Below are 72089 nucleotides of genomic sequence, written 5' to 3' on the forward strand. Positions count from 1 at the left end.
CCCTACAAACTTGGGACCCAATTTCTTAGAAGGAATCCTCAACCGCAGATTCCTAGAGGACAACCAAACCATGTCACCAACAGCGAACAAAACCTCCTGTCGTTTCCTATCAAAGTAGTCTTTAGATTTTCTGTTGGCCTCCTGAAGATTACCACGCACATCCGTCCAAACTCTCTCCAAATCACCGGAAAAATTCTCCTCCTCAGGCACGGCAGATCCCAACTTGGAGAACGACCCAAACGACGGATGTCTCCCAGAACAACAAAAAAAAGGCGAACAACCAGCAGAAGAAGATGTATGATTGTTCAGAGCAAATTCAGCAAGTGGCAGAAACTCAGACCACCCCTCTTGATTGTCTGCCACAAAACAACGCAAGAACTGCTCAACATCCTGGTTTTTCCTTTCTGTCTGGCCATTAGATTCAGGATGATATCCGGACGAGAACGATAAATGAACTCCCAACCTGTCACAAAAGGCACGCCAAAAACGAGCCACGAACTGAGGACCCCTATCAGAAACAATGTCAGTAGGAACGCCATGAAGTCTGACAATTTCCTTGACAAAGGCCTTAGCGAGAGTTTTAGCGCAGGGCAGTTTGACGAAGGGAACCAAGTGACACATCTTGCTAAAACGGTCCACGACCACCCAGATGACAGTAAAACCCTCAGAGGGGGGAAGGTCAGTTATAAAGTCCATAGCCAAATGTGTCCAAGGAGCACTGGGAACCTCCAAAGGACAAAGCAACCCCGCAGCAGGAGTATGTGAGGACTTAGATCTAGCACATATAGTACATTGACGCACCCACTTAATGACTTCCTTCTGCCATCCAGGCCACCAAAAACTGCGACCCACCAGTCTCTTGGTCTCAGAGATTCCGGGATGACCTGCCAACCGAGATTCGTGACACTCAACAAACAAATCTCTCCTAAAGGTCCCAGGCACAAACAACCTCCCATGAGGAGTGTTAGATGGGGCATTCTCCTGTGCTTTAAGAATCTCATCTTCCAAAACGGAGTCCAAAGCAGCTATCACAACACCTTCTTGTAAAATGTTCTCCTCTTTCTCAGCACCGACTATGGGAGAAAAACTGCGAGACAAGGCATCCGCCTTAACATTCTTAGTACCAGGGATGTAAGTAACGGAGAAATTAAACCGCGAGAAAAACAGTGCCCACCTAGCCTGACGGGCATTCAGGCGCTTGGCAGCATCAAGATATATCAGATTTTTATGATCCGTAAGAACCTGAACGGGAAATTCCGCACCTTCCAAGAAGTGGCGCCAGTGTTCAAATGCGAGTTTAATAGCCAATAATTCCCGATTACCAATATCGTAATTCAGTTCAGTCTCCGAAAATTTTTTTGAAAAAAAGGCACAGGGATGTAATCCATCCCCGTTATCCTGAGACAATACTGCGCCAACCCCCACAGAGGAAGCATCAACCTCAATCAAAAACGGCTTAGTCACATCAGGCTGCATAAGGATGGGAGCAGAGGTGAACCTCTCCTTGAGATACACAAAAGCTTCAATAGCCTCAGAAGACCACTGAACCGCATCAGCACCTTTCCTGGTGAGATCGGTCAGAGGTTTGACAATACTAGAAAAATTTTTTATGAATTTTCTGTAATAATTGGCGAAACCTAAAAACCTCTGTATCGATTTCAAACCAATAGGCCTAGGCCATTCCTGTACAGCTTGAACTTTAACCGGGTCCATCTCAAAACCTTCGCTGGAGATAATGTAACCCAAAAAACTAATTCTCTGTACAGCGAACTCACATTTCTCCAGCTTAGCAAAAAGCGAATTGTCCATTAACAACTGTAATACCTCACGTACGCTCCGCCAATGAGACTCCAGATCCGGCGAATAAATCAAAATGTCATCCAAATACACAACCACATTTTTGCCGATCAAAGGTCTAAGGATGTCATTAATCAGATTCTGAAAAAATGCAGGAGCATTAGTAAGACCAAAAGGCATAACCAGATTCTCAAAATGACCCACAGGAGTGTTAAAAGCAGTCTTCCATTCGTCACCCTCCTTCATGCGCAACAGATTGTATGCCCCCTTAAGGTCAATTTTAGAGAACCACTTGGCCCCCATTAACTGGTTAAATAAATCAGGAATCAATGGCAGTGGGTAAGGATTGCGTACAGTAATTTTGTTAATCTCACGAAAATCCAGACAAGGACGTAAACCGCCGTCCTTTTTTTTTACAAAAAAAAATCCAACCGCCACAGGAGACTTAGAAGGCCTAATGTGACCGGCGGCCAAACTTGTCTGTATGTATTCCTCCAAAGCCTTCCTCTCAGGAATAGTAAGGTTAAATAAACGACTTTTAGGAAGAGTCGCTCCAGGGACAAATTCAATAGAACAATCATAGTCTCTATGGGGAGGCAAAACCTGCGATTCCTTCTCAGAAAAAACTCTCCAAAAATCCTGAATAGGAACAGGCAATTCTCCCCTATCCAAAGCTGCAATACGCCCGTTACAACACTTGTCATAACATTTATGGCTCCAGGATTTAATTTCACTGGTAGACCAATCCAGTACAGGATTGTGAAATTTTAACCAGGGCAATCCCAATATTACTGGAGAAGGCAAGTTATTCAACACTACCAAATCCAATTTCTCATGGTGAACACCATTAATAGTGAGAGGAAATTCACAGACCTTGAGAGTAATATTCTTCAAAGGGTAACCATCCACAGAAACCACAGCAATGGGGGATGATAAAGGTTCGGGTTTTAAATTGAGTCTTTCCAAGAATCCCCCATCAATTACATTCAGAGTAGACCCACAATCGACAAACACCCGAAATTCCATTAATTTTTCCTGAGCAATCGTGGAAGCAGCTAAAAATACACCCTTGGAATTTAAACAGGCAATACGGGCATGACTGACCATTTTTTTTTCTTTCTTCATACGAAGCTCACAGCCTTTAATCAAATGACCAGATTTTCCGCAATAGAAACACAAGCCTTCAAAAAATCTACGGTCTTTTTCTTGAGAGCGAGGTGCCACCGATCCAATCTCCATCGGTTCACCACTGTTAGTACACACATTCTCATAACCAGAAACTGACATAGCAGAGGATTTGCTCTCATTAACCCTTGCACGCAGTCTCCTATCCACCCGTATAGCTAATTGCATAGCCTGTTGCAAATCTTCAGGTGTAGGATAAGCAATTAGCAGGTCTTTAACCCTTTCATTGAGCCCAGCAAGAAATAGACTTTTCAGAGCAGAATCGTTCCACCCTGTTTGAGTAGACCATCGACGGAAATGAGTACAATATTTTTCCACATTACCTGATCCCTGTCTCAAACGTCTTAACTCAGTCTCAGCTGATGCGACACGGTCAGGATCATCATATAATAGCCCCAAAGCAGAAAAAAAACTATCCACTGATCTGAAGCATGTATCACTAGGTTGCAAAGAAAAGGCCCACTCCTGAGGCTCTTTGCGCAAAAGTGACATTATGAACCCTATGCGCTGGGATTCATCCCCAGAGGACTTGGGTCTCAAACGAAAATACAATAAGCAAGCATTTTTAAATGAAAAAAATTCTCGGTGTTCACCAAAAAATAAATCCGGCAAACATACCTTAGGCTCCAAGAAATGTGCTCCAGGACAGTTACTCACGTGCTGACGGAGCTCGGCCACCTCCAGAGAGAGTCCCTGCAGGCGATGAGCCAAATCCTGAACCGACACCATGATGGAACAGAAAAATCTTTCCTTAGAGAATTTGCAGGCTGGACTTACTGTTATGTTCTGCTACCAGAGCTAAGGAAAGAGAGGTGATCTGTGATAGAACTCAGCTTTATCCCTACGATGTAACAGGGGACCTGATCCTGCGATCAGACCTGCTAAAGTCCTAAGCTAGTCTGTACGGAGACCTATAGATGTGGGGAAGGAATCCCTACAAGTACTAAGGACTGGGAGGAAAATGGGACACCTCCTAACAGAAATAGTAGCAGACAGACAAACAAACAAAATATATAGAACACTGAGGTCCGTAGACCAAGCAAACTAACAGCGTTAGATACAGAGCACAGGCTAGCTAGAAAGTAGTTATACAATGAAGTCCAGCAAAGCCAGAAGGGCGGAGCAGGATTAAATAGGCCAACAAGGTCATGTGACCAGCAAAGGAAAAAACCTAAGAGCAAGGTTCTAACAATAGGGGTGAACTTCCAAGGCTTTACTCACTTAGATGGCAAAGGAAGGCGACTCCCTGCTCCCCGCGGAGTCCTGCGGTCTCCAGGAACGGGGGTCCGACAACCTCCGAGTAAGTCCAGCATTCAGTCGAGACCTTACACCAGAGTGTTCCTGAACTACAGACCGAATCCAGTCCTGTCCGTGTGTGTGCAAATAGGCCGGGTCTCCCTCTGAGCTCCTCTCAGAACAAGGGTACGGGTGGCAATTCCTCTCCATCCGATACCCGGTGGGATCCTCTGGGCCTAACCGGGCTTTCCCGTCCAGGACATGAAGTACAAGGTCGGGTGTTGGGGGCCGGTACCCCTCTTGCAGCCGGAGTCCCTCTGAATATATCAGGTTGGCGAGGACAGGTGGCGTACACCGCTCCGTCTGCATCCTGCCTGGGATCCATTTGCTACGGAGCCACACTGTTAAGCTCCGGGCCTTCTTGATCCTGGTCCTTGGCCGGGTTGAGACATTCCTTGTCTGCAACCTACCTCTCGTCCCAAGGCTGGGGTACGAGGGCTGTGTCCCTTGCCGGTGCGGGCCCACACAGGATCTGCGCTCCCGGAGGGAGGTCACATTAACACACAGTACATGACAGCACACAGCAACCAAGGCAGACTAGCCAGGTTGTGCCAAGATGCACCAAAGACTAGCTACAAGACCGCTTGACAGACAGACTGCCAGAGACCAGGATCAAAGATGGCTTTCTATTAAATATGAAATTTAAAGTGTAACTAACTTGTAAGTCCTCCACCCTCACCCACTAACTGGTTCCTACCACTTTGTGTTCCCCAGTCTCCCTGTAACCAGGGGAGCAGCACCTAGTGCATACTAGCTCCCTCTGGTGGAGAAGTGTGGTGTTGGATGCAAAAGGTTAGGTCACGACTATCACACTGGCCTTACCTCAGAGGAGGAACACTACACTCCATTAGAGAAGTGCAGCATTCCTGTGGCGGTCAGACCCTCAGGGGCGCCACACAGGCAGTGTGGGATTTTGGTTAGTAAGGACTCAGAGGTGATATCAGGTCCAGAGAGGTAGATCTGTGTGTCATCAGCATAGACGTGATACTGAAAGCCGTGAGACTCTATGAGCTGTCCCAAGCTGTAGATGGAGATGAGCAGGGGTCCTAGAACTGAGCCTAATGGAACACCGACAGATAGGGGTCGAGGTGAGGAGGTGGTGTGTGGGTGGGAGACGCTGAATGTCCGGTCTGTTAGGTATGAGGAGATCCAAGATAGGGCCAAGTCTGTGATGCCGAGAGATGAGAGAGTCTGTAGTAAGAGGGAATGGTCTACTGTGTCGAAGGCAGATGACAGGTCCAGAAGGAGAAGGACAGAGTAGAGTCGCTTGGATTTGGCGGTCAATAGGTCGTTGTGACTTTAGTCAGGGCAGTTTCAGTAGAATGGTGCAGTTGGAAGCCAGATTGGAGGCGGTCAAAGAGGGAGCAGGAGGAGAGGTAGGAGGACAGCTCAAGATGGACCTTATAGATGACATTGTCTCTGATTGGAGTCGTTCTCTTTCTTTTCTTCTTCATCTTGTCCAGACTCCATGATGACTTTTCTCATTCACAGCTCGTCTCTGCAGACTTCCATCATCTCCAGTCTTGTGCAGCACATCCCCACAAAATGCCCTTAAAGATAGCAGTGTCATTATAATGCTCCTGAATAAAAATATCTGCCCTACGCTGAACCCCTGAATAAATAATTGCCCATCACTATATTTCCTGCACAAAATATGACCCCCACACTATCCTTTTATGGTACATGCTTTCCACACTGCCCCCTCCTTTCCATACTGGGCCCCCTCTTCACACTGACCTCTCACACTGTGTCTCCACCTATAGGGCCCAGTCTTTATACTATGCCGCCTCACCAAACTCCCCCTCCTTGGCACACTGTCCCCTCATGGCTGTGACCATAGAATGTTCCCCCATGCTACCCCCCCCCACACACACAAACACTACTCAGTCTTTATTCTGTGCCCACTCACACTTTTCTCCCCCATACTGTATCCTCGCATGATTCTCCTCAATAGTCTCCTCACACGTTTCCCCCTCCCTCCTCATACACTTACCCTCTCACTTTTTGTACTGCCTTCTCACACACCTACGTGACACCTGACTCTCCATACCGTGTCCGAACACATCCCCCCGGTCTCACCCCTTGCTCCTCATATTGTGTCTTCAAATTTCTCCCACTCCCTATATTGTGTCTGCACCGGTCCCTTCCTTGCTCCCCAAACTTGTGTCCTCAAATCATCCCCACCCCATTACACTTAATCTCCCCCACACAGTAAATCTCCCCCAGCCCCATTGCACTAAATCATCCCCACAGTAAATGTAGCACCCCGAGGACTCGGCTGCTACAGGAGTATTGCACCTCAAACCAGAGGTGTGGTATTCCACTCCCGGGTAAGGATGGAGTGTGGGACAGAGCTCAGATAGCTGCATGCACTACACTCACCCCATTTCCGGGGGACAGAACAACGGTACTCCCACCAGATAGATGTGCAGGTACGACAGCGTCTGTCCCTGGCTGGAGTGGGGGGGGGGGGAACATCCCAGTAGTGTAGGAGCAGATAGGGGAGGGACTCTGGGCATAGGTAGGAGCCCATTGGGTGCTAGTCACCTGGGCTCGGGTGTCAGAGGGAGTATATAAGGTGGGCACCATCTTTAGACAGGGTCTGTTCAGCCTGGAGGAGTGGAGAAAGGAGCTCAGCCAGAGAGGGCTGAGGGGGAGCTGTGGCTCCGTCTGGGCCCAGCTCCAGAGCCAGGCCTGAAGCAAAGAGAGGGAAGGAAGAAGAGGAACACAAGGAAAGGCCCAGAGACGCAAGCAGAAGGAACCCTGAGATCCCACGAGTGAACTAAAACGGGTGAAGGGTTGGCAGAGAAGGGTACCGGATCCCAAACTGGTGGAGGTCAATCATCCTTAGCCAGGAACCGGAGGTCGTGGTCAAGCTTTGGCACGACCCCTCGCCACATCCACCAGGAAGGCACGCCACATAGGGTCAGGAAAGCCGGAGAGAGGTTTTGCCCCATAAGGCCCGAGGAAGCCGGACATAGGTGGGTCCCTGGTGAGGACGGCCAGTAGGAAGGAAGAGAGGGGAGCTCTGGACCACGCTCTGGAATCGCCTGGGAGTTGGCCGAGTCCCTGACCTGGTGGACGCAGCACGGCTCGGGTGGTCCTACTGTGCACAAGGATCTGATAAAGAACTGTGAGTAAAGCTTTTGAAACTGCACTTCCCGCCTCTGTGTTCCTGCCGTCACACCTGCACCCTCAGCACTGGGACACCCGCACCATCACTCCCATCATCATCTCTAACAGATCTGCCCTGAGGCCATACTCCTCCCGTGGGGAGTCATCTCATTCTCAGCTGCACAAACAACACCGGCCTCAGCGGACTGCCGTGCAGCGGCGGTTCCGTGACCGCAATCCACGGGTGGCGTAGTCGAACATTCTAACATCTACTGCTAAATACTGCCGCTTAGTTTGACTCCCTGGGCACGGACCGGGTCACCGCCACAAGACTACTACCCCCATCTGATCCGGCTCCGGGTAAGCCCCCGTGCGCGCGATGCCGCACGACACAGCAGGCCCAGGGGCGCGTCAACTTTGGCGTAGTCGGCAGGATTACGTGCCCGCAACCACCGGGTACTGCGTGCCTGAAGAAAAGTTCACATTTACCGTAAAAAGGAGTCTCCCGCCAATTCCAGATGGTTCCCGCCATCGGACGCCATCTCGGGTCGTTTCCCGCCGTTTGCCCGTCATCTGCAGCCTTTTCCCGCCATCCACGGAGTTTCCCGCCATAAGGAGACGATTCCCGCCATCTGAGACGATTTCCCGCCCTGGCAGAGCGGACTCCATTATGGGCGTGCCAGAGGGTGGCAAGAGGCCACCTCCCATCGTGGGCCAGGTCCAGGAATGGCGCCAAAAGCGGAAACCGCCCTCACCAGCAGAGACTGCAATGATAGAAATGTCCATCAGCGTGAGGGGGCTGCCCCTGGAACTGACTGTCACCAAGTTGCCCCGGGACCACCCTCAAGGGGGGCGGATAGAGAACAAAAAAGAGAAGATGGGTGCGGCCTGGAGGAGTCTGGACAGATCGCACCCGGAGATGGAGGAAGAGTCGAGCAGCACTGACCCTGTGGTCCGGAACCTGTTGCAGGCTGCCACCCCAGAAGGCCTGGTGGAGATCCTGGCACAGCTCCCCAGAGATCGGGAGCGTGCACAGACCGCGCTGGAAGCCCTGGCCCGGAAGATGGCCCAGGTACAGCAGGAAGCACTGGCCGAGTGGAGAAGGGAGATGGTCCAGCAGGCTGGAACCCGCCAGCAGAGGACGCCACCCGCATCGTGGAGCATGTCTGCCCCTGAGGATGGTGCAGGAGGGACGAAGGCCGGAGACGACGCCGCGGAGGGAGCCGCAGGGATGGAAGCAGGTAATGGGGACGTCATCACCCCGAGCCCAGTAGCCGTAAGCCTGCCCCAGCTCCCCGTCGCAGAGCCCGAAGTTCCACTCACCGCGCCCGTTGCCGCACCGCCGCTGCTACCAACTAGGCCTCAAGCGGCAGGAGCCGCGGTCGCGCCCTCTGTTACGCCACGCCCCTGGACCCTGAGCGCGGCAAAAGAGGAAGTGCCCCCGGCCTGGTCGCAAGGCCGAGCGCCCCCGGGCGCCGCGGTCCCCACAGCGCCCTCCTCCCGGAAGGCGCCATACCTGAATCCAGACAGGATGCCTACGGCCTGGACGCAAGGCCGAGCGCCCCCGGGCGCCGCTGCCCCTACAGCGCCCTCTACCTCCACCGTGCCACCCCTGGGTGAAGATCTGTTTGCGCAGCATACTAGCCCGGACGGGCTGCCTTTCGTTTGGCCACCGGAGTACGTCAACCCCCGACTCCGGAAGGAATGGCCTCTGTGTGAGCCTCTGATCCCGGCTCCGGCAACCGCCAAAATTGTTCCGCTCCCGCTGGAGGGGGCCCAATTTGCATGGGACCCCACCGGTGAAGACCTCATGGGGTTCACCAAAGAGACCCGGGCGGCCACAGCCCAGCGTGAGGAATGCTGCCGTCAGCAGTTAGAGGTCTTCGGGAGAGAACGGCGAGAGAGGCGGATCCGCGAGGAACGGCTGCAGGTCCAAAGCGCGGAGCAGAAACGCCGGGCCCGACGAAACCCCCGTACGGCCCACGGTCCCCGCGCCACTGGGACTGTGATAAAGTTTCAGCTGGAGAATGGCTGGGGCTTTATCCGGGATCACCGAACCCCCGGCGACGTCTTTGTCACCCGCAGGGATGTCGAGTCTCACCTGCCGGAGGGACACCGAGGACGTGACATTTACTCAGGTGATGAGGTCACCTTCACCCGGCACCAGTGTGCCAAAGGACCATACGCCCTTCACGTGCACCGGTTGACGGAGGAGGAGATACAGGATGAGGAAGATCAAGAGGACCCGGACGGGTCTGAAGACTACCCTCAGGAGGAGACAAGGAGAGGACATCGCTACTAAAGGGGAGTAGCATAAGCAAAGTACTGTAAATAAGTTACCCGTATGGGTATTCGATATGCTAAGTGAAGTGTGGTCCCCGTTGGGACTAGTGTGGAACTGTTTAAAGGAACTGTTTCCTGTGTGCCCCTATCCCCAATCAGGCTGAGGACTGTGAGCAGCCGTTCTCCTATTCCCACTGGCCGAGGACTGAGAGCGGCCATACCCTGTAAATAGTTGCGCTTCTTCAGGCGCCCCCTACTGGTTTTATAAGGAACTGTTTTTTTTTCTATTAGTGACTGTTGCACTTTACCCGGTCACAAGTTGCACCGTGGCCGGAAGAACAAGAACGTTTTATATGAAGGAGTTTTATATTGAAAGTTTATGCTGCTAAGATTATAATATAAGAAGTTACCTGTAATGTTATATTTTCTGATAATGTTTTTTATAATGTTTTATATGTTAGTGTGTACTTTAAAAATTTTGTATGTTTTATAATGTTATGCTCTTTTCCAGCCCGAGGACGTGCTGTGGTTTACCAGGGGGGAATGTAGCACCCCGAGGACTCGGCTGCTACAGGAGTATTGCACCTCAAACCAGAGGTGTGGTATTCCACTCCCGGGTAAGGATGGAGTGTGGGACAGAGCTCAGATAGCTGCATGCACTACACTCACCCCATTTCCGGGGGACAGAACAACGGTACTCCCACCAGATAGATGTGCAGGTACGACAGCGTCTGTCCCTGGCTGGAGTGGGGGGGGGGGGACATCCCAGTAGTGTAGGAGCAGATAGGGGAGGGACTCTGGGCATAGGTAGGAGCCCATTGGGTGCTAGTCACCTGGGCTCGGGTGTCAGAGGGAGTATATAAGGTGGGCACCATCTTTAGACAGGGTCTGTTCAGCCTGGAGGAGTGGAGAAAGGAGCTCAGCCAGAGAGGGCTGAGGGGGAGCTGTGGCTCCGTCTGGGCCCAGCTCCAGAGCCAGGCCTGAAGCAAAGAGAGGGAAGGAAGAAGAGGAACACAAGGAAAGGCCCAGAGACGCAAGCAGAAGGAACCCTGAGATCCCACGAGTGAACTAAAACGGGTGAAGGGTTGGCAGAGAAGGGTACCGGATCCCAAACTGGTGGAGGTCAATCATCCTTAGCCAGGAACCGGAGGTCGTGGTCAAGCTTTGGCACGACCCCTCGCCACATCCACCAGGAAGGCACGCCACATAGGGTCAGGAAAGCCGGAGAGAGGTTTTGCCCCATAAGGCCCGAGGAAGCCGGACATAGGTGGGTCCCTGGTGAGGACGGCCAGTAGGAAGGAAGAGAGGGGAGCTCTGGACCACGCTCTGGAATCGCCTGGGAGTTGGCAGAGTCCCTGACCTGGTGGACGCAGCACGGCTCGGGTGGTCCTACTGTGCACAAGGATCTGATAAAGAACTGTGAGTAAAGCTTTTGAAACTGCACTTCCCGCCTCTGTGTTCCTGCCGTCACACCTGCACCCTCAGCACTGGGACACCCGCACCATCACTCCCATCATCATCTCTAACAGATCTGCCCTGAGGCCATACTCCTCCCGTGGGGAGTCATCTCATTCTCAGCTGCACAAACAACACCGGCCTCAGCGGACTGCCGTGCAGCGGCGGTTCCGTGACCGCAATCCACGGGTGGCGTAGTCGAACATTCTAACATCTACTGCTAAATACTGCCGCTCAGTTTGACTTTCTGGGCACGGACCGGGTCACCGCCACAAGACTACTACCCCCATCTGATCCGGCTCCGGGTAAGCCCCCGTGCGCGCGATGCCGCACGACACAGCAGGCCCAGGGGCGCGTCATAAATACCCCCCCATACGCAGTAAATACCACCCCCTCCCACATGGTAAATCCCTCCCCCCCAAGTAAATATTCGCCAGCAAATATCCCCCACGCCCCTGCTACATTTATTCTTCGGTTTCGGTGTCCAGCGTGGAGCACTTCACACCAATGTTCTCAGCCCTTCTGGGCGCCAGCGCATGACACACATGACCTGGTCATGATGCTGGCGTCTCTCTGGCCTGGCGGTCAGAGCTTCAATGGTACTTGTGTCTGAAAGACGTGAGTACAAGTGATCACTGGGAGCCGGGACTCTGCACCTTCTGTGAGCCGGGTGTCAACTTGACAGCTGGCTCAGAGAACTGCTGGCTCCCGGTCACGGGGGCAGTAGAATGCTGCCGCCAGGGAGACACCTCGGACCAGCGTATTAAGCGGCCCGACTGCACCCCACTGCTGACTTCACCAGGGCACATGCCTGCCTGCTCCCCTAGATATGACTCTGACATCAATATTAATATAAAATAATTATAATTAATATATCAATATTGAGCAGAATTAATTTCAGCCTCTTGGATCGGCCCTCCACACAAGTCACAGTCACGCTCTCATGTGGCCCTCACGAATTGCCCACCACTGGCACAGGCAATCCCTGTGCAGGCGAAGGCTAAATTCCAGTCCCCACCATTAGGCTGTGTGCCCACGATGCGCTTTTTAAGCGTTTTCGCAGCGGCAAAAAACGCGGCAGAAACGCTTAAAAATCGCTTGGTAGAAGGCCTGCCATGTTCCCCAATGATAATCCGGATGTGCTGTGCACATGCTGCGGAAATTTCCGCTGCGGATTATCATTGCGGAAAAATACGCATCATGTCCATTAATTTTGCGGACACGCAGCTTAATTGCCGCCATTGACTTGCATTGAAACGCATATTATCTGCATCAGCACATTCGCACACACGGATAATATGCGTTTCAATGTGCGGATGCTACCCGGGTCTGGAGGACCGGAGACTCTCCTCCGGACCCGGGTACCATAGAAACTGTGAAAAAAAGAATAAAATAAAAAATGAAATATTATATTTACCTTCTGATGGCCCCCGCTGCACTCGTTCTCCCATGCCGGCAGATCGTGGTGGACTGAAGGACCTGCGCTGATGTCATAGTCATCTGACGGCAGGTCCTTCAGTGTACCGCGAGCTGCCGGCAAGCCAGGACAGAGCGAATAAAGACTCCGGAGGCCATCAGAAGGTAAGTATAGATTTATTTTTTACCATTCTTTAAGGTCACACTATATAAAGCCAATGCCGTTTGCATGGATTTATATAGTGTGACCAAGTTGACAAGCACTTTCCAAGTGATGCTAAAATCGCTTGGAAAGCGCTTGTCAACCCGCATGCGGAAATGCATGTGAGGCTATGTGCCCACGATGCAGAAATGCTCCGGATTTTTTCCTGAGCGTTTCTGCATCTCCCTGGCAGAAAAAACCGCATGCGGATTGTACATGCGTTTTTCCTGCCAGGGACATGCGGATGTGAAGCGTTCTTCACATGCATTTCCATATGCGGGTTGACAAGCGCTTTCCAAGCGATTTTAGCATCACTTGGAAAGTGCTTGTCAACTTGGTCACACTATATAAATCCATGCAACTGACATGGATTTATATAGTGTGACCCGAGAGAATGTCAAAAAATAAAAAAAATATATACTTACCCTCTGATGGTCCCCGCAGTCTAGCTTCACATTCCCGGCTGCCGGCAGCGGTACACTGAAGGACCTGCCGACGTCAGCGTCGCGTGACCCGTCACATGACTATGATGTCAGCGCAGGTCCTTCAGTCCATCGCGAACTGCCGGTATGCGAGGAGGAGGGCAGCGGGGGCCACCAGAAGGTAAGTATACATTTATTTTTTATTTTATTCTTTTTTTCACAGTTTCTATGGTACCCGGGTCCGGAGGAGAGTCTCCTGTCCTCTAGACCCGAGTACCATCCGCACATTGAAAAGCATGGAATGCGCATCTACATATGCAGTGATGCGTAATCCATGCGTTCTAATGCAAGTCAATGGCGGCGAAAACACAGCACTTCCGCAAAATAATTGGTAATGCTGCGTTTTTTTCCGCAATGAGGCTATGTGCCCACGTTGCAGAAATGAAGCAGAAAATTTCTGCATGTCCTTTCCCGGAAAAACGCTTGCGGAATTTGGCTGGGTTGCCCACGTAGCGTTTTTCAAGTGTTTATGCTGCGGAATTTCCGCAGCGTAAATGCTTGTGAAACGCTAGGTAATCCGCACCCCATGGTCCCCAAAGGGATTCCGCATGTTCTATGCACATGCTGCGGATTTTTCCGCAGCGTTTATGTTGCATACAAAAATCCGCAGCATGTCATTTAATTTTGCGGTAGCGCAGCGGAAGCCCCGCCATTGACTTGCATTGAGACGCATAGAAACCGCGACTGTACATTTGACAAGCGGTTTCTATGCGTCTCTATGTGCGGATGGTACCCAGTTCTGGAGAAGACTCTCATCAAGACCTGGGTACCATTGTACCTGTAAAAAAAAGAATAAAATAAAAAATAAAGTTTATATTCACCTGTCCGGCGGCTTCTCTCTGAATGCCGGCAGCGCTGAAGGACCTGCGGTGACGTCACAGTCATGTGACTGCAGGCCCTTCACCGCTCTGTCTCGCGATATGCCGGCAGCCGGGAACCAGACAGGAACGAGCGCTGCTGCACACACCGGGGCCTCGGGGGTGAGTATAGCTTTATTTTATTTTTACGGTCACACTATACAGTATAAATCCATGCCGTTTGCATGGATTTATATAGTGTGACCTAGTTGTCAAGCACTTTCCAAGTGATGCTATCGCCTGGAAAGCGCTTGTCAATCTGCATGTGGATCCGCATGTATTCTGCAGGAAAAACGCATGCACAATCTGCATGCGTTTTTTTCTGCCAGGGAGATGCAGAAAGGCTGTGTGCCCATGACGCGCCCCCTGGGCCATATTCTTTAGGGGGGAATATCCGGAGCCGGATCAGATGGGAGTTGTAGTCTTCCGAGTGGCTGTGACCCGGTCCGTGCCCAGGGTGTCAAACTGAGTTGTATGTGGCAGTCCTACAGATGTTATTGAGTTCTTTATTGTCGACTACGCCACCCGTTGTATTGCGGTCACTATGGCCGCCGCTGCAGCAGGGTCCGCTGAGGCTGATGGTGTAGGTGCAGCTTGTGATGGTATAACCCCCAACGGGTGGGGTATAGCCTCAGGGGGTCAGGTGCAGAGGATGGGGGTTGTGGTGGTGCAGCATAGATGTTAAAGGAAGACAGAGTCGGGTTATGCAGTTAAGGGTATTTACTCACTGCTGATGTTCCGGTCACTCCAGCTTCAAGTGACCTCCCGAGCCGTGCTGCATCCACCAGGTCCTGGATCCAGCCAACCCCCAAGCGAGTCCGGAGCGTGACCCTGAGCTCTCCTTCTGTCCTTTCTCTGGCCGTCCCCACTAGTGATCCACCCAGGTCCAGCTCCCTCGGGCCTTCTGTTGGGAGACCCTTGGCCTTGGGTTCCCTGACCCTCCACGTGGTATGCCTTCGTGGTGGATATGGTGGGTGGCCGTGGCAGACGCTGCCCACGGCCTCCGGTCTCTGGCTGGGGTGTGTTTTTGCCCCCACCAGCTTGGGTTCCGGTACCCTGATGCCGACTCTTCACCCGTGGATTGGATTTGGGGTCTTAGAGTCCTCTCTTCTGCTTCCCCCTCTGGGTCTCTCTTTCTTCTCCTCTCTCTCTCTCTGGGGCTTCTCTGCTCCTCTTCCTCTGCTCTGCTCTGACAGACTGACCCTGTTCTTAGTTGGTGCCCACCTTATATACACCCTCTATGTGTGAGCTCAGGTGACCAGCACCCAATGAGCTCCTATCTTTACCCAGGCTGCTCCCCCTATCTGCCCCTACACTACTTGGGATGTTCCACCCCCCTCCCACTCCAGCCAGGAACAGACTCGGTCGTACCTGCACATTTCTAAGTGGGAGTACCGTCGGCCTGTTCCTCGGAAATGGGATGTGTGTAGTGCATGCAGCCTACCGAGCTCAGATCCACACTCCATCCTTACCCGGGAGTGGAATATCACACCTCTGGACTGAGGTGCAATACCCCTGTAGCAGCCGAATCCTCAGGGTGCTACATTCCCCCCTGGTAAATCACAGCACGTCCTCGGGCTGTAAGACAAAACACCAAAACATACAAATTTTTGCATAAACATATAAAACATATAAAACAACATATATTAGCAAATAAAACATTCTCGTCGCCTCTGGCTCCTCCTCCGGTCACTGTGCAACGTGTGACCGGGTAAAGTGCGACAGTCTTTGGAACTCGTGGCTTTCCTGTAAAACCAGTAGGGGGCGCTTTAGGACGCGCAACTATATACAGGGGTAGTGGCCGCTCTCAGTCCTCGGCCAGGTAATGGGAATAGGGGTTGACCGCTCTCAGTCCTCGGTCAGTGGGATTTAGGGGTTAAACGGGTAACAGTTCACACATGTTGGTCCCAACGGGGACTATATTAGCAGCAGTAACAGTTTCAGTTTATGGTGCCCCGACGGGCAACTATATACAGCTCCTGCTTCGCTGTACTTAACGACGGCGTCCTCCTGCTCTTTCTTTATTGTTACCTTTGGCTCTAGTTTCAGACCCGTCCGGGTCCTCTTGTTCTTCCTCCTCACACCGCAGCTCTTCCTCCGTCAGACGATGCATATGGAGGGCGTAGGGTCCTTTGGCACACTTGTGCCGGGTGAAGGTGACCTCGTCCCCGATGTAAAGGTCACGACCTCTGTGTCCCTCCGGTAGGTGGGACTCAACGTCTCTCCTCGTCACGAAGACGTCGCCTAGGGTGCGGTGGTCTCGGATGAAGCCCCACCCATGCTGCATATTAAACTTTATCACAGTCCCGGTGGTGCGGGGACTATGCGCTGCACGGGGGTTTCTCCTGGCCCGGCTCTTCTGCTCCGCGCTCCTTACTTGAGCTTGCTGTTCCCGGACCCGCCTCTCTCTCCGCTCCCTCTCAAAGTCCTCGAGCTGTTGGCGGCAGCACTCAGCACGCTCCGCTGCAGCTGCCCGAGTCTCTTGAGTGAACCCCATGAGATCTTCTCCGGTGGGGTCCCACTCAAACTGCGCTTCTGCTAGCGGGGGCGAGATCCTCTTTACGGGCTTTGGAGCCGGGATCAGGGGTTCATCCAGGGGTCTCTCTCTCCGGAGTCGGGGATGGTGGAACTCCGGTGGCCATATAAATGGCTGCCCATCCGGGCACGTATGCTGGGCGTACAGGTCCTCTCCCAGATGCGGCACTTTAGGTCTTATGGGCGCGGTGGTGTTAGCGCCCGGGTTGCCCGGGCCTTGCGGCCAGGCCTGGGGTATCTGGAAGGTGAAGGGCACCGTAAGGACGGCGGCGCCCTGGGCTACTTGGCCCTGCGACCAGGCCGGGGGCTCCGCGGAGGTAGGGGGCGCTGTTGGTATTGCGGCGCCCGGGGGTACTAGGCCTTGCGACCAGGCTGGTGGTACTTCCTGCTTGGTCACGCCCGGGATCGAGGCGTGTGACGTCACAGGGGTCGCGGCTCCCGTTTGAGGCCTAGTCTGCAGCGGTGACGTTGCAGCGACGGGCACAGCAGGGGGACTTTCGGGCTCTGCGACGGGGAGCTGGGGCAGGTAAGCGGTGTCCCGGCTTGGGGTATAGACGTCCCCTTTACCTGCCTCCATGCGTTCGGCTCCCTTCTCGGCGCCGTCTCCGGCCTTGGGTCCTCCCGCACCATCCTCAGAGGCGGTCTGTCTCCTCATCTTGGCTGGCGTGCTCCGGGTCTTGGTTTGCTGGGCCATCTCTCGGCTCCACTCCGCCAATGTCTCTCGCTGTACCCGGGCCATCCTCCGTGCGAGGCCCTCCAGGGCAGTTTGTGCACACTCCCGGTCTCGGGGGAGCTGTGCAAGGACCTCCACTAGGCCTAGTGGGGTCGCGGTTTCCAGCAGGCTCCTGACCAACGGGTCGGTGCTGCTCTGCTCTTCTTCCAGCAGGCTCCTGGCCAGCGGGCCGGTGCTGCTCTGCTCTCTCGCCATCTCCGGGTGAGATTCTCTGCTACTCCTCTCCAGGCTTCCTGCCTCCGGGTGCGCTCGCTCTAGACTGCTCCAAGCGACACCCATCTTTGCTCTCTCCTTTCGTCTCCTCCCCCTTCGAGAGCGGTCCCGGGGCAACTTGGTGATTGTCAGCTCCAGGGGCTGTTCTTTCACGCTGACAGACACCTCTAGCATCACAGTCTCTGTTGGTGGGGGCGGTTTCCACTTTTGGCGCCATTTTCGGTCCTGGCCCACGATGGGAGGTGGCCTCTTGCCACCCTCTGGCACGCCCATAATGGCGTCCGCTCTTCCAAGGCGGGAAACCTTTGGAAATGGCGGGAATCGCTTCCCAGTGGCGGGAAACTCTGCAGATGGCGGGAAAACGCTGTTAATGGCGGACAACCGGTGGAAATCGACTGGTGATGGGGTCCGATGGCGGGGACCCTCCGGAACCGGCGGGAGACTTCTTTTTGAGGTAAACTCGTTCTTTTCTTCAGGCACGCAGTACCCGGGTGTTGCGGGCACGTAATCCTGCCGACTACGCCAAAGTTGACGCGCCCCCTGGGCCATATTCTTTAGGGGGGAATATCCGGAGCCGGATCAGATGGGAGTTGTAGTCTTCCGAGTGGCTGTGACCCGGTCCGTGCCCAGGGTGTCAAACTGAGTTGTATGTGGCAGTCCTACAGATGTTATTGAGTTCTTTATTGTCGACTACGCCACCCGTTGTATTGCGGTCACTATGGCCGCCGCTGCAGCAGGGTCCGCTGAGGCTGATGGTGTAGGTGCAGCTTGTGATGGTATAACCCCCAACGGGTGGGGTATAGCCTCAGGGGGTCAGGTGCAGAGGATGGGGGTTGTGGTGGTGCAGCATAGATGTTAAAGGAAGACAGAGTCGGGTTATGCAGTTAAGGGTATTTACTCACTGCTGATGTTCCGGTCACTCCAGCTTCAAGTGACCTCCCGAGCCGTGCTGCATCCACCAGGTCCTGGATCCAGCCAACCCCCAAGCGAGTCCGGAGCGTGACCCTGAGCTCTCCTTCTGTCCTTTCTCTGGCCGTCCCCACTAGTGATCCACCCAGGTCCAGCTCCCTCGGGCCTTCTGTTGGGAGACCCTTGGCCTTGGGTTCCCTGACCCTCCACGTGGTATGCCTTCGTGGTGGATATGGTGGGTGGCCGTGGCAGACGCTGCCCACGGCCTCCGGTCTCTGGCTGGGGTGTGTTTTTGCCCCCACCAGCTTGGGTTCCGGTACCCTGATGCCGACTCTTCACCCGTGGATTGGATTTGGGGTCTTAGAGTCCTCTCTTCTGCTTCCCCCTCTGGGTCTCTCTTTCTTCTCCTCTCTCTCTCTCTGGGGCTTCTCTGCTCCTCTTCCTCTGCTCTGCTCTGACAGACTGACCCTGTTCTTAGTTGGTGCCCACCTTATATACACCCTCTATGTGTGAGCTCAGGTGACCAGCACCCAATGAGCTCCTATCTTTACCCAGGCTGCTCCCCCTATCTGCCCCTACACTACTTGGGATGTTCCACCCCCCTCCCACTCCAGCCAGGAACAGACTCGGTCGTACCTGCACATTTCTAAGTGGGAGTACCGTCGGCCTGTTCCTCGGAAATGGGATGTGTGTAGTGCATGCAGCCTACCGAGCTCAGATCCACACTCCATCCTTACCCGGGAGTGGAATATCACACCTCTGGACTGAGGTGCAATACCCCTGTAGCAGCCGAATCCTCAGGGTGCTACACCCACGTAGCGTTTTTCAAGCGTTTATGCCGCGTTCAAAAATCCGCAGCATGTCATTTAATTTTGCGTTTCCGCAAGCAGAATTGCCTTTGTCCAATGCATAAAAAACGCAAGGCAATTCCGCATGTGGAAAACGCGTGATAAACGCGCGAAAAATGCGCGATAAACGCGTGCGGAATTCCGCATGCGTTTTTCCAGGAGAGGACTTGCATTTATGCAGCAGAAATTTTCTGCTTCATAAATGCAACGTGGGCACATAGCCTAAGGCTATGTGCCCACGTTGCGGACCTGAAGCATATTTTTTACGCTTCTCCCTGGCGGGAAAATCGCATGCGGATATTACATGCGGTTTTCCCGCCAGGTAGAAGCGTTTGTGAGGCGTCTTTGCATGCATTTCTGCATGCGGGTTATCAAGCACTTCTCCAAGCATCACTTGGAAAAGTGCTTGACAACTTGTTCAGAATGGTAAAAAATAAAAAAATAAACTTTATACTCACCTTCCGATGCATTCTCTGCCCCGTCCGGAGTCTTGAGCGGCTCACGCTGTTGTGTGCAGGACCTGCGGTGACGTCATTGAGTCATGTGGTGGGTCACATGACTAAATGACGTGGCAGGTCCTTCAGACAACAGCGCGACGGAGGGAAAACATCATAAGATAAGTATAAACTTTATTTTTTCTTTTTTTTACAGGTTCTTTGGTACCCAGGTCTGGATGAGAGTCTCCTCTCCTCCAGACCTGGGTACCATCCGCACATTGATTCCGCTGCGCTTCCGCAAAATTAATGAACATGCTGCGGATTTTTGACTGCAGCATATATGCTGCGGAAAAATCCGCAGCATGGGCATTGACATTGCGGAATGCCATTGGGGACCATGGGGTGCGGATCTACATGCGTTTTTCAAGCGTTTACGCTGCGGAAATTCCGCAGCATATATGCTTGAAAAACGCTACGTGGGCACACAGCCTAACGCTGCGGAAAAATCCGCAGCATGTGCATAGAACTTGCGGAATCCCATTGGGGAACATGGGGTGCGGGTTACCAAGCGTTTTACAAGCGTTTCCGCTGCGGAAATTCCGCATCAAAAACGCTTGAAAAACGCTACATGGGCACACAGCCTAAAGCTTCACATCAGCATGTCTCTGGCAGGAAAACTGCATGTACAATCCGCATGTACAATCTGCATGCGGTTTTTCTGCCAGGGAGATGTAGAAACGCTCAGGAAAAATCCGAAGCATTTCTGCATCGTGGGCACATAGCCTTTATCCGATCGCAGTGCGCAGGCGCAGAGTAGATGGCCCCTCCCACCGAGGAGAAGGAGTGTTCGCGCCTCCTGTGACCGCCTCAGTTATAGCAGTGTGTAGCCGCCACGAGCTCCTTCACTTCCTGAAGAGCCATCGCAGAGGACGGGCACACGGCTGCGAAGATGAGCGACAACGGGGAGCAGAATTTTGGCGATCGGGTCAGTATTAATGTGCATTAGCTCTGGCTGCGCACTATGGCGTGTCCTGGAGGTTGGTGAGGGGACGGCTTCTTATATCAGTATTTTCCCGGGTTTCTTTCTCCATATGGTCACACATTGTAGTATGCCGCCTTGGTGACCTGTAGCAGTCACACAGCAGTGTCCGTGCCCGGTAATGGCGGTGCGCACTGTGGCGCCTCCGAGCCGGGCGCCATTTTGTGAGGCGAATAACAGCTCTTGTGAAATGGCTCCGCGCTGTGACGGCTGAGGAAAACGTGAGGCCGCTGTGCGGGGGGCGGAGAGCTCCGTGGTGGCCCGGGGCCCAGCTTTGCTCCTACCGGCAGCTGGGATAATCCAGGGGGCTTTTGTTTTCACAGTGGCTTCTTTGTCTGCCCTGTTCCACCTCCCCCTGAATCGTTTCAGCTGCGCCATGTGGGGAGGGCGGATTATTTATCTTTAATTCGCAGAGTCCTACTTTTTGTATAGGGGCAACAGTAACCAGGCCACCTGTTTGCATATCTTTAGGCTGACGCTAACCTCACTTCCCATCCCCCACCCCGTCTCCGGCGGTGTGACGCTAACCTCACTTCCCATCCCCCACCCCGTCTCCGGCGGTGTGACGCTAATCTCACTTCCCATCCCCCACCCCGTCTCCGGCGGTGTGACGCTAACCTCACTTCCCATCCCCCACCCCGTCTCCGGCGGTGTGACGCTAACCTCACTTCCCATTCCCCACCCCGTCTCCGGCGGTGTGACGCTAACCTCACTTCCCATCCCCCACCCCGTCTCCGGCGGTGTGACGCTAACCTCACTTCCCATCCCCCACCCCGTCTCCGGCGGTGTGACGCTAATCTCACTTCCCATCCCCCACCCCGTCTCCGGCGGTGTGACGCTAACCTCACTTCCCATCCCCCACCCCGTCTCCGGCGGTGTGACGCTAACCTCACTTCCCATCCCCCACCCCGTCTCCGGCGGTGTGACGCTAACCTCACTTCCCATCCCCCACCCCGTCTCCGGCGGTGTGACGCTAACCTCACTTCCCATCCCCCACCCCGTCTCCGGCGGTGTGACGCTAACCTCACTTCCCATCCCCCACCCCGTCTCCGGCGGTGTGACGCTAACCTCACTTCCCATCCCCCGCCCCGTCTCCGGCGGTGTGACGCTAACCTCACTTCCCATCCCCCGCCCCGTCTCCGGCGGTGTGACGCTAACCTCACTTCCCATCCCCCGCCCCGTCTCCGGCGGTGTGACGCTAACCTCACTTCCCATCCCCCGCCCCGTCTCCGGCGGTGTGACGCTAACCTCACTTCCCATCCCCCGCCCCGTCTCCGGCGGTGTGACGCTAACCTCACTTCCCATCCCCCGCCCCGTCTCCGGCGGTGTGACTCTAACCTCACTTCCCATCCCCCACCCCGTCTCCGGCGGTGTGACGCTAACCTCACTTCCCATCCCCCACCCCGTCTCCGGCGGTGTGACGCTAACCTCACTTCCCATCCCCCACCCCGTCTCCGGCGGTGTGACGCTAACCTCACTTCCCATCCCCCACCCCGTCTCCGGCGGTGTGACGCTAACCTCACTTCCCATCCCCCACCCCGTCTCCGGCGGTGTGACGCTAACCTCACTTCCCATCCCCCTCCCCGTCTCCGGCGGTGTGACGCTAACCTCGACTCCCCGTCTCCGGCGGTGTGACGCTAACCTCACTTCCCATCCCCCACCCCGTCTCCGGCGGTGTGACGCTAACCTCACTTCCCATCCCCCACCCCGTCTCCGGCGGTGTGACGCTAACCTCACTTCCCATCCCCCACCCCGTCTCCGGCGGTGTGACGCTAACCTCACTTCCCATCCCCCACCCCGTCTCCGGCGGTGTGACGCTAACCTCACTTCCCATCCCCCTCCCCGTCTCCGGCGGTGTGACGCTAACCTCGACTCCCCGTCTCCGGCGGTGTGACGCTAACCTCGGCTCCCCGTCTCCGGCGGTGTGACGCTAACCTCGGCTCCCCGTCTCCGGCGGTGTGACGCTAACCTCGACTCCCCGTCTCCGGCGGTGTGACGCTAACCTCGACTCCCCGTCTCCGGCGGTGTGACGCTAACCTCGACTCCCCGTCTCCGGCGGTGTGACGCTAACCTCGACTCCCCGTCTCCGGCGGTGTGACGCTAACCTCGACTCCCCGTCTCCGGCGGTGTGACGCTAACCTCGACTCCCCGTCTCCGGCGGTGTGACGCTAACCTCGACTCCCCGTCTCCGGCGGTGTGACGCTAACCTCGACTCCCCGTCTCCGGCGGTGTGACGCTAACCTCGACTCCCCGTCTCCGGCGGTGTGACGCTAACCTCGACTCCCCGTCTCCGGCGGTGTGACGCTAACCTCGACTCCCCGTCTCCGGCGGTGTGACGCTAACCTCGACTCCCCGTCTCCGGCGGTGTGACGCTAACCTCGACTCCCCGTCTCTGGCGGTGTGACGCTAACCTCGACTCCCCGTCTCTGGCGGTGTGACGCTAACCTCGACTCCCCGTCTCTGGCGGTGTGACGCTAACCTCGACTCCCCGTCTCCGGCGGTGTGACGCTAACCTCGACTCCCCGTCTCCGGCGGTGTGACGCTAACCTCGACTCCCCGTCTCCGGCGGTGTGACGCTAACCTCGACTCCCCGTCTCCGGCGGTGTGACGCTAACCTCGACTCCCCGTCTCCGGCGGTGTGACGCTAACCTCGACTCCCCGTCTCCGGCGGTGTGACGCTAACCTCGACTCCCCGTCTCCGGCGGTGTGACGCTAACCTCGACTCCCCGTCTCCGGCGGTGTGACGCTAACCTCGACTCCCCGTCTCCGGCGGTGTGACGCTAACCTCGACTCCCCGTCTCCGGCGGTGTGACGCTAACCTCGACTCCCCGTCTCCGGCGGTGTGACGCTAACCTCGACTCCCCGTCTCCGGCGGTGTGACGCTAACCTCGACTCCCCGTCTCCGGCGGTGTGACGCTAACCTCGACTCCCCGTCTCCGGCGGTGTGACGCTAACCTCGACTCCCCGTCTCCGGCGGTGTGACGCTAACCTCGACTCCCCGTCTCCGGCGGTGTGACGCTAACCTCGACTTCCCCCACCCCGTCTCCGGCGGTGTGACGCTAACCTCGACTCCCCGTCTCCGGTGGTGTGACGCTAACCTCGACTTCCCCATCCCCCACCCCGTCTCCGGCGGTGTGACGCTAACCTCGACTCCCCGTCTCCGGCGGTGTGACGCTAACCTCGACTCCCCGTCTCCGGCGGTGTGACGCTAACCTCGACTCCCCGTCTCCGGCGGTGTGACGCTAACCTCGACACCCCGTCTCCGGCGGTGTGACGCTAACCTCGACTTCCCCCACCCCGTCTCCGGCGGTGTGACGCTAACCTCGACTCCCCGTCTCCGGTGGTGTGACGCTAACCTCGACTTCCCATCCCCCACCCCGTCTCCGGCGGTGTGACGCTAACCTCGACTTCCCCATCCCCCACCCCGTCTCCGGCGGTGTGACGCTAACCTCGACTCCCCGTCTCCGGCGGTGTGACGCTAACCTCGACTCCCCGTCTCCGGCGGTGTGACGCTAACCTCGACTCCCCGTCTCCGGCGGTGTGACGCTAACCTCGACTCCCCGTCTCCGGCGGTGTGACGCTAACCTCGACTCCCCGTCTCCGGCGGTGTGACGCTAACCTCGACTCCCCGTCTCCGGCGGTGTGACGCTAACCTCGACTCCCCGTCTCCGGCGGTGTGACGCTAACCTCGACTCCCCGTCTCCGGCGGTGTGACGCTAACCTCGACTCCCCGTCTCCGGCGGTGTGACGCTAACCTCGACTCCCCGTCTCCGGCGGTGTGACGCTAACCTCGACTCCCCGTCTCCGGCGGTGTGACGCTAACCTCGACTTCCCCCACCCCGTCTCCGGCGGTGTGACGCTAACCTCGACTCCCCGTCTCCGGTGGTGTGACGCTAACCTCGACTTCCCATCCCCCACCCCGTCTCCGGCGGTGTGACGCTAACCTCGACTTCCCCATCCCCCACCCCGTCTCCGGCGGTGTGACGCTAACCTCGACTCCCCGTCTCCGGCGGTGTGACGCTAACCTCGACTCCCCGTCTCCGGCGGTGTGACGCTAACCTCGACTCCCCGTCTCCGGCGGTGTGACGCTAACCTCGACTCCCCGTCTCCGGCGGTGTGACGCTAACCTCGACACCCCGTCTCCGGCGGTGTGACGCTAACCTCGACTTCCCCCACCCCGTCTCCGGCGGTGTGACGCTAACCTCGACTCCCCGTCTCCGGTGGTGTGACGCTAACCTCGACTTCCCATCCCCCACCCCGTCTCCGGCGGTGTGACGCTAACCTCGACTTCCCCATCCCCCACCCCGTCTCCGGCGGTGTGACGCTAACCTTGACTCCCCGTCTCCGGCGGTGTGACGCTAACCTCGTCTCCGGCGGTGTGACGCTAACCTCGACTCCCCGTCTCTGGCGGGGTGACGCTAACCTCGACTTCCCCATCCCCCACCCCGTCTCCGGCGGGGTGACGCTAACCTCGACTTCCCCATCCCCCACCCCGTCTCCGGCGGGGTGACGCTAACCTCGACTTCCCCACCCCGTCTCCGGCGGGGTGACGCTAACCTCGACTTCCCCCTCCCCCACCCCGTCTCCGGCGGGGTGACGCTAACCTCGACTTCCCCCTCCCCCACCCCGTCTCCGGCGGGGTGACGCTAACCTCGACTTCCCCCTCCCCCACCCCGTCTCCGGCGGGGTGACGCTAACCTCGACTTCCCCCTCCCCCACCCCGTCTCCGGCGGGGTGACGCTAACCTCGACTTCCCCCTCCCCCACCCCGTCTCCGGCGGGGTGACGCTAACCTCGACTTCCCCCTCCCCCACCCCGTCTCCGGCGGGGTGACGCTAACCTCGACTTCCCCCTCCCCCACCCCGTCTCCGGCGGGGTGACGCTAACCTCGACTTCCCCCTCCCCCACCCCGTCTCCGGCGGGGTGACGCTAACCTCGACTTCCCCCTCCCCCACCCCGTCTCCGGCGGGGTGACGCTAACCTCGACTTCCCCCTCCCCCACCCCGTCTCCGGCGGGGTGACGCTAACCTCGACTTCCCCCTCCCCACCCCGTCTCCGGCGGGGTGACGCTAACCTCGACTTCCCCCTCCCCCACCCCGTCTCCGGCGGGGTGACGCTAACCTCGACTTCCCCCACCCCGTCTCCGGCGGGGTGACGCTAACCTCGACTTCCCCCTCCCCCACCCCGTCTCCGGCGGTGTGACGCTAACCTCGACTTCCCCCTCCCCCACCCCCGTCTCCTGCTTGTTTTCCCTCTATCTTCACCCCCCCCCCCTTATTTGATTGACAGCTCTGGCTTCATGGAGCCAGAGAAGGGAGAAGATAGATGGGAAAACAAGCTGATGGGAAGGTGCATATAAATGATTGGCCCCGCTATGGAGCACTGAGTATCTGTCACTAGTTTGAATAGTCATTCTGTTCTGACGTCCCTTTCATTTCCCCATCCGTTAGAGTTCAGTGTGTGCAGTAAAACACTTACTTCACACCGTCTTCTGCTGTTCCAGTTCTCTCCTGCATAGCGTGACCACAGCTGTGACCAGCTGGCTCACTACAGTGTCTCGTTTGGCCGGTAGTCACCAAAAGAAGCAATGGTCTGCAGTGCAAGCCGGCAAGAAAGTTGTGGTCACACCATGCAGGAGTGAAGATGGCGACTGCTAAGTATTAAAGAGGCTGTCCACTACTATAGAGAATTCCCCCGTAGCTTTAAAAAGTGGAAATAAGACTTTTTGTAAATGCCTCCCGTGGGCATTGTTGCCTGTGAGCTGCGCTATTGCTTACCGCTCACCAGACGTCTCGTGTCCCTGCTGCAACCGGCTCTGACATCTGCTGATGTCATGTCAAGTTCCGGCTGCAGCCAAGCGTGAACTAGTGACGCGCTCCCCTCTGATTGGCTGTGGGCAGGGTTTCACAGCCCAGCATCCGCTGCGCGCTTTCCTCTGCATTCACTGGGAAAGCGCAGAGTTGCATGCTATGATGTGGGGTGAAACCCCGTCCACAGGGCCGCCATAGAAAGTGTAGCGCTTGGCTGCTGTGACTGAGGTCACTTGAGTGCATCAGCTGATAAGCCCCAACAACCTCACTTACTGCACCAGTGTTGCTTGAGAAATTTCTCTCTCACTGGTGCCATAAGTGAGTTGATCAGCTGAATAGCTCAAGTGACCTCAGTCCCGGCAGCCGGTCGTGCTCCTGTTAGTCTGCTGCCGGGTGATCGGATCGCCGTGGGACACTCTTGGTACGGCAGACAGGTGAATATAAAGTGTGTGGGTTTTTTTTTTTTTTTTTTTTTTTTATACAGTGCGCACAGACTCCTGCTGAGGAGACTACCTCTCCTGCTATTGTCAGCGGGAGTGGCTGTAGGATGAGGGGAAGACTAGTCTCTGCGGGCAGTTCTTTGTGTATTTTTGGCTCATTGACTTGAATTGAGTCAGTCAAATACGCAGCAAGTCCGTAAATAATTTTATACCTGCTTTTTTTGCTGCAGATTTGACTGAATTGAAGTCAATGGGTGAAAAACGCTGCATAAACGCACAAAGAATTGACATGCTTCAGAATTAAACGCAATGACAATCCTGACAGTAAAACTCCTGATCATGTGCACAGCACTTCAGGATTGTCATTGCATTTGCTGGCACACGGATTACCTAGCGCTTTTGGCCCATTTCCGCGTGAAAAACGCACCGTGTGCACATAGCCTTACAGAGATGCCAAACGTGGTCATTTTAGTGGTGAAGAACAAGATATGGAAAATATAGTTAAAAAAAAAAATAGATATATCTTTCTGAGACCCATAATGTTTTAATGTTACGGTTGAAGAAGTGTGTGTCCTCTGAACCCCAGGCTGAGTGATGGCATGCATGGAGGTCTTCAACTAACATAGCAACCCATTGTGATCTTTTGCTGTTCATAAATAAAGTGCATGCAGACAACACCTTTTTAAAGCTGGTGACAGCCTGCAGAAATTACTTGGATGTATTCCACATAATTGCTACAACAAAGTAGACATGGGAAAGAGAGGTAAATAAGTGTGTGTGTTTTTTTTTTTTTTTTTTTTTTAAAGTTTGGATGAGCAGACCCTTGGAAGTTCAGGTTCTGGTACCCGACCCGAACTTTAGACCAAAGTTTTGTTCGTTTATCAGACCTGTACCTGAACCCCATTCCCTCTCCTGGAACTCCGAACATTAAAATGGGCTTCCGGGGGAAGTCGCTGTTCATTTTAGCACTGGACACTAAGTGTCCGTTACAAATCCAGAACACTTGAGTTCGGGTTCGTTCATCTCTAGTTTTCAGTTCTTCGAAAGCTTGCAGACCTATAAAGTATACTTGGCAGTTACTCGCACATCCCCAGATCCAGTGATGCCTCTGCGGAGTCCCATCTTCAATGTAGATGGGAATAGCAAGAGTCTCTTACTCTGCTTTCTCTAACACTCCCATAGATTATGAATGGAGCAGACTTTGGGCATGCACATCTCGCTCCATTCAAGGTGGGGCTGCAGAGCCCTGTACTCGGCATTGCTGGAATAGGAGGTAGTTTAAATCTGTTCTTCCCAAAATAAGTCACTCACCTGGATCCAATGTAGACCACATTGGATCTTCTATAATAAAGAGGATGCATCACCCTTCCATCAGCAGTGATTGGCTGCAGCAATTAGGTGACTTTAGTGGCATATCATCGGACGATGTTATGTTTGGCCAGACAACCCCTTTAATGACAGTTACGGAAATGATGTAGCTCAGCCTTTCTTAGCTTTTTCCATATAATTGTCTCCAGTGGTTTGAGATTGGAATAGCATTTCAAGGTTGAGGGGGCTGGCCACTTTCCCTTGTTGGTGCAGTTTTCCTTACATACTGACCAGCACTTCTGTCAATAAAATGGCTGCTAGTAAAGCAGCATGTGTCCAGACTGGTCTGGACATGTGCTCCTCCGTTCGCAGCAATTTAATGGACAAAAGTGCTGGCCAGTTTGAGGAAAACTGCACCAAGAGCAGAAAGTGGCTGGCCACCCCTTTAATTTGCATTATTCACTTGAGCTGTACTTAAACACATCAAAACTGCTCTAGTATGTGAAAATCAAACTTCTAAATGAAGCCTTGGTGTTCAAGGGCAAACAGTAGCGTGTTGTGTTAATAGCAGTGATCTGCAGCTCCAGTTCTTATGTTGCACCAACAGATGATGATTTCAGAATTTTCTTAGTATTGCACAGGTAATAATTCCATCACCATAACTAAGAAAATCCTAATAACATGATCTGCTGGTGGCTCTTGAGGACTGGAGTTGAGGAACACTGAGTTCTAGTATAATCTTTACTCTTGTGACTTATACAGATACATTGCCCTTATGCATCTTTCTATCTTACCCTCCTGACCTCAGTGGGTGTTGGTACACATCCATTAATCATTTAGAACTAGTGTTGAGCGAGCACTAAAATGCTCGGGCCGAGCTCACCGTGATACTCGGGTGGCCCCTGAGACCTGTGGCTAAGTCTAGCAATTTGAGCAGCACCAGCACACAGGACTGTAATGCAGTGTTTGTTGGTATAACCACTGCATCTCCTAGACAGCCTGCCTGTCTGATATCTGGGATGGATATTAGTCCTCAGAAGGACTGTTTTTGATTTTACAGGCTTTAGAGACCCTACACTACCTATTTCGCAGTATAAATCTCTCCCTAGCTCAGCAGCACTCTCCCTACACCGTCTGATCCGGAGCGACTGTGTCAAAGGCAGCGCCCGGTTTTAAATACTCGCGGTGACTCTGTGCGGCCAGCCAATCGCTGTAATGCCCACAACCAACATGGCTGCGGCATTACAGTGACTGGCTGGCAATCCCTGCATGTTCATTGGCTCTGTAAAGAGCGCCAAACATGCAGGGCGGAGACCCGAGCTCCCGCCCGAGTAACCTGGAAATGCTCGGTGCTTGGGCGAGTACCGAGCAGTGTCGAGCATGCCCGCTCAACACTATTTAGAACTAATGAATAGATTGTTTCTCTAAATACAGTGTTGAGGACCCTTAAATAGGTTGTCCGGGAATAAGCATTAATGACCTATCCAAAAGACAGGTCATCAGTAGCAGATCAGTGTGGTCCGGTGGTCGCAGGATGTGAACACTATGAATGGAGCTGCTGAGCATAGGTCCATTTGAAGTGTAGCTGGCTTCGAAGCAAATATCAGCTGATCGGTGGGGTTGTCGGACCCAATCAGTCTATTGATTAGCTATCCTGTGAATGGGTCATTAATATCTTTGCCTGGATAGCACTGTGACTGGTCTTGTGCATTTTCTTTTTTTTTTTTTTTTTTTATAAACGTTCTTTAATATTTTGTTACTACTTTTATGTAAGGTGTGAATTATAATAGTTGCGTCCCTTAAATTCTTTGACATCTTGTGCATCTGACATCTTGCTGTTCGGTTTGCTCCATGGATCCTTACTAGCACATACCCTTTCACTTGATTACTGAAGTAATTTTGACTGTTTTTCTACTAAAGGTTTAAGCAATAACCGTATTCACAAGGCACCATTTATATAGGTGCACTAAGAGCACTGCAAAAATTATATTCTCCCTAAAATTTTAAAATTTATCCAAAAATAGAAACTATTTATTAACACTTGCACACAAGAAGAATGGAGTCACAAACCACCAAAAAAGTGAACTACATAAAATGTATGTTTTTAATAATTTAAACAGGTTAATATTTACCAGTAGTCATTCAAATAAAAGCAATGTTTGGTATGATTAGGACTAAACTAGCAGCGCACAACTTGAGTAATTAACCTCTTAAGGATGCAGCTAATTTTAGTTGTTTTGTATTTTCATTTATTCTTCTCTTTCAAATGGCCTTACCTTTTCTAATTTTTTTTTTTCTGCTGACATGGCCGTAATGGCGGCCTGTTTCTTTTGCGTGATGAGAAAGTGTAATTTATAAGTAGTGAAATGTATCTCCTGTTCTACCCTCCCCCACAGTAGTGACAACCAGAGGCCCCATTACTGGTAAGATGCTCAAAGCTTCCCCATACAAATCAGAGGTGGCATATCTAGATCCAGGGGTTCCCACCAGGGCTGTGGAGTTGGTGAGCCAAACATCAGGCCCCTCAATTTCCCTGACTCCCGGCTCCACAGCCCTGGCTCACTACTGAGCGTGTACATAAAGTGCAGCACAGATTCATCTCAACTAAAAGCTTAGATCAGGAATAGAACAGACATTTCATAACTCTCCCAAATATTTATGAAAAAAAATACAGCACAAACCTCCATTGTACTACAAAACCCAATTTAGAATATATTTTAGGAGTTCGTCCATTTTATTCCGACTCCTCCACAGCCCTGGTTCCCACCTTGCCTACCCTTCAGTATTCTTGCACCAAGCACTCCTACTACACTATTGCATCCAGCTTCAAGCACTTTCTGACTGGCGGTGTTATACTATACCAAGGCCTATATATGCTCATCAGATCTTTTCTGTACAGGGCTATTCACAAGTAACCATCTAAAAACCTGCTCTTCATAGCATTTTGTTATACGTGGTTCTAATGTGCCAAGCTGACAGTCCCGAGCAATACATGAAGGGCTAGTGAGCCACCTGTTGGGGTCTCCTACTGTATATGGTAAAAATGAGTTTTCTTTGGCCCCTAGTGTCGCAAGGGAAACCAAATGACAGGCACAGAGGGGGCCTTTGCCTTGCTTCTAGGTGTCATTGCAACCTATGAGCTCCTCGCAATCGCATTGGTGATGGTTGTCAATGCTGCTGACAACAGCATTTGGAATATTAACTGCAGCAATCTGCCATTAAAGGCATATGCCAGCTACGTATGCTTAATATATTGTGATGAGACCTTTAGTAATCTCAGACTTGCTTGGTAGCATCATTTTATTTTTGCCACAAAAAGGTATTGTATAGTCCAAGATTATTCTTGTTTCTCCTACTGAGAGCAATCAACGTGCCTGATATTCCTCTTACTATTTTTATCACTGCACAATGGACTCATGAATTATTTACAATTAAAAATGGTGCGGGTTTTTTGGCACTTAAACTCCATCTTTCTAAAGGTTTTAGCTTTACTTTCTTCTTTTTTTTATTTTTTTTTTTTCCTCCCGTCCCTCCCATTTAAAACAAACTGCACTTGCGCACAGGGGTGTTCCAATACCCCTTTATATACAAACTCCAAGTATTAAAACAGCAACAGTGGTAACCGCTGAGCCACCATGCTGTCGACTGGCTTTTCCTGAAGCGACTTTTTTTTTTGCGCTTTTTAAGGCATAATCCACTTGAAAGTCATAATGAACACATGCCGTTAGCCTGCCACTGTTGTGGCCCATCTTCTAACGTACTGCAACTCTCAATCCAAGATGTACATTTTTTATTTATTTAATGACTCCACTGAACCTTGGCACCCAATATAAAGGCTTCTATTTCTAACCATTTAATGTAGTGTAATTTAGATTGAGTGACTGGTGCTGCACTATACTATCGCATGCTGTAGAATGCTAGCTGGCATTTCATATTTGAGGGCACGTATCAGGGCAGTCAAAGCCGTTATGGCATTCAGATTACTTTTCTTATACATTCAATTAGATTTCAGAGTTTTGATCCTAAAGATTTTAAACTCCATCCTGTTCTTTTTCTGTTAAGGTTAATATTGAAGAAGGAAAATACAGAAGTCGTCATTTGACACGTTTATTATATGAGAATTTTTTGAAGCTCAGAAATAAGTGAAGCTGAAATATGAAAAAAAAAAAAAAGTATGCATGCTAATTGTAAGAACTGAAGCCCTACTTGTAGAATTTTAAGAAATATTTATGAAGTCAGGAAGATGAAAAGAAGTCAGAATTTGAAAATGAAGAATGAAGAAAGAAATAAAAATGAAGTTTAAGATGAGAAGTAATCTGGCATCATAAAGCTCTACGCTAAGTAATTACTAGTCTGTTTCTGTGTCCCTGTATATATCAAATTATATGCATGCATTATTTGTTAAAGCAAGCATACAGGGTAAAACACGTAGGTAAAAAATGGGGTTGTAATTCAATTTCACTCAGACTTACTAAAGACTTCAACTTTGAAGGAAGTATTTTTTTTTTAATGCAGTGGCAATAGTCATTTGTGCTTAATGTACGACTTGTGTTCTAGGAATCTCGATCTGCTTCAAGGAGTGGAAGTGCTCGACGCTCAGGCAAGTCTGCAAGCCACTCTCCCAATCGTTCTCCAGCACGATCTCGTTCGAAAGAGGGATCAAGACGTTCAAGATCCAAATCTAGATCAAGATCTGAATCGAGGTTTGTTTTCACGGTTCTGCTTGTACTGTTTTTTTTTAAAAGGCTTTCTAGGCTGAATATGAATTTCTGCAGTCACAAAGTAGAGTCCTAACTGTAATGTGCACACTTTCAGTATTCCCCCCCCTTCTCTGCTGCCATCTTGAGCGATTGGCTCATGACCGCTAGTATGCCAATTAATGACTGCCCATGCAGGCAACAGTGGAATTCTGGCAGTGCATATTTATAAAGATTCAGCAATTTGCTGTCTCAAAGTAACTGCAAAAAACGAATCTTCAGCTTGGAAAATATCCTTTTAGTGCAGATATTTTTTTGGTATTAAATACTGTTACTAAACAAGTATATATATTTTTTTCCCTTTCAACCCCCTGCTCCCCCCTCCCATTCTCGCTTTCCTCTCCCCAGATCAAGATCAAGGAGAAGTTCTCGTCGTCACTATACTAGATCGCGTACTCGTTCTCGATCCCACAGACGATCAAGAAGCCGTTCATATAGCAGAGATTATAGACGACGTCACAGCCATAGTCACTCTCCTATGTCAAATCGTAGACGTCATGTAGGCAATAGAGTATGTTTACCACTTTTTAGTAATTCTTTAAAAAAAATTACCATTAGACCTTTAAAATTTTTTAATCAGGTTGTGACTTTGTTTACCCTCTAGGCAAACCCTGATCCAAACTGTTGCTTAGGTGTATTTGGCCTAAGTCTTTATACCACAGAGCGTGATTTAAGAGAGGTGTTCTCAAAATATGGTCCAATAGCTGATGTTTCCATTGTGTATGATCAGCAGTCAAGACGATCTAGAGGATTCTCGTTTGTTTACTTTGAAAATGTTGATGATGCTAAGGAGGTGAGAATATTATGTAATTGTTCTCAATGTAATTTGTATTTTAAGATTATTTCCTTCACGCTATCTATCCATCTTCATTCGACTGCTGCTGAAAATTATCATTTAACCCCTTAAGGACCAGAGCTTTTTCCGTTTTTGCTTTTTCGTTTTTTGCTCCCCTTGTTCCCAGAGCCATAGCGTTTTTATTTTTTGGTCATTATGGCCATGTGAGGGCTTATTTTTTGCGGGACGAGTTGTACTTTTCAACGCATCACTAGTTTTACCATATCGTGTACGGGAAAACAGGGGGAAAAATTCCAAGTGCGGTAAAATTGCAAAAAAAAGTGCAATACCACAGTTTTATTTATTTTTTTACCACGTTCACTGAATGCTAAAACTGACCTGCCATTCTTATTTTCCAGGTCATTACGAGTTCGTAGACACCAAACATGTATAGGTTCTTTTATATTTAAGTGGTGGAAAAAAATTCCAAAATTTGGTACCCAAAAAAAAATGGCGCCATTTTCCGAGACCTGTAGCGTCTCCATTTTTCGTGATCTGGGGCTGGGTAAGGGCTTATTTTTTGCGCGCCGGGCTGACTTTTTATTGATAACATTTTGGGGTAGATCCGATGTTTTGATCGCCCGTTATTGCATTTTATTGCAATTTTGCGGCGACCAAAAAACGTGATTCGGGCGTTTAGAATTTTTTTCTCGTTACGCCGTTTACCGATCGGATTAATTCTTTTTTTATATTGATAGATGGGGCGATTCTGAACGCGGCGATACCAAATATGTCTATGTAGGTTTTTTTTATATAATTTTTTTTTATTTTGAATGGGGCGAAAGGGGGGTGATTTAAACTTTTTTTTTTTTTTCACTTACTGCATGCTTCAATAGTCTCCATAGGAGACTAGAAGCAGCAGTTGTCTGATCGTCTCTGCTACATACAGGTGACGAGCAGATCCCCCTGCATGCAGCAGAAATGGTCCTGTGCCAAAAAACATAAAGATGGTTTTTGTTTTTTCCTCAGGCAAAAGAACGTGCCAATGGCATGGAACTGGATGGAAGAAGGATAAGAGTTGACTTCTCAATAACAAAAAGGCCTCATACTCCTACACCAGGGATATATATGGGAAGACCGACCTAGTAAGTATAAAGGATGAGATGTGTTGTGTTCCACATGGAAGCTTGCCTATTGTTGCTCCTGTACCTGAAGTGTAGGAATTGTAAACGTGTTTCTCAGATAGGAGTTGGAGGTTCTCCACTACCCTAAGGCTATGTCCCACGATGCAGAAATGTCCGGATTTTTCCTGAGCGTTTCTGCATCTCCCTGGCAGAAAAAACGCATGCGGATTGTACATGTGTTTTCCTGCCAGGGACATGCGGATGTGAAGCGTTCTTCGCATGCGGGTTATCAAGTGCTTTCCAAGCGATTTTAGCCTCACTTGGAAAGTGCTTGACAACTTGGTCACACTATATAAATCCATGCAAACGGCATGGATTTATACAGTGAGACCAAAAGAATGGTAAAAAATAAAGATATACTTACCTTCTGATGGGCCCCCGGAGTCTTTATCTGGTGCGTCCTGGTTTGTCGGCAGCTCGCGGAAGACTTAAGGACCTGCCGACGGCGGTCGTGTGACCCGTCACATGACTAAATGACGTCGGCACAAGTCCTTTAGTCTACCGCGACCTGCCAGCGAGCAGATTATGACACCGGGGGCCATCAGAAGGCAAGTATAATATTTATTTTTTTATTTTATTCTTACAGGTTCTATGGTACCCGGGTCTGGAGGGGAGTCTCCTCTCCTCCAGACCCGGGTACCATCCGCACATTGAAACGCATATAATCCGCATGTACAGATGCAGTGATGCGGATGACATGCGCTCCAATGCAAGTCAATGGTGGCGAAAACGCTGCGCTTCCGCAAAATAATTGGTAGTGCTGTGGATTTTTCCGCAATGATGATCCGCAGCAGAAGTTTCCGCAGCTGAATTGCCGCTGCTTAAATGCATAGTGGGCACACAGCCTTACTCGGTTACTGTTTTTTTTGTTAGATGTCACTAAAGAATCTAATGTAGTTTTCAAGTTTTGTTTCTTGCTTCTTCTCCATGTCCCCTGACACCAGCTGTGTTCATACCAATCGCTTCCTTTTTCAAGGTCACATCCCTTGTGCTTGGCTACAAGCCAGCAGCAAACACACTCCCTGCAACTCTGCTTAAACCACACCCTTCCCCCAGCTTCACCTTCACAATATGACCCTTGGCAGGAGCGTGATCTCTTGTCCAGGACACTGCTGCAGGCAAGGCTCCTTCAGGCCTTCCAGACACGTTAAATTGCAGATGGCCAATCATTTGGCCGACACTCCCATGCACAGTAGCACTCACTCGGCCAAGCACTTCTGTGTTCTCTTGTGACAAAGCCAACGGCGCAATCAGCATCTCTTAACTATCAGTCGGCTGGCGCCCCCACCGCCATACGCATTAAATAATTAAGCAAACCCGTCGATGTTGACCTTTTCAGATGACTTTAGTTTGTGTACAGAGGCCTTTACTCTAAATAAAAATGCACAACACCAGCCATGGCAATGAAGCCTCTCATAATTGCTGTTTACTAGCTAAACATGTTTCACTGTTATAAGGTGTACTTTGGAAGAGAAAACTGTGCATGGAGGATAGGAGAATTATGTGAGCAATGTATACAGATGCAGTGAGCTCTTAAGAATGGAGCCCTGCCCACTGACACAGCATGAAAGGCACATGCCTAATGTCACCTCAGATTCCAGAGCCCAGAAGTCAGGAGATTCTCTACTGATTATATGACACCTGAAAGAACCCATCTGTGGCAATTTACATGAAGGAAAATAAAGAGGTGGCCAACCACATTAAGCAGAATCTTTCATTCGATTTTTACACTCTAAATCAACCTGTTATAAAGCTGGGGCTTGGGGTACCCAAGATTGCACTGTTAAAATTCTCCCCTTTTATAGCATTTGATAGAAGTAGTTAATACAGAACATGTATGTAATTTATTGGAGGAAACAGGCGGCCTTCAGAGTACACATTTAGAAGTAGAGATTCCACTAGCACTTCTAAAATGTGCACCATTGTCTATTCTGATAAGCGTCTTTCATCAGACACGGATGACTGCATTTAGAAATCAGCCCACTGGCTGAGCCATAACTGTTTGATCCATGTTTGTACGGTTTCCGTGTCTGGGACAGAGGTCCAAAACGAGGGAATGGCAACTAAAAAAGTATTTCATTGCGACACACGAGCATACTGGCAGGATGTCCACAATGTTCTGTTTTTAGTTTAGAAGGTAGCCCTTATAAAGTTTACAGAACTAATTAAATCTTCAAATGAATATTCTCTCCTTTCAAGATATTGTATATTCATAGGCTTTGCCAAAGTGTGAAAGATATACGTTGGGAGTGTGATCGTTTACTTTCCCCCTGTTTGCTTTAATTTCTAAAGTAGTGGGAGTTCACGCCGAAGAGACTACTACGAACGAGGTTATGAACGTGGAGGTTATGACGATCGGGAATACTATAGTCGTTCATCTTACAGGTAAAGTCAGAATTGTAAAATGCTCCTTGCCCATAAAAGAAAAACATGTGAGCTAAAGCATTGGTGGTGGTGGTGGTGGGAGCCTCCTGCTTCCATCGGCTTAGATGCTAGAATCTGCATTTACCATGGCAGTTAATGACTGTAATCTGATCTACAATCTGCCATTCACCTACCCCCACCCTTTGATATACTCCGAAATCATGGCGCAGGTATATGGAATAGGCTCCGCAGCTGCCTCCACACAAGGCAGGTGCTGGGTGTTACACAGCCATCTGCCTTTAACAGTAACTATGAGGGCTAGCGCTGAATGATGCTGTTAACACTTTAACTGTTGCTTTCAATCTACACACCTCTGACAAAATACCAGGTTTTTGTCGTGTAAATAACTCGCCAAGAAAAATCACTTCAGAGCATTTTCCATCTTTAGTATCCCCTATATCTGTACAAGTCCACGGAGAAACAAACTTTTGGAGGAAAAGTAACGAAATTAAAATGTGGTTGCATAAGTGTTAACACACTGTTATAATTGGCTGTTGGTGTTGCAGGACAGGGTTAAAACTTACCACTGGAGGTTCTGGTTATGGACCTGGCTAGCTATGTCTAGAGCCAGGCCTTGTGTGCATTTGTTGGTCGGTCAGCTGAGGAGAGTGGTAAGCCAGTATCTTTGCAGGCAATTAACACTGGTTGCTGTGGACAATGGCCATTTTGTGTGACCTAACTGTAACTAGCTCAGCTGTGTGTCATCAGTGAATGAGTCTAAGGTTATGTGCCCACGATGCAGAAATGCTCAGGATTTTTTCCTGAGCGTTTCTGTATCTCCCTGGCAGAAAAAAAACGCATGCAGATTGTACATGCGTTTTCCTGCCAGGGACATGCGGATGTGAAGCGTTCTTCACTTGCATTTCCGCATGCGTGTTGACAAGCGCTTTCCAAGCTATTTTAGCATCACTTGGAAAGTGCTTGTCAACTAGGTCACACTATATAAATCCATGCAAACTGCATGGATTTATATAGTGTGACCGAGAGAATGTCAAAAAATAAAAAAATGTATACTTGCCCTCCGATGGCCCGCGCTGTCTTGCTTCACTGTCCCGGCAGCGGTGGATTGAAGGACCTGCTGACGTCAGCGTCGCGTGACCCGTCACATGACTGTGATGTCAGCGCAGGTCCTTCATTCCATCGCGAAGTGCCGGGAAGCAAGGCGGAGCGCAGCGCGGGCTGCCGGAAGGTAAGTATACATTTTATTTATTTATTTATTTATTTTTTTTTACAGCTTTTTTAATGGTACCTGGGTGTGGATGACTCTCCTCTCCTCTACACCCGGGTACCATCCGCACATTAGAACGCGCCAATTACGCAAGTACAGATGCGGAATTGGCGCGTTCTAATGCAAGTCAATGGCGGTGAAAATGCAGCGCTTCCGCAAAATAATTGGTAGTGCTGCGTGTTTTTTTCCGCAATGATAATCCGCAGCGGAAATTTCCGCAGCATGTGCAAAGCACATGCGGATTATCATTGAGGGACATGGCAGGCCTTCTACCATGTGTGGTTTTTTTTTTTTTTTTTAAGCTTTTCTGCAGCGTTTTTGCCGTTGCGGAAACGCTTAAAAAGCGCATCGTGGGCGCACAGCCTAAAGCAGGACCTGGATTACTGTCTGGGCAGGGCTGTGAAGTTGATAAGCCACACATCAGTCTCCTCAATTTCCCTGACTTTTACTCCACAGCACAGCCTCACTACTGAGCATGTACGTAAAGTGCAGCACAGATTCATCTCAACTAAAAGCCGAGATCCTTAGATCAGGAACAGAACAGACATTTATAGGACACTTCATAACTTTCCCAAACACCTACTGCATTGAACTACTGTACTCAATTTACTATATATTTTAGGAGTCTACCCATTTTATACTGACTTCACCAACTGGAGCATTGATTTTTGTTACGTATGTGCTGGGAAAAGGCTGTTTTCATTCAACCCTTTAATGACCACCAACATGCCTTTTTACTGACCTAACATATAATAAAATAACATCCCTCAACAGGTGAAAATGCAGCAGATATCAGCTGTACGCTATAGCGGACATCCTACTGCATCAGCCTCGATCCATAAAGGCACTAACCATGGCCATTTAACCCCTTTAATGCAGCGGTCAATGACAGCTGCATCTAGATGGTTAATAGTCTTGTGGCACCCTAAATGCTGCAATCAATATCAATCACTGCATTTAAAAGGCTAGGAGAGGGAGGGGGCCTGCCAATAGTCATGGCATGCTATTAGCATGGTCTAAAAAAAAAAAAAAAAAATTGGTGTAATGTATTGCAATGCATTATACCAGTGATCAGAGTAATAAAAGGTAAAGGTCCCATAGAAGGACTAAGTAATTATTTTTTAAATGAAAAATTGTAAAAATCACAATTAGAAAATGAAGAAAATATTATCCAAACAAACATGTATATTTATATTAAACCAAAAAAAATGAAGTTCTCTGAATAGCGCTACGTCCGAAACGACCTGATTTATAAAACTGTCATGCTAGTTAACCCCTTCAGTGAACACAGTAAAAAAAGTAAATAAAAACATGGCAAAAACTGCTTTTTCATCATACTGCCCAAAAAAAGTGGAATAAAACTTGATCAAAAAAGACTAATGTAAATAAAAATGGTATCACTGAAAATGTCATCTTGTCCCTCAAAAAACAAGCCGCCATACAGCTCCATCAGCAGAAAAATTAAGGCTATAGCGCTGAAAATATAGTGATGCAATTATTTTCTTTAAAATAGTTTTGATAAGTGTCAAAATATAAAATGTGGTATCACTATAATTGTACAGACCCGCAAAATAATACGGTCTTATTACTTTTACCACATAGTGAACGCTATTACAAAAAATCCTCAATTGCTGCCTTTTTTGTTCTGCCTCCTAAAAATCTGAATAGAAGGCGATCAAAAAAAATGTTGTGCCCGAAAATGGTACCAATAAAAACCTCAACTCGTCCCGCAAAAAAAAAAAAACAAGCCATCACATGATTTCTGTGGGAAAAATTATAATGTTCATTATTTCATTCCACATTGCTTTAATTCCTGTGAAGCACCTAAAGGGTTAAACTTCTTGAATGTGATTTTGAGCACTCTTAAGGGGTGCAGTTCTTAAAATGATGTCACATAGGCCCCTCAAAGTCTTGTCAAGTGTTTTTGGTCTTAAAAAAAAAAAAAAAAAAATTGGAAAAAATAGAAATTGCTTTTAACTAGTGTTGAGCAAGTACAGTATGTTCTGTCCGAGTATGCTCGGGTCGAGCTTTGAGTATTTATAGTTGCTCGGTGATGAGGTTAAATCGCTCCCGTGTGCATGATTTGAAACTGTTTGACAGCTTTATTACATGTGAGGGATGTGTAAGAAATATGAGCAGCTATAAATACTCGGAGCTCGGCCCGAGAGCGAAAGGGTTATTATTTATTATTATAGCGCCATTTATTCCATGGCGCTTTACATGTGAAAAAGTGGTATAATACAAGAACAATTACAATAATCTTGAACACAATGTGACAGCGACTGGTACAGGAGGAGCGAGGACCCTGCCAGTGAGGGCTCACAATCTACGAGGGATAGGTGAGGGTAGAGCTGGTCGTGCAGCGGTATGGTGGAGCGGTGGTTACTGCAGGTTGTAGGCTTGTCGGAAGAGGTGGGTCTTCAGGTTCCTTTTGAAGGTTTCCATGGTAGGCGAGAGTCTGATACGTTGGGGTAGAGAGTTCCAGAGTAGGGCGGAAGCATGGGAGAAATCTTGTATACGGTTGTGGGAGGAGGAGATAAGAGGGGGAGTAGAGCAGGAGATCTTGTGAGGATCGGAGGTTGCGTGTAGGTATGTAACGGGAGACTAGGTCTGAGATATATGGAGGAGACAGGTTGTGAATGGCTTTGTATGTCATGGTTAGGGTTTTGAACTGGAGTCTCTGAGCAATGGGGAGCCAGTGAAGACATTGACAGAGAGGAGAGGCTGGGGAATAGCGGGGGGACAGGTTGATCAGTCGAGCAGCAGAGTTTAGGATAGATTGGAGGGGTGTGAGAGTGGTAGAAGGGAGGCCACAGAGCAGGAGGTTGCAGTAGTCAAGGCGGGAGATGATGAGGGCGTGCACTAGTGTTTTTGCAGATTCATGGTTTAGGAATGTGCGGATCCGGGAGATATTTTTGAGTTGGAGTCAGCAGGAAGTGTCAAGGGCTTGGATATGTGGTTTGAAGGAGAGTTCGGAGTCCAGGGTTACCCCAAGGCAGTGAGCTTGAGGGACTGGGGAGAGTGGGCAGCCATTTGACGTTGGGAGGGTTGAATGAGATGGCGGAAAGATGAATTCTGTTTTGTCCATGTTAAGTTTTAGAAATCTAGCAGAGAAGAAGGATGAAATAGCGGACAGACATTGTGGGATTTTGGTTAATAAGGAGGTGATATCGGGTCCAGAGAGGTAGATCTGTGTGTCCTCAGCATAGAGGTGATAATGAAAGCCATGAGACTCTATGAGCTGTCCCAGGCCTAAGGTGTAGATCAGGGGTCTCAAACACGCGGCCCGCGGGCCGCATGCGGCCCCTGAGGCTGCTTTATGCGGCCCGCAGGCACAGACCCCTTGACGATCCCGACCTGGTCCATGAGGAGCCGCCGACAGCAGCGCTGCATTGCCGCACAGAGACTGTTTCCCAGCACTGCATTTCCAATGCCAGCCGCCGGCCAATCAGAGGCCAGCAGCTGATATCTGCGTGTCGGCGCAGCGAGTATGACGTCATTGCCATATGCAGATGTCAGCTGCTGGCCTCTGATTGGCCGGCGGCTGACATTGAAAATGCTGTGCTGGGAGACGGTCTCTGTGCGGCAATGCAGCGCTGCTGTCGGCGGCTCCTCCTGGACCAGGTCGGGATCGTCAAGGGGTCTGACTCTGTGGTGCCTGCGGGCCACATCTGCAGGAAGGCCGCCGAGGGAACGGAGGACAGGTGAGAATCATCTTTTTTTTTTATGTGTGTGAAGAACAGCACAGGGGGCACATAGCCACAAGAGGGGACCTGGATGGGGCACATAGCCACAACATGGGGACCTGGATGGGGCACATAGCATCAAGAGGGGACCTGGATGGGGCACATAGCCACAGGATGGGGACCTGGATGGGGCACATAGCCACAGGATGGGGACCTGGATGGGGCACATAGCCACAGGATGGGGACCTGGATGGGGCACATAGCCACAGGATGGGGACCTGGATGGGGGGCACATAGCCACAGGATGGGGACCTGGATGGGGGGCACATAGCCACAGGATGGGGACCTGGATGGGGGGCACATAGCCACAGGATGGGGACCTGGATGGGGGGCACATAGCCACAGGATGGGGACCTGGATGGGGGGCACATAGCCACAGGATGGGGACCTGGATGGGGGGCACATAGCCACAGGATGGGGACCTGGATGGGGGGCACATAGCCACAGGATGGGGACCTGGATGGGGGGCACATAGCCACAGGATGGGGACCTGGATGGGGGGCACATAGCCACAGGATGGGGACCTGGATGGGGGGCACATAGCCACAGGATGGGGACCTGGATGGGGGGCACATAGCCACAGGATGGGGACCTGGATGGGGGGCACATAGCCACAGGATGGGGACCTGGATGGGGGGCACATAGCCACAGGATGGGGACCTGGATGGGGGGCACATAGCCACAGGATGGGGACCTGGATGGGGGGCACATAGCCACAGGATGGGGACCTGGATGGGGGGCACATAGCCACAGGATGGGGACCTGGATGGGGGGCACATAGCCACAGGATGGGGACCTGGATGGGGGGCACATAGCCACAGGATGGGGACCTGGATGGGGGGCACATAGCCACAGGATGGGGACCTGGATGGGGGGCACATAGCCACAGGATGGGGACCTGGATGGGGGGCACATAGCCACAGGATGGGGACCTGGATGGGGGGCACATAGCCACAGGATGGGGACCTGGATGGGGGGCACATAGCCACAGGATGGGGACCTGGATGGGGGGCACATAGCCACAGGATGGGGACCTGGATGGGGGGCACATAGCCACAGGATGGGGACCTGGATGGGGGGCACATAGCCACAGGATGGGGACCTGGATGGGGGGCACATAGCCACAGGATGGGGACCTGGATGGGGGGCACATAGCCACAGGATGGGGACCTGGATGGGGGGCACATAGCCACAGGATGGGGACCTGGATGGGGGGCACATAGCCACAGGATGGGGACCTGGATGGGGGGCACATAGCCACAGGATGGGGACCTGGATGGGGGGCACATTACTACAAGATGTTTGCCATTATTACTATATGATGCTAATTGTAAGACAATATTACTGTATGTGGCCAATTGGGGGAAACAAAATTGTAAAAATCAAAAAAATAAAAATAAAGCCTGAAAAAATATTGGGCACTAAAAATGCTGTTTTATATGTAAACTAAAGTAAACACAAAAAAGTGCACGTTTATTATCGCCACATCCATAACGACCCAAGCTATAAAAAAATAAACACGGAAAAAATGTTCAAAAGGTGTATACAAAAAAAAATTGTATCACTAAAAATGTCACATTGAACAAAGAATGCGGCCCCCCAAATTCAAATTTTTTCCATGTGCGGCCCATATACCCAGCCGAGTTTGAGACCCCTGGTGTAGATGGAGAAGAGCAGGGGTCCTAGAACTGAACCTTGGGGGACACCGACAGATAGGGGGCGAGATGAAGAGGTGGTGTGTGAGTGGGAGACACTGAATGTCCGGTCTGTTAGGTATGAGGAGATCCAGGATGGGGCCAAGTCTGTGATGCAGAGAGATGAGAGTCTGGAGTAAGAGGGAATGGTCCACTGTGTCAAAGGCAGATGACAGGTCTAGGAGGAGGAGGACAGAGTAGTATCGCTTAGATTTGGCAGTTAGTAGGTCGTTTATGTCTTTAGTCAGTGCAGTTTCAGTAGAATGGTGCGGTCTGAAACCAGATTGTAGGCAGTCAAAGAGGGAGCAGGAGGAGAGGTGGGAGGACCGTTCAGAATGGACATGTTGTTTCAGTAGTTTTGAGGCATAGGGGAGAAGTGATATGGGGCGATAGCTAGACACGGAGGATGGGTCAAGGGAGGGCTTTTTGAGGATGGGTGTGATTGAGGCATGTTTGAAGCATGAGGGGAAGACGCCAGTTGTTAGTGACACGTTGAAGAGGTGGGCTAGGGCTGGGATGAAGATAGTGGTAAGGTTTGTGATGAGGTGGGACACGATTGGGTCAAGTTTACAGGTGGTGGAGAATGTAGTTTTGGTGGAGGAGGGTTGAGTAGGTGTGGGGAGGGGCGGTGGGGGCTTTAGGCAAAAACTTTGTCTGATGGTGTCAATCTTCTGCTTGACGAATGAGGCAGTCTTCGGCTGAAATAAGAGGAGAGGGAGGAGGCACTGGGGGACGGAGGAGAGAATTGAAGGTGTTGAATAGTAGTTTAGGGTTGTGAGACAGGGAGGATATGAGCGATGCAAAGTGTTTGTTTTGCTGCAGTGAGTGTGGACTTGAAGGTAGTGAGGGACTGTTTGAATGCGATGAAGTGCTCATGGGAGTGGGACCTTTTCCATCTACATTCAGCAACCCTGGAGGCCCGTCGCAGTTCTTTAGTTGGGCTGGTGTGCCAGGGTTGTCTGTTTGTGCGAGCCTTGGTATGTGTGAGGGGGGCGACCGAATCGAGAGCTGCAGCTGTTGTGGTGTTGTATAAAGTGGCAGCAGCATCTGCATCATGTAAGGAACTAATGTCTGTAAGAGGGAGGAGGGTTTCAGAGAGTAGGTCAAGGTGTTTGAGATTTCTACTAGGGTATGCAAGTTTGTGGAGTGGGGATTGTTGCCCCGTGTAGGAGAGAGAAGAGAATGTGAGTAGGTTGTGGTCAGAAAGAGGGAGAGGTGAGTTAGAGCGGTTCGATAGGGAACAGAGGTGGGTGAAGATGCGGTCCAGTGTGTGGCAGTCTTTGTGGGTGTGGAAGACCACTGAGTAAGACCAAAGGAGGAAGTGAGGGATAGAAGCTTAGAGGCAGCTGAGAGGGAAGTGTCAATGGGGATGTTAAAGTCGCCCATGATGATAGTGGGGATGTCAACGGAGAGTGAAGTAGGTTAACAGAACATACTCGCTCAACACTACTTTTAACCCTTCTAACTTCCTAACAAAAAAAAGTTGGTAAAAACATGATGTAAAGTATACATGGCTGTTGATCGGCTCATGCAGCTTTGTATCATAACGCCTATTTATTATGATGGCTGGACCATACATTACAAGCACTTTTTTTTTACCTTTTGTGTCTCCCCTATTTCCATATAGGTTGTAGGCTTGCGAGCAGGACCCTCACTCCTGTTAGTGTTGAACTGAACACAGTTACTTTGTAATGTCTGTCTTGTCTGTACATGTCCCCACTTTGTAAAGGGCTGTGGAATGTCTGTTCTATTTAAATAAAATTATTACTGTCTTGTTTACAAAAAGATTGCAAACAGGTTTTCATAAAACCATGTAAACCATTAAAGGGTTCAAATCTGTACATAGTCTTTAGATGAGTTTATGAAGCTTTTTTTTTCTGATCTATTCATATTAATGTATCTAATATTCTGGATTTCAGGGGAGGCGGAGGTGGAGGTGGAGGATGGCGTGGAGGCCAGGACAGGGATCAATTTTCTAGGTAACTTGCCTGATTAGCTGTTTGTACTAAAAAAATTCAGCCTTTTGTTTTATTCTGTTAAATGTATGGTGTTGGGGTTTTGCTGGGGTGGGGTGTCTGACTTGGTAATTGCAGAAGATAGAATAAAATGTAGTATGATATTTATTGAGGCTAAAAAAATAAAAAAAAGCTTGTTAAATTGCTCTAATCATCTCATGCCCTCTTAACCTAATTTTGACTTGACAGAAGGCGGTCTCCTTCACCATACTATAGCAGAGGCGGATACAGGTCTCGGTCCAGGTCTCGTTCTTATTCTCCACGTAAGTTGTGCTGTTCAGAAATATTTCTTTCCACTGCAAAATCTGTCTGCAGTTCATACAAGGGGGTTCTGTTGAGTAGCAGAACTGTATTGGCCTGTTTTTAATCTCTAAGTCGCTGAAATGTATAAAAATCGGAAATGAGCATTCAGATCACTGGCATTTTGTGTAGAAGTGGCTCTGAAATGCTCAAATTGTTATATCAGCAGCTAAATCAACTTGTCTTACACATTTTCTAAAAGGTCATTAAACTGCAGCCAAAATGCTGCTTTGCTAAGGCTGCGTTTGACGTGTGTGGGAGGGGGGGTTGTTTCCCTCTCATCCCCACCTCCTTCTCCTTTTGAAAAGCACGCTCCCCATATAGGTCCATTGATGCATACGCACTAATGTAAAAAAAACACCTGGTCTCAGACTCTGTGGATGTCCTATTAAAGTCTGAGGAGCTGCGTAAAACAGATGAAACATGTTGGATACTGTGTGCTTGTGTTCCCTCTTGTTACATATGACTTTAACTAATCGTTGCAAAAGTTGATGGATAAAAAAAATTGTCAAGCTACTTCAAGTGTGGGAGATTTTGATTTAATGACTTGTTTTTGTTCAAACTATTGCTGTTTGCTATGTATACCCCTTTATCACATGTAAAGCGCCATGGAATTAATGGCGCTATAATAAAATAACGCAAAAGGAACAAATCTGTTTCTCTCAGTAACAACGCACATGGGTATCTACTATATAATTGTCTTATCCCGTCTGTCTGTCTGTCCTGGAAATCCCGCGTCGCTCATTGGTCCGGCAGCGGCCAATCAGCGCCGCGGGATTTCTGAAAAAAGATGGCGGCAGTTAGCGGCTCATCTGCGGGACGGAGCTCAGCGGCGATGCGCGCCGCGACACGCTCATCTCCCGGCCGGTAACAGCAGAAGGACTCCGACCGCTGGACCCATCTGCGGGACGGAGATGCAGCCGGGTGATGACCGGCGCGAAGCGCTCATCTCCCGGCCGGTAGCAGCAGAAGGACTGCCGGTCGGGATACTTCTGGTACGAGCGCCCGCTCGTGTCCCGGGTTCTCGCTGCGGAAGTACCCGCACAGGCAGCGCCGCTCCTCACCAAGACGATTCGATGATTGGTCGCGGTCTTTGGACCCGACCAATCACTGATCTTACCGCAAAAGTTAAACACTTAAACAGCGGTGTTTAAATGTGGAGCCAAGATCGGTGATTGGTCGCGGCCGATATTTAAATTTGGCGGCAAGATCAGTGATTGGTCGCGGGCCAAGACCGCGACCAATCAGCGATTTGTGCGGCACATTTAAATAGCGGCCGCGACCAATTGTATGTCAGCGCCGCTCCCCTGTCCTCCCTTCACACTCTAGCCGCATGGATGTCAGCGGCGCTGCCTGTGCGGCTACTTCCGCTGCAAGAACCCGGGACATGAGCGGGCTCTCGCAGCAGAAGTACCCCGACCCGCAGCGCCGCTCCCCGGTCCTCCCGTCACACCCTAGCCGCCGATGTCCCCACAGTATCCGCATGGTGTTACAAAGGTCCGGACATTTGTGTTAAAAATCGCTGATTGGTCGCCGACGCTATTTAAATGTGGCGCCAAAATCGGTGATTGGTCGCGCCCAGCGTCGGCGACCAACGATTTTTAACACAAATGTCCGGACCTTTGTAACACCATGCGGATACTGTGGGGACATCAGCGGCTAGGGTGTAAAGGGAGGACCAGGGAGCGGCGCTGACATCCAATTGGTCGCGGCCGCTATTTAAATGTGCCGCACAAATCTGTGATTGGTCGCGTTCTTGGCCCGCGACCAATCACTGATCTTGCCGCAAAAGTTAAACACTACTGTACTGATTGGTCGCGGACGCTATTTAAATGTGGCGCTAAAATCTGATTGGTCACGCCCAGCGTCGGCGACCAATCAGCACAGCGGTGTTTAAATGTGGAGCCAAGATCGCTGATTGGTCGCGGCCAATATTTAAATTTGGCGCCCAAATCGGTGATTGGTCGCGGGCGCTGCCCGATCACCGATTTGGGCGCCAAATTTAAATATCGGCCACGACCAATCAGCGGTTTTTAACACAAATGTCCGGACCTTTGTAACACTATGCGGATACTGTGGGGACATCAGCGGCTAGGGTGTCGAGGGAGGACCGGGGAGCGGCTCTGTGGGTCGGGATACTTCTGCTGCTAGCAGTCGCTCATCTCCCAGCTTCTCGCAGCGGAAGTAGCCGCACAGGCAGCGGCGCTCCCCGGTCCTCACCAATACGATTCGCTGATTGGTCGCGCTCTCCACACGCGACCAATCAGTGATCTTTGCGCTGAAGTTAAACACAGCTCTGCTGATTGGTCGCGGGCAGCGGCCGCGACCAATCACCGATTTTGGCGCCACATTTAAATAGTGGCCGCGACCAATCACCGATCTTGCCGCCACATTTAAACACTGCTGTGCTGATTGGTCGCGTCTGGCGTCCGCGACCAATCAGCAGTATTGGCGCCAAATTTAAACCCTGCTCTGCTGATTGCGCCCGGTCTGCCGCATACATATTCTAGAATACCCGATGCATTAGAATCGGGCCACAATCTAGTGTGAATATAACTTTATAGTGATAACCTATACTTCTCATCAGATGTAAACATTAACAAGAGCTATGATGTTCAGCTGTTTTTATATGTAGCAGTCACTGCTGAGAACTTCATAACTTCTATTCAGACCTCCACTGGCTAAGTACGAATGACCTATCCTGAGGATAGGTTATTAATAAAAGCTGCTGGAAACTGAGGCCTCATTCACATGTCCGTGTTTAAACATGTACATGGGGGAAAGACCAGAATCAGCGTCTCATTAGTGTCTGTTTTTACCATCAGTAGGTAATCTGTTTTTCACAGATGGATATCCATGGAGTTTTTAATTTTGACAGTTGCAAATCATTGTGGCATAAACTACATGGGCTCGGGCCCTTGATCTGTTTGATCAGAAGCATTGACACAAACTACCACCAGTGAGCTGATTGGCATCAGTCAATCAGCTGTCACAGCAATGTCAAGGTGGAGACTGGAGTCCAAGGTTTACTGTGCCACTTCTTATTGATTTACCATTGTGGCTTGCTACTGTCAAACTGAACAATGGACTCCTTTTGGTGATTATTAGAACAAATGGAGTGGAGTCTTAGTAGGGCGGCAATCTCCTGCTTTTTAAGTTGGTCATAAAAGCATAATACAATCTGTTTGGTTTAACTGCATGTGTTTTACATAACTTTTTTTTTGTTGCTAAAATATTTATTTTGTTTTCTTCCTAGGCCGTTATTAGATTGGAAGCTACTTGACAGAATTAAATCAACGTGTTCATACATGAAGATGTACATCCTACTCTTTAACATGTGTTTGACAATTTAGCAAAGGACATTTTGTTGTAGAAATTGTGAATTGACAGATGTGCATGTGTAATTTTTTTTTCTATTGTAACAAGTAGAATAATTGCATACTTTTTCCCATTTGAGGCTTTTTTTTTTTTCAATCCATAAAAATTTTAAATGCTGTCCTATTCAGACATTGTTAAAAACAAAATAATCTGTCTGCTCCACAACTCCCCGTGATTCTGTTTATAAATACCTTCCCAAAAAAATGCTCCCTGTAAAATGCAGTCTGTTTAACCTCTTTACCTTTATTAGATTAGAGGCCTATGTTGAATAGTCAAAACACCAGTAAATTAATTCACTTTATTAACCTATAGAAATTACATCAAGTATGACTTTAAAGCATGCTAAATTGACAGTCAAAACCATGGTAACGTGACTATATTTAAAGGGAGGGTTATTAGTTAAGTTTATGACCAGAACAGTTTTGTCTGACCTAAGGAATGTGTAAAAGCACTTTGTCCCCAGTTCATCAAAGATTTAATGCTGGAAAACTAGTGTGCAAAGTTTGGGAAAGTCACTTTTATGCAATAGTAGACTGCAAAATTGTTACCTCTTTTGGTGTTTTCTTGCCAATTTTGCCCTTCTGACAAAACTGGGTTGAGCTGGGATATGGTGACTGCAAATCAATGTCTAGCAGTGGCGTTCCTTAAGCCACAAATATTGCTCCAGTTCCTGGCTTGACGTGGTATTTGTGGCAAGGAGCACACCACTTCACGCCTTTCCTGATTCATTAAGAGGCATGTGCCTCTTAATAAATGAAGCGCCTTGCAGTCCTCCTACCAGTGTGGAAACCATTGGTCTTGATAAATCGGGACCAAAGTCTACCTTTTGCAATATATGACACTATGAATTTTTCCTTTGTGTCAGTTAACCATGCCTCAGCTGAGACTTCTAGCTTTTGCAGGGGGAGTTATAGCTTTTTGAGTCTAAGGTTCTCTGCTTCAGTGTTGCGCATGTGTGTAAGTTTTATATTCTGATCCAGAAAAATAACTGCAAGGCTATAAAAGAACCACGGGTTGTATAGGTGTGCCAGGCAGTTTAAAGTTTTGGCACTGCACACCTCTAAACAAATGCACATGTTGCTTTTCTTGTGTAATGCTAATTTTTAAATAAATGTTTTTTTTGAACAGTGTTCATTTTTAATTGCCTGGAAAAAATTGACAAACCTCAATGTAGCTTCTTACATGTGGTTAGTTTTGGGAAGTTTCCATTGTATTCTCAGGGGCTCTGGAAATATGACAGTGCCCAGTTACCATTATAGTAATTCCTTTTTTTTTTTTTTTTTCTCGTTGCCCATTGTGAAAATTGCAATATTTGTGGATACATCAACATATACCAGAAGCAGGCTTAACCCCTTCACAACCTTGGGTTTTGTCGTTTTTTGCTCCCCTTGTTCCCAGAGCCATAGCGTTTTTATTTTTTGGTCAATATGGCTGTGTGAGGACTTATTTTTTGCGGGACAAGTTGTACTTTTCAACGCCATTACTAGTTTTACCATATCGTGTACGGGAAAAAAATTCCAAGTGCGGTAAAATTGCAAAAAAAGTGCAATACCACAGTTGTTTATTTTTTTTTACCACGTTCACTGAATGCTAAAACTGACCTGCCGTTCTTATTCTCCAGGTCATTATGAGTTCGTAGACACCAAACATGTATAGGTTATTTTATATTTAAGTGGTGAAAAAAAATTCCAAAATTCGGTAAAAAAAACTAAAAAAAAATAGCGCCATTTTCCCAGACCTGCAGCGTCTCCATTTTTCGTGATCTGGGGCTAAGTGAGGACTTATTTTTTGCGCGCCGGGCTGACGTTTTTATTAACATTTTGGGGTAGATCCGATGTTTTGATCGCCCGTTATTGCATTTTATTGCAATTTTGCGGCGACCAAAAAAACGTAATTCTGGCGTTTAGAATTTTTTTCTCGTTACACCGTTTACCGATCGGATTCTTTTTTTATATTGATCGGGCGATTCTGAACGCGGTGATACCAAATTTGTATGTGGGTTTTTTTTAATTTATTTTGAATGGGGCGAAAGGGGGGTGATTTAAACTTTTATATTTTTTTTTATTTTTTTTAAAACCTTTTTTTTTCACTTACTGCATGCTTCAATAGTCTCCATAGGAGACTAGAAGCAGCAGTTGTCTGATCGTCTCTGCTACATACAGGTGACGAGCAGATCCCCTGCATGCAGCAGAAATGGTCCTGTGCTATGAGCGCCGACCACTAGGTGGCGCTCATAGCGACCAGATCATGACAACCACAGGCGTCTGCTGCAGACCCTGGGTTGTCATGCATGCCCATCGGCGACCCGCGATCACGTGACGGGGTCGCCGATGGGTGGGGCTTATGATGCGCAACCCGGAAGCGCGCGTTAAATGTCGGAGATTGACCGCGGCATTTAACATGTTAACAGCCGCGGGTGGATCGCGATTCCACCCGCGGCTGTTGCGGGCACATGTCAGCTGTAAGAATCAGCTGACATGTGCTCGGTTCAGTGAGGGCTCAGCGCAGCAGCCCTCACTGAACCGGGGGTACGCAAATGTGCTTACTAAGACGTCATGGGTTGGAAAGGGGTTAATTTTAATTCAATCAGATTTACACCTCTGCTACCACTGTCACCAGTTTGCCTGGATAATTGCGCAGTTGACTGCATATACACACCCTGGTTCGCTCACTGCCAACACCACAATAACTAACAAACAAGGAACCACTACTAGCTGCCACCACCAATCGTTAATTATAGAACTATTAAATTTTATTTAATCCAGAAACGTAGGGGTTTGTATATTTTTATCAAGATGCTACAAAATGGGAACAAAACAATACAGTATATTTAATTACATGTTATAAAATGGAATAACGAAAGAATTACTAAACCTGGTGTCACGGAATGACTCAAAGCTTATTGAGGAAGCGCACTGATTGGGAATATTGGACACTCACAGCAAACTTGTCTTCCAGAATGAACATAGACTGAGACCAAAACGTTCATTTTTATTCCATGCCACACCATATAACCCTCCTTGATGAGCTCATATGGGGGCTAGTTGTGGGACTTGCTAGGTCATCCAGAATCTCATGAGATCTCTGACTTATAGGATATCTTTGCACCTGGAGCTCCCAGGTGGTAGATATTGTCATGTTTCCTATTTCGATTTCTTTTTATGGAGATGAAACATGACCTGGGTAGCACTAGCCATCGGACTGGATAGTTGGAGGGGTTAGAATGGCCTTATGGTGATGTAAGTGAATGCATTATGTTCGGTCCTTCGCTGCAACACTGAAAATATATCTCCTGTAAAGATTGGATCGATGCGAACCCCAATATTCATATCTGGACACCGGTGACAGTGTCTTAACTGCAATTGTTTAACCCCTTTACGACTAAGTCCGTAATAGTACGTAGCTGCGCCTTGGGCCTTAAGGACCAGCTACATACTACTACGTGTGCTGTGATCACGCCCGCACACAAGCTGTGCGGAGCGGTCGCCACTGGATGTCAGCTGTGACAATGTGCCAGGGGCGGTCCTGCTCTTCTCTACAGCTGATCAGGCTGCAAAAAGTAAGTCCCATAGTGGGACAAAGTTTAAGACTAAAGTGACCAATAAGTGAAAAAAATTAAAAAAAATCCCCAAAAAACAAAAATATATTGTAGCCATATTTTTATTTTTGAACAAAAAAAAAAAACAATAAAAGTACACACATTTGGTATCACCACGTCCGGAACAACCTGACCTATAAAACTGTCCTACTAGTTCACCCCTTTTAGTGAACACTGTAAAAAAAAAAAAATGGTTTTGTAAATTTTGTTAGAAAATGAGAAATGGCTTAACTTTTAACCCTTATAACTTCCTAATATTTCTCAATTTTTTTTTGTTAACTATTGTGTTACATAAGTCAGAGAGAAGGGCATGAAAACGCAAAGTTTGAAATTTTTGCCAATTTTCCGTTATTTTTTCACAAATAAACGCAAGTGATATTGAAGAAATTTTACCACTATCATGAAGTACAGAAACAATCTTAGAATCAGGGGCATCTGTTGAAGCGTTCCAGAGTTATTAACTCAAAGTGACAATGGTAAAAATTGGCCTGGTCATTAATGTGCAAACCAACCTCACGGGGGGGGGCTTTAAAGGGGTTAAAGAGAACAAGTTTCCGATGAAGGGGTTTGATTTTTCACTTCTCTGCCTCTTGAATATATGGATTTCAGACCTAGTGCTTTGCCCAGAGCATTTCTCTGCTGTTATCACCTGGACACTGCCAACACCTCAATCTTCATTGAAGTATGCTGCCCCCCCCCCCCCCTCCTTTTGCAATCAGTTCCCTTGTTTTTATTAGGCTCTCTGTTACTAGGTCTAATTAACCCCATATGTTCAATGTGATGACCTACTTCAATGGAGGTTGAAGTCTCAGCTCTTCTCCCTTCTCTGGAAATGTCTTTATGCATTTTAATTTTTCTGACACACTGAAATCACATCTGGGTGTGAGGGGAAAAAAATCTGATGCCATATGGAGCCTCAGTATAGCATCAGATTTTTATGAATACAATGCAATTCTGTAGCATAACTATTAATAGTTTAAAAGTCAGTTTACAAAGTAAAAAAAATGATTTGTATAGTGTTAACCTGCCTGATATATAAACTGCTCAAAAAAAATAAAGGCAACACTTAAATAACACATCCTAGATCTGAATGAATGAAATGTCATTGAATACTTTGTACAGAACAAAGTTGAATGTGCTGACAACAAAATCACACAAAAATCATCAATGGAAGTCATTTATTAACCAATGGAGGCCTGGATTTGGAGTTGCCCCCCACCCCAAAATTAAAGTGGAAAAACATACTACAGGCTGATCCAAATAAATCCAACTTTAATTTAATGCCCTTAAAACAAGTCAAAGTGAGGCTCAGTATTGTGTGTGTCCTCCACGTGCCTGTATGACCTCCCTACAATGCTTGGGCATACTCCTGTTGAGGTTGCGGATGGTTTGTGGGATCTCCTCCCAGACCTGGATTAAAGCATCTGCCAAATCCTGGACAGTCTGTGGTGCAACGTGACGGTGGATGGAGCGACGAGACATGATGTCCCAGATATGCTCAATCTGATTCAGGTCTGGGGAACGGGTGGGCCAGTCCATAGCTTCAATGCCTTCATCTTGCAGGAACTGCTGACAAACTCCAGCCACATGAGGTCTGGCATTGTCCTGCATTAGGAGGAACCCAGGGCCAACCACACCAGCATGTGGTCTCGCAAGGGGTCTGAGGATGTCATCTCGGTACCTAATGGCAGTTAGGCTACCTCTGGCAAGCACATGGAGGGCTGTGCGGCCCTCCAAAGAAATGCCACCCCACACCATTACTGACCCACTGCCAAACCGGTCATGCTGAAGGATGTTGCAGGCAGCAGTTCGCTCTCCACGGCGTCTCCAGACTGTCATGTCTGTCACATGTGCTCAGTGTGAACCTGCTTTCATCTGTGAAGAGCACAGGGCGCCAGTGGCGACTTTGCCAATCTTGGTGTTCTGTGGCAAATGCCAAGCATCCTGCACGGTGTTGGGCTGTGAGCACAAACCCCATCTGTGGAGGTCGGGCCCTCATACCGCCCTCATGGAGTCGGTTTCTAACCTTTTGTGCAGACACATGCACATTTGTGGACTGCTGGAGGTCATTTTGCAGGGCTCGGGCAGTGCTCCTCCTGTTCCTCCTTGCACAAAGGCGGAGGTAGCGGTCCTGCTGCTGGGTTGTTGCCCTCCTACGCCCCCCTCCACGTCTCCTGGTGTACTGGCCTGTCTCCTGGTAGCGCCTCCAGCCTCTGGACAGTACGTTGACAGACACAGCAAACCTTCTTGCCACAGCTCGCATTGATGTGCCATCCTGGATAAGCTGCACTACCTGAGCAACTTCTGTGGGTTGTAGAGTCCGTCTCATGCTACCACGAGTGTGAAAGCACAACCAACATTCAAAAGTGACCAAAACATCAGCCAGAAAGCATTGGTACTGAGATGTGGTCTGTGGTCCCCACCTGCAGAACCACTCCTTTATTGAGGGTGTCTTGATAATTGCCTATAATTTCCATCTATTGTCTATTCCAGTTGCACAACATCATGTGAAATTGATTGTCAATCAGTGTTGCTTCCTAAGTGGACAGTTTGATTTCACAGAAGTTTGATTTACTTGGGAGTTATATTCTGTTGTTGAAGTGTTCCCTTTATTTTTTTAAGCAGTGTGTATATATGCAGGCGCCTATTCTGGCACATGATGGGTCTGACAGTGCGCACGCGCAATTTTGACTATTCACCGGTCTGTGCTTGGGTGGACTAAGTCATTGACTGTTACTCGTTGCACGCCCCGGAAGAAGCAACTTAGCGAAACGGCGTCCATCGGGTGTGGGGAGGACACATCTGGTCTCCAGCGCGCCAGGATCCACCTCACCACAAGGTATTCCCATTACCTCCTTCACAGGCATTACACACACATCCCTTTTCCTTTATTAGGATTCCACTCAGTAGCTTGTTTTTTTCCATCATGAGTCCCTCAGTCTTCCTGGTTAATTTCATTGATACACACAGTGGATATACTCTCCTTGTCGCACTGGCGCAATACTAGGGTGTAGTAGTCACATGCCTTGTAGCTGTTAGGGTTCAGTACTATACCTTGTTTAGGTGTATAATCCTGTAGGTGCCATTATTGCCATCTTGTATATGCAGTAGACCGCATTGTGTATTCCATCCCCCCTATTTTTGGAGGTTCATTTCCTTGTCTATTTTAATGTACTTTTTATCCCTTACTTGAATAAAATTATTTAATTTTTATTTATTGTGTCAGAATCTCTTGTCTGGCTTTCACATGCCGCTCTACACTGCGTGCAGAATTATTAGGCAAATGAGTATTTTGACCACAGGATACTTTTTATACATATTGTCCTACTCCAAGCTGCATAGGCTTGAGAGCCAACTACCAATTAAGTAAATCTGGTGATGTGCATCTCTGTAATGAGGAGGGGTGTTGACCAATGACATCAACACCCTATATAAGATGTGCTTAATTATTAGACAACTTCCTTTCCTTTGGCAAAATGGGTCAGAAGAGAGATTTGACGGGCTCTGAAAAGTCCAAAATTGTGAGATGTCTTGCAGAGGGATGCAGCAGTCTTGAAATTTCCAAACTTTTGAAGCGTGATCACCGAACAATCAAGCGTTTCATGGCAAATAGCCAACAGTGTCGCAAGAAGCGTGTTGTCCAAAAAAGGCACAAAATACCTGCCCATGAATTGAGGAAAATCAAGCGTGAAGCTGCCAAGATGCCATTCGCCACCAGTTTTGCCATATTTCAGAGCTGCAACGTTACTAGAGTATCAAAAAGCACAAGGTGTGCGATACTCAGGGACATGGCCAAGGTAAGGAAGGCTGAAAAACGACCACCTTTGAACAAGAAACATAAGATAAAACGTCAAGAATGGGCCAAGAAATATCTTAAGACTGATTTTTCAAATGTTTTATGGACTGATGAAATGAGAGTGACTCTAGATGGGCCAGAGGCTGGATCAGTAAAGGGCAGAGAGCTCCACTCCGACTCAGACGCCAGCAAGGTAGAGGTGGGGTACTGGTATGGGCTGGTATCATCAAAGATAAACTTGTGGGTCCTTTTCGGGTTGAGGATGGAGTGAAGCTCAACTCCCAGACCTACTACCAGTTTCTGGAAGACAACTTCTTCAAGCAGTGGTACAGGAATAAGTCGTTATTGTTCAAGAAAAACATGATTTTCATGCAGGACAATGTTCCATCACATGCATCCAACTACTCCACAGCGTGGCTGGCCATTAAAGATCTAAAAGAAGAAAAAATAATGACATGGCCCCTTTGTTCACCTGATCTGAACCCCATAGAGATCCTGTGGTCCATCATAAAATGTGAGATCTACAGGAAGGGAAAACAGTACACCTCTCGGAACAATGTCTGGGAGGCTGTGGTGGCTGCTGCACGCAATGTTGATCGAAAACAGATCAAGCAACTGACAGAATCTATGGATGGAAGGCTGTTGAGTGTCATAAAGAAAGGTGGCTATATTGATCAATAATTTTTTTGGTTTTTGTTTTTGCATGTCAGAAATGTTTATTTCTAAATTTTGTGCACTGATATTGGTTTACCTGGTGAAAATAAACAAGTGAGATGGGATTATATTTGGTTTTTATTAAGTTGCCTAATAATTCTGCACAGTAACAGTTACCTGCACAAACAGATATCCTCCTAAGATAGCCAAATCTAAAAAAAAAAACAACACTCCAACTTCCAAAAATATTAAGCTTGGATATTTATGAGTCTTTTGGGTTGATTGAGAACATAGTTGTTGATCAATAATAAAAATAATCCTCTAAAATACAACTTGCCTAATAATTCTGCACACAGTGTAGATTTTTTTGTGGTACAGATACATAGGATGTAGTGTTGATCGAGCACTAAAATGCTCAGGTGCTCGAAGCTCGGGCCGAGCTCACCGTGATACTCGGGTGCTCGACCCGAGCAACGAGCCCAATGTTAGTCTATGGGAGACCCGAGCATTTTTGCGGCGGCACCCCCGGCAGTCTGTAGAAAGCCTAAAAAGTGCCCAAAACGATAGTGACAGTACTCAAATGACATGGGGACAGCATGGGGATCACCCCAGGAAGCATTTCTGACCCCCAGGTCACTGCTGTCAACAACGTGGTCAGATGTATTAATCCACTTTTACGGGCTCACAAACGTTCAAAAACGAAACTGAAACTGTTTTCCTGTGAAATATGTTAAGGAACATCCTTTCCAGGGAAAAGACTTGTGTACAAGGTAAAATAAATAGGCAAAAACAAAAATACTCCTCCACACCTTGGGCTATGTTCACAAGTAGCATTTTTTATGCGTTTTTGCACTTTTGTATTGCTTTCAACCGTGACAAATGCATTCACCGGGAAATGTCATTTTAACATTTTACAACCTCATCTGGCCATGTGCTGTGTGACACATGCATACAGTGCTGAAAAGGCATGGGAACAGCATGGGGAAGACCCCTGGAAGCATCTCTGACACCCAGGTCACTGCCTAAAAGTGTACCCATCAGAAGTGATCCTTGCCGCATCAGAAGATGCAGACTTGCAACTATCCCCGTGCAAAGTCCTTGTCCCAGGGCAGTGTTTAATTATACCTCCCCCATTCCTTGCATTGCAAGCGCAAGTATGCAGCCTGCCACCCACCCACCCCCAGGCTGCAATACCATCCTGCTTGCTTGCTTGCACTTGAAATTGGGCCTTTTAGGCATGTGGAGGGGGAATCTGGCCACTACGTCATGGCTGCGTCGGCAGCCTGGTATCCATACTCTGTCCCCAGCCGCCCCACGGCCGGGTGCCTACACACGGTGACCAGCCGCCTAGGGGCGGCCGGGTGTCCATAAACGGTCCCCAGCCGCCCCTATTTGTCCCGGTGCACCTTATACACAAGCGCGCATACCAAAACATTACCTGTGCCCTCCCAAGTGCATTTAGTGGAAAGGACAGCCTAACCACAAACAGGTGGACAAGTGAAAGTGGCTAGGGATGGTCCATCTCACTGACGCCTTCACACTGGGTTAATATTGTGGAAGCTGGGACACAGTTGGACACTGGGATGCAACACGTCCTCCAGACATAGAGGATTGCGGGTCCTGGGTCAATCAGGCTTCAACACAAAGTTCAGAAGGTAGACAGCAGCAGTGGTCGGCCTCCTACTCAACGAGTAAATTATTCATGATCATGAGGCCATCCATCTCTTAGCTTTCTGTTCCTTGGAATGCAAGCGCATGTATGTAGTAGCGGCTAGGCCTGAGGTGGTCAGCGTTTTGGCGCATATCCTACCTCCTCCGAGCATTGCTGGATGTTTTCCTGCTACTATCCCAGTTCTATGACTCCCATTAAAACAAAGTTTTAGGTGATGAATGATGGATGAGGTGGTGGCAAAGGAGAAAGCAGTAGGAACAGGGACCATTCACATCAATATCAGGCCAGTTAGCCACACATGTCTTGTAGGATATGTTTTCGTACCAAAAGGAGCGGTTCGGCTACACAGTTATAGGGCATACAGTGAGTGCAATGCCTACCAAAAATTTTGAGGCACTCCAGTGCCCCTTGGAAGTGACATGGAGGTCAGAGGGCCTTAACTAAACCTTTTTTTCCATTTATAGCAACTGGGTCTCCTGTACACTGTTGGCCTAAGCAGTGAATGGAAGGCTTTCCAAAAATTATGAGGAACTGCAATGCCCCTTGAAACAGACGTGGATTACAGCATACTAAAAACCTTCTACCCATTATTGGGGAGTGGGTCTCCCTTAGTGTTCGCCTATGCATTGAAAAGCAAAAGCTGACTAAAATTAGGAGGAAATGCAATGCCCGTTGGAAGAGTCGTGGAGGTTAGAGGTAATTAAAAACAACATTTCAATGCCCCTTGGAAGAGCTGTGGAGTTCAGAGTGGTTTAACAAGACGGTTTTAATGCCTCCTGGAAGAGACGTGGAGGTCACAGTAGCTTAGCAAGATGGTTTTAATGCCCCTTGGAAGAGACGTGGAGTTCAGAGTGGTTTAACAAGACGGTTTTAATGCCCCTTGGAAGAGACGTGGAGTACAGAGTGGTTTAGCAAGACGGTTTTAATGCCCCTTGGAAGAGACGTGAAGGTCACAGTAGCTTAACAAGACGGTTTTAATGCTCCTTGGCAGAGACGTGGAGTTCAGATTGGTTTAACAAGACAGTTTTAATTCCCCTTGGAAGAGACGTGGAGTTCAGAGTGGTTTAACAAGACGGTTTAAATGCCCCTTGGAAGAGATTTGGAGGTCACAGTAGCTTAACAAGACGGTTTTAATGCCCCTTGGAAGAGACTTGGAGTTCAGAGTGGTTTAATAAGACGGTTTTAATGCCCCTTGGAAGAGACATGGAGGTCACAGTAGCTTAACAAGACGGTTTTAATGCCCCTTGGAAGAGACGTGGAGTTCAGAGTGGTTTAACAAGACGGTTTTAATGCCACTTGGAAGAGACGTGGAGGTCACAGTAGCTTAACAAGATGGTCTTAATGCCCCTTGGAAGAGACATGGAGTTCAGAGTGGTTTAACAAGACGGTTTTAATGCCCCTTGGAAGAGACATGGAGGTCACAGTAGCTTAACAAGACGGTTTTAATGCCCCTTGGAAGAGACGTGGAGTTCAGAGTGGTTTAACAAGACGGTTTTAATGCCCCTTGGAAGAGACGTGGAGGTCACAGTAGCTTAACAAGATGGTTTTAATGCCCCTTGGAAGAGACATGGAGGTCACAGTAGCTTAACAAGACAGTTTTAATGCCCCTTGGAAGAGACATGGAGTTCAGACTGGTTTAACAAGACTGTTTTAAGGCCCCTTGGAAGAGACATGGAGGTCACAGTAGCTTAACAAGACGGTTTTAATGCCCCTTGGAAGAGACGTGGAGTTCAGAGTGGTTTAACAAGATGGTTTTAATGCCCCTTGGAAGAGACGTGGGGGTCCCAGTGGAATAAAAAGACAATATCAATGCCCCTTGGAAGAGTGGTGGAGGTCCCAGTGGAATAAAAAGACAATATCAATGCCCCTTGGAAGAGTGGTGGACGTCCCAGTGGAATAAAAAGACAATATCAATGACCCTTGGAAGAGACGTGGAGGTCACAGTAGCTTAACAAGATGATTTTAATGCCCCTTATAAGAGCCATGCAGTACAGCATATTAAAAACATTATTCCCATTATTGGGGAGTGGGTCTCCCATAGTCTTTGCCTATGCCTTCCAAGCAAAAGCTGCCAAAAATTAGGACGGAGGAACTTGCAATGTCCCTTACAAGAGCCATGCAGTACAGCATATTAAAAACATTATTACCATTATTGGGGAGTGGGTCTCCCATAGTCTTTGCCTGTGCCTTCCAAGCAAAAGCTGCCAAAAATTAGGACGGAGGAACTTGCAATGCTGGCAACACGGACCACGGTCACCCTGGTGGTATAGTGGTGGTGGAGGCTGAGGATAAGGAGAAGAGCAAAAAACAGCCAAAATGAGGAAGCGTATACCCATGTGTGGGTGTGAAGCGGTGCATGGGAATACACCTCCCGAAATAACAGAGTGGATTTGACTTTATGTTACTCTGCTGTCATTTGGTGGTGATGAGAAGTCTGGCCCAATCCAGCCCTTGTTCATTTTGATAAGGGTCAGCTTATCAGCATTGTCAGTTGACAAGCGAGTGCGCTTATCAGTTATAATTCCCCCAGCGGCACTAAAAACACGCTCCGATAACACGCTAGCGGCAGGGCAGGCCAGGACCCCCAAGGCGTACAGAGCGACTTCATTCCATGTGTCGACAAGGTACGGTCGACAAGGTACTCCCTCACCATCTTTTGAAACTTTCCACTCCTTGTGAGAGTACCCCACGCCTCAGGGCCTGTAAGCTGGGCGGGTCTCATAACTGTCCCAGAACGTTGACAGTGTTCCCCTGGCTCTGCTGGATTGGAGTTGCGTCTCTCTCGCCTGTACGCCTTGGTTGGGCAACGAACTGTGACCTCTGCCTCTAGGGTGTTCAGATGGGAATTTTTTTAACAGTTCTGCAGCAAGGGCCTTCTGGTACTGCCCCATTTTTGTAGACCTCTCCACCTTAGGAATAAGAGAGTAAAAGTTCTCCTTGTAGCGGGGGTCTAAAAGTGTCACCAACCAGTAATGCCTGTCACCCAACATTTTGACAACGCGAGGGTCACGGTTAAGGCAGCGTAACATAAAGTCAGCCATGTGTGCCAGACTGGTAACGGGCAAGACTTCCGTGTCCTCACCAAGATGACGACTGACCATGCTCTCCTCCTCCTCCTCCTCTCCCTTGTCCTCAGGCCACCCACGCTGAACCGACGGTATGACAGTTGTACAGGTGCTACCGTCTACAGCGCATGATACCAGCTCCTGTTCTTCCTCCTCCTCCTCCTCCTCCTCCTCCTCTCCCTCATTGTCCCCCAATGCACGTTGGGATGAGATGAGGCTGGGCTGTGTGTAATCGCCCGCTACGGCTTCTTGATCCATCTCAACATACTCTGGCTGCAATGCCTCCTCTTTAATTTTCTGCAGAGAGCGTTGCAAAAGACAGACAAGTGGGATGCTGACGCTAATGATGGCGTCATCGCCACTCACCATCTTGGTGGACTCCTCAAAGTTTGTCAGGATGGTACAAATGTCAGACATCCAGGTCCACTCCTGAGGTCTTATGTGTGGAGTCTGACCTGAATATCGATGGACTTGTTGCAGCTGGTACTCCACAACTGCTCTCTTCTGCTCACAAATCCTTTGTAACATGTGGAGGGTAGAGTTCCAACATGTGGGGGCATCATACACCAGTCGGTGTGCCGGAAGCTGCAAACGCTGCTGCAACACAGCAAGGGCGGCGGAAGCTGTAGCCGACTTCCGAAAATGAGCTGACAGGCGGCGTACTTTGACGAGCAGATCTGGCAACTCAGGGTACGATTTAAGAAACCGCTGAACCACGAGGTTAAGCACATGAGCCAGGCATGGTACGTGTGTGATCTCGCCTCGCCTCAGAGCCGCGACCAGGTTAAGGCCATTGTCACACACGACCATGCCTGGATGTAGGTTCAGCGGTCTCAGCCACAGATCTGCCTGCTCTTTCACAGCTGTCCACAACTCACAAGCAGTGTGAGGTTTATCACCTAAGCTTATGAGTTTCAGCACAGCCTGTTGCCACTTGGCTGAGGCAGTACTGCAGTGCTTCCAGCTTGTAACTGATGTGGTGATATCTGAGATGGAGATGGAGATGGAGGCTGAACATGAGGAGGAGGATGATGATGCGCATGAGCTGTACACTGTGGGGGCAACTCTGACTGACATAGGGCCCGCAATCCTCAGTGTGGGGAGGATGTGTTCCGTCCCAAGGTCCGAATGGGTCCCGGCTTCCACTATGTTTACCCAGTGTGCCGTCAGGGAGATGTACCGTCCGTTGTCAGGTGGACTCTCCCAGTAACTGCGTTGTTGAGGGCACGGCAGATGTTTTGGGACACGTGCTTGTGTAGTGCGGGGATGGCACACCGGGCAAAATAGTGTCGGCTGGGGACTGAGTACCAAGGGACGGCCACCGCCATAAGGTTGCGGAAGGATTCTGTCTCCACCAGCCTAAAAGGCAGCATTTCCAACGCAAGCAGTCGTGAAATGTGCGAATTTAGGACTGTGGACTGTGGGGCGTTGGCTGCGAATTTGCGCTTTCGTTCAAAGGTCTGGGATATGAACTCTGCAGTGGACGTTGATGCTGTTTCTTGAGAAACTGCCATAACAAGTGAAGACTGAGAGGAGGGGGCATCTTTGCATGCAGCATGGACAGGGGATTGCCTTGCATACACAACAGGAGGTTCTCTTACACGCACAACAGCGGTTAGAGCAGTAGTAACACCCGCTGACACTGGTCGTGAACCCTGGGGTCCGCCCCACAAAGTCGGGTGCTTTGCTGACATGTGCCTGATCATGCTGGTGGTGGTCAGGCTGGTAGTTTTGTCACCCCTGCTGATGCTGGCATGGCAAGTGGTACAAATGGCCTTTTTGGGGTTATCAGCAGAGTCTTTAAAAAAATTCCAGACTCTGGAAGACCTACCGATTGTACTGGCAACGTCCCTCGTGTTGGTGTAACGGGTAACCGTTGTCCGCCTTCTGTCTGCGGCCACCACACTGCTTCTTCCTGCCTGTTGGGGTACTCTGCCTCACTCCCCCTGTGTGCTGCTGGCCTCGCTCTGCGTGTCCTCCTGCCACATTGGGTCAGTTACTAGATCATCCACCACATCCTCCTCTTCCACTTCCGCACCACGGTCCTCCTGCTCACTTCGTGGCAATTGTGTCTTTTCATCGTCCACCTCTTGTGATGAATTGCCAGCGTTGCCTTCCTGTGGCCGTGGCTGTTCAAATATTTGACCATCGCTTTATGGGATCTCCTCTTCCACCACTTAAAGTGGAGCAGGCGAGTGGCCCAAATATAGAAATGGACCAGTGAACAGCTATTGAGAGTGTCCAACTGTGGGATCAGTTGTTGTCTGACGACACTCTGCATAGTGGGAGGAAGGAGCATCAGGGTGAGGAGGGGTATGCGGTCGAGACTCACGGCTACTAACACTTGACCGTGTGGAAGACAGACTGGAGGTGGTGGTGCCCAGGTGACTGGAAGTATTATCTGCTATCCAATTAATAACCTGTTCATACTGATCAGTTCGCAATAGTGGTGCTGTTGTGTGCTTCCCTAGTAATTCAGTCAAGAAGCGGGAGCGAGAAGATTTGGCTGTTGGCTGTGGCACATTTTCACCTTGGCCATAGCCCCGTCCTCTGCACGCACCATCACCAGAACGTCCAGTTCCACGTCCCTTGCCACTAGCCTTGCCCATTGTAAATGAAGTAAAATAGCTTACACTCGCACTATCAATGGCAAAAGGGTAATAAAAAGGAGATTTGAACCGTGGAAGAGGAAAACCAGAGTTCTATTTCTCTGGCCTACACCAGAATTTTTTAAACAGATATATTTGTGTCTGAACAGTCAGCGAGACACTGAAACTGTTTTTTTTATGCAAAAAGGTGGATTACATCCAGATTTGAACCGTGGAAGAGGAAAACCACAGTTCTAGTTCTCTGGCCTACACCAGAATCTTTTAAACAGATATATTTGTGTCTGAACAGTCAGCGAGACTTTAAAACTGTTTTTTTTTTATGCAAAAAGGTGGATTACATCCAGATTTGAACCGTGGAAGAGGAAAACCACAGTTCTATTTCTATGGCCTACACCAGAATCTTTTAAACAGATGTATTTGTGTCTGAACAGTCAGCGAGACACTGAAACTGTTTTTTTTTCTGCAAAAAGGTGGATTACACCCAGATTTGAACCGTGGAAGAGGAAAACCACAGTTTTAGTTTTCTGGCCTACACCAGAATCTTTTAAACAGATATATTTGTGTCTGAACAGTCAGTGACACACTAAAACTGTTTTTTTTATGTAAAAAATGGAAAAAGGTGGATTACACCCAGATTTGAACCGTGGAAGAGGAAACCACAGTTCTAGTTCTCTGGCCTACACCAGAATCTTTTAAACAGATATATTTGTGTCTGAACAGTCAGCGAGACACTCAAACTGTTGTTTTTTTATGCAAAAAGGTGGATTACACCCAGATTTGAACCGTGGAAGAGGAAAACCACAGTTCTAGTTCCATGGCCTACACCAGAATATTTTAAACAGATATATTTGTGTCTGAACAGTCAGCGAGACACTCAAACTGTTCTTTTTTATGCAAAAAGGTGGATTACACCCAGATTTGAACCATAGAAGAGGAAAACCACAGTTCTAGTTCTCTGGCCTACACCAGAATCTTTTAAACAGACATATTTGTATCTGAACAGTCAGCGAGACACTGAAACTGTTTTTTTATGCAAAAAGGTGGATTACACCCAGATTTGAAACGTGGAAGAGGAAAACCACAGTTTTAGTTTTCTGGCCTACACCAGAATCTTTTAAACAGATATATTTGTGTCTGAACAGTCAGCGAGACACTGAAACTGTTTTTTTATGCAAAAAGGTGGATTACACCCAGATTTGAACCGTGGAAGAGGAAAACCACAGTTTTAGTTTTCTGGCCTACACCAGAATCTTTTAAACAGATATATTTGTGTCTGAACAGTCAGCGAAACACTGAAACTGTTTTTTTTTTCTGCAAAATGGTGGATTACACCCAGATTTGAACCGTGGAAGAGGAAAACCACAGTTCTAGTTCTCTGGCCTACCCCAGAATCTTTTAAACAGATATATTTGTGTCTGAACAGTCAGCGAGACACTCAAACTGTTTTTTTTTTATGTAAAAAAAGAAAAAAGGTGGATTACACCCAGATTTGAACTGTGGAAGAGGAAAACCACAGTTCTAGTTCCATGGCCTACACCAGAATCTTTTAAACAGATATATTTGTGTCTGAACAGTCAGCGAGCCACTGAAACTGTTTTTTTTTATGCAAAAATGTGGATTACACCCAGATTTGAACCATAGAAGAGGAAAACCACAGTTCTAGTTCTCTGGCCTACACCAGAATCTTTTAAACAGATATATTTGTGTCTGAACAGTCAGCGAGACACTGAAACTATTTTTTTTATGCAAAAAGGTGGATTGCACCCAGATTTGAACCGTGGAAGAGGAAAACCCCAGTTCTAGTTCTATGGCCTACACCAGAATATTTTAATCCGATATATTTGTGTCTGAACAGTCAGCGAGACACTAAACTGTTCTTTTTTATGTAAAAAAGGCAATAAGGTAGATTACACCCAGATTTGAACCGTGGAAGAGGAAAACCACAGTTCTAGTTCTCTGGCCTACTACAGAATCTTTTAAACACATATATTTGTGTCTGAACAGTCAGCGAGACACTGAAACTGTTTTTTTTATGCAAAAAGGTGGATTACACCCAGATTTGAACCGTGGAAGAGGAAAACCACAGTTCTAGTTCTCTGGCCTACTACAGAATCTTTTAAACACATATATTTGTGTCTGAACAGTCAGCGAGACACTGAAACTGTTTTTTTTATGCAAAAAGGTGGATTACACCCAGATTTGAACCGTGGAAGAGGAAAACCACAGTTCTAGTTCTCTGGCCTACACCAGAATCTTTTAAACAGATATATTTGTGTCTGAACAGTCAGCGAGACACTGAAACTGTTTTTTTTATGCAAAAAGATGGATTGCACCCAGATTTGAACCGTGGAAGAGGAAAACCACAGTTCTAGTTCTATGGCCTACACCAGAATATTTTAATCCGATATAATTGTGTCTGAACAGTCAGCGAGACACTCAAACTGTTTTTTTTAATGTAAAAAAGGCAAGAAGGTGGATTACACCCAGATTTGAACTGTGGAAGAGGAAATCCACAGTTCTAGTACTCTGGCCTACACCAGAATCTTTTAAACAGATATATTTGTGTCTGAACAGTCAGCGAGACACTCAAACTGTTTTTTTTATGCAAAAATGTGGATTACACCCAGATTTGAACCACAGAAGAGGAAAACCACAGTTCTAGTTCTCTGGCCTACACCAGAATCTTTTAAACAGATGTATTTGTGTCTGAACAGTCAGCGAGACACTGAAACTGTTTTTTTTTTATGCAAAAAGGTGGATTACACCCAGATTTGAACCGTGGAAGAGGAAAACCACAGTTTTAGTTCTCTGGCCTACACCAGAATCTTTTAAAGAGATATAATTGTGTCTGAACAGTCAGCGAGACACTCAAACTGTTCTTTTTTATGTAAAAAAGGCAAAAAGGTGGATTACACCCAGATTTAAACCGTGGAAGAGGAAAACCACAGTCCTAGTTCTCTGGCCTACACCAGAATCTTTTAAACAGATATATTTGTGTCTGATCAGTCAGCGAGACACTGAAACTGTTTTTTTTTATGCAAAAAGGTGGATTACACCCAGATTTGAACCGTGGAAGAGGAAAACCACAGTTTTAGTTCTCTGGCCTACACCAGAATCTTTTAAACAGATATATTTGTGTCTGAACAGTCAGCGAGACACTCAAACTGTTTTTTTTAATGTAAAAAAGGAAGAAGGTGGATTACACCCAGATTTGAACTGTGGAAGAGGAAATCCACAGTTCTAGTACTCTGGCCTACACCAGAATCTTTTAAACAGATATATTTGTGTCTGAACAGTCAGCGAGACACTCAAACTGTTTTTTTTTTATGCAAAAAGGTGAATTACACCGAGATTTCAACCGTGGAAGAGGAAAACCACAGTTCTAGTTCTATGGCCTGCACCAGAATCTTTTAAACAGATATATTTGTGTCTGAACAGTCAGCGAGACACTCAAACTGTTTTTTTTATGCAAAAATGTGGATTACACCCAGATTTGAACCATAGAAGAGGAAAACCACAGTTCTGTTTCTCTGGCCTACACCAGAATCTTTTAAACAGATGTATTTGTGTCTGAACAGTCAGCGAGACACTGAAACTGTTTTTTTTTTATGTAAAAAGGTGGATTACACCCAGATTTAAATCGTGGAGGAGGAAAACCACAGTTTTAGTTCTCTGGCCTACACCTGAATCTTTTAAACAGATATATTTGTGTCTGAACAGTCAGCGAGACACTCAAACTGTTTTTTTTATGCAAAAAGTTGGATTACACCCAGATTTGAACCGTGGAAGAGGAAAACCACAGTTCTAGTTTTCTGGCCTACACCAGAATCTTTTAAACAGATATATTTGTGTCTGAACAGTCAGCGAGACACTGAAACTGTTTTTTTTTTCTGCAAAATGGTGGATTACACCCAGATTTGAACTGTGGAAGAGGAAAACCACAGTTTTAGTTTTCTGGCCTACACCAGAATCTTTTAAACAGATATATTTGTGTCTGAACAGTCAGCGAGACACTGAAACTGTTTTTTTTTCTGCAAAATGGTAGATTACACCCAGATTTCAACCGTGGAAGAGGAAAACTACAGTTCTAGTTCTATGGCCTACACCAGAATCTTTTAAACAGATATATTTGTGTCTGAACAGTCAGCGAGACACTCAAACTGTTTTTTTTTAATGTAAAAAAAGAAAAAAGGTGGATTTCACCCAGATTTGAACCGTGGAAGAGGAAAACCACAGTTCTAGTTCTCTGGCCTACCCCAGAATCTTTTAAACAGATATATTTGTGTCTGAACAGTCAGCGAGACACTGAAACTGTTTTAAAGGCAAAAAGGTGGATTACACCCAGATTTGAACCGTGGAAGAGGAAAACCACAGTTCTAGTTCTCTGGCCTACCCCAGAATCTTTTAAACAGATATATTTGTGTCTGAACAGTCAGCGAGACACTCAAACTGTTTTAAAGGCAAAAAGGTGGATTACACCCAGATTTGAACTGTGGAAGAGGAAAACCGCAGTTCTAGTTCCATGGCCTACACCAGAATCTTTTAAACAGATATATTTGTGTCTGAACAGTCAGCGAGCCACTGAAACTGTTTTTTTTTTATGCAAAAATGTGGATTACACCCAGATTTGAACCATAGAAGAGGAAAACCACAGTTCTAGTTCTCTGGCCTATACCAGAATCTTTTAAACAGATATATTTGCGTCTGAACAGTCAGCGAGACACTGAAACTGTTTTTTTATGCAAAAAGGTGGATTACACCCAGATTTGAACCGTGGAAGAGGAAAACCACAGTTCTAGTTCTCTGGCCTACACCAGAATCTTTTAAACAGATATATTTGTGTCTGAACAGTCAGCGAGACACAAACTATTTTTTTATGCAAAAAGGTGGATTACACCCAGATTTGAACCGTGGAAGAGGAAAACCACAGTTCTAGTTCTATGGCCTACACCAGAATCTTTTAAACAGATATATTTGTGTCTGAACAGTCAGCGAGACACTCAAACTGTTCTTTTTTATGCAAAAAGGTGGATTACACCCAGATTTGAACCATAGAAGAGGAAAATCACAGTTCTAGTTCTCTGGCCTACACCAGAATCTTTTAAACAGACATATTTGTATCTGAACAGTCAGCGAGACACTGAAACTGTTTTTTTATGCAAAAAGGTGGATTACACCCAGATTTGAACCGTGGAAGAGGAAAACCACAGTTTTAGTTTTCTGGCCTACACCAGAATCTTTTAAACAGATATATTTGTGTCTGAACAGTCAGCGAGACACTGAAACTGTTTTTTTTTCTGCAAAATGGTGGATTACACCCAGATTTCAACCGTGGAAGAGGAAAACCACAGTTCTAGTTCTATGGCCTACACCAGAATCTTTTAAACAGATATATTTGTGTCTGAACAGTCAGCGAGACACTCAAACTGTTTTTTTTATGCAAAAAGGTGGATTACACCCAGATTTGAACCGTGGAAGAGGAAAACCACAGTTCTAGTTCTCTGGCCTACCCCAGAATCTTTTAAACAGACATATTTGTATCTGAACAGTCAGCGAGACACCGAAACAGTTTTTTTATGCAAAAAGGTGGATTACACCCAGATTTGAACCGTGGAAGAGGAAAACCACAGTTCTAGTTCTCTGGCCTACACCAGAATCTTTTACTCAGATATATTTGTGTCTGAACAGTCAGCGAGACACTAAACTGTTCTTTTTTATGCAAAAAGGTGGATTGCACCCAGATTTGAACCGTGGAAGAGGAAAACCACAGTTCTAGTTCTATGGCCTACACCAGAATATTTTAATCCGATATATTTGTGTCTGAACAGTCAGCGAGACACTAAACTGTTCTTTTTTATGTAAAAAAGGCAAAAAGGTAGATTACACCCAGATTTGAACCGTGGAAGAGGAAAACCACAGTTCTAGTTCTCTGGCCTACTACAGAATCTTTTAAACACATATATTTGTGTCTGAACAGTCAGCGAGACACTCAAACTGTTTTTTTTTTAATGTAAAAAAAGAAAAAAGGTGGATTACACCCAGATTTGAACTGTGGAAGAGGAAAACCACAGTTCTAGTTCTCTGGCCTACACCAGAATCTTTTGCACAGATATATTTGTGTCTGAACAGTCAGCGAGACACTGAAACTGTTTTTTTTATGCAAAAAGATGGATTGCACCCAGATTTGAACCGTGGAAGAGGAAAACCACAGTTCTAGTTCTATGGCCTACACCAGAATATTTTAATCCGATATATTTGTGTCTGAACAGTCAGCGAGACACTAAACTGTTCTTTTTTATGTAAAAAAGGCAAAAAGGTGGATTACACCCAGATTTGAACCGTGGAAGAGGAAAACCACAGTTCTAGTTCTCTGGCCTACACCAGAATCTTTTAAAGAGATATAATTGTGTCTGAACAGTCAGCGAGACACTCAAACTGTTTTTTTTAATGTAAAAAAGGCAAGAAGGTGGATTACACCCAGATTTGAACTGTGGAAGAGGAAATCCACAGTTCTAGTACTCTGGCCTACACAAGAATTAAACAGATATATTTGTGTCTGAACAGTCAGCGAGACACTCAAACTGTTTTTTTTTTATGCAAAAAGGTGGATTACACCCAGATTTGAACTGTGGAAGAGGAAAACCACAGTTCTATTTATCTGGCCTCCACCAGAATCTTTTAAACAGATATATTTGTGTCTGAACAGTCAGCGAGACACTCAAACTGTTTTTTTCTATGTAAAAAAAGGTGGAAAACACCCAGATTTGAACCGTGGAATAGGAAAACCACAGCTCTAGTTCTCTGGCCTACACCAGAATCTTTTAAACAGATATATT

The 72089-nt window shown here is 48.4% G+C and overlaps 1 protein-coding gene across 1 annotated transcript; it reads left to right on the forward strand.

Annotated features, from left to right (window-relative positions):
- The first annotated feature begins 20563 nt into the window (after nt 1–20563).
- TRA2B (transformer 2 beta homolog) lies at nt 20564–50984 on the forward strand. The gene is made up of 9 exons (XM_073647855.1): nt 20564–20747; nt 32916–33061; nt 33464–33626; nt 33720–33908; nt 34920–35035; nt 37367–37459; nt 46086–46145; nt 46371–46444; nt 49738–50984. The coding sequence occupies exons 1-9, from the start codon at nt 20712–20714 to the stop codon at nt 49746–49748; spliced, it is 888 nt and encodes a 295-aa protein (XP_073503956.1). The 5' UTR covers nt 20564–20711; the 3' UTR covers nt 49749–50984.
- Nucleotides 50985–72089: the final 21105 nt, after the last annotated feature.

This window comes from Phyllobates terribilis, unplaced genomic scaffold, assembly GCF_046119375.1.
Source record: "Phyllobates terribilis strain yellow unplaced genomic scaffold, ASM4611937v1 Scaffold_9__5_contigs__length_417890890, whole genome shotgun sequence".
In the NCBI taxonomy this organism is placed as follows: domain Eukaryota; kingdom Metazoa; phylum Chordata; class Amphibia; order Anura; family Dendrobatidae; genus Phyllobates; species Phyllobates terribilis.

Coding starts and splice junctions, on each gene's coding strand:
- TRA2B (XM_073647855.1), top strand. CDS start 20,712: ATGAGCGACAACGGGGAGCAGAATTTTGGCGATCGG. Junction 20,748..32,915: donor AGCAGAATTTTGGCGATCGG/GTCAGTATTAAT, acceptor CTTGTGTTCTAG/GAATCTCGATCTGCTTCAAG. Junction 33,909..34,919: donor ATGTTGATGATGCTAAGGAG/GTGAGAATATTA, acceptor TTTTTTCCTCAG/GCAAAAGAACGTGCCAATGG.